Source organism: Gastrolobium bilobum, unplaced genomic scaffold, assembly GCF_033153095.1.
Source record: "Gastrolobium bilobum isolate Gb01-03AN ecotype WA unplaced genomic scaffold, APGP_CSIRO_Gbil_v1 utg1988, whole genome shotgun sequence".
NCBI lineage: Eukaryota > Viridiplantae > Streptophyta > Magnoliopsida > Fabales > Fabaceae > Gastrolobium > Gastrolobium bilobum.
In genome coordinates, this window is record NW_026897869.1 from 86201 (window position 1) to 158289 (window position 72089).

Consider the following 72089-nt stretch of genomic DNA (forward strand, 5'->3'; position numbering starts at 1 on the left):
TAGTTAGAGATGTCGTTTTCTGAACCTAAAGCCCTGTATCACGATCATTATATTTTTATTTGATTTTTATTTGATAATAATATGTGATTTATTATATTTTGTATTAAAATATTTGAAATTTGTATATTTTTTTTTAGATATTTGAGTATGTTTATAATTTTTTAATATAAATTATAAAATTACATATAATTACCGGGTCATGCGGTTGAACCAGTGACCCAGTGACCCGGGTCAAAGACCGGGCCGATTTTAATAATATTGTCCTCAGTCCTTCGATTCCAATTGATTTCACACTGGCTGTCTTTCATCATGTAAGGAACGTTTGGTAGAGAAGAAATTTTTTTTAACCAGAAAAATAAATTTGCTCAGAATATGGTGGAAAGAATTTTTTGCCAGGTAAGTTAAAAAAAGATGTTTGACAGGGCAAAAATTTTTCCAAAAATTTGGGTGAATTTTACTGATGTTATATTTGGATTATTGTAAAATAGTGATGGGAAAGTTGACTATAGTTACAAAATTACCCCTAGTTTGAAACTGAATAAAAAGTTATTTCGCTTGTTCCGTCTCCTTTTTTTTTCGTTTGTTGTCTGCTACCATTGTTGTGGGTTCTCTCACACAAAGAAGGAAGCAACACCACGAGATTAAAAATATGAATCCACACCAAACCACAACAATGGAGCACTGATAGAGATTAAATAGAAACTGGAAGAAAGATTCCGTACCTGCAAAGAAGTATCCTTTGAAGATGGAATGTGGCTCTGTTGTGCGTCCTCGTCAACATTGTAAGGTGAGAAAACACGTCAACAATAACGAATCGAAGACAAAATGAATTGGTTTTCATAAAAAATTAGAGCTTTTGAACATCTACAAGGCAAATCGTGAAGAGGAAGATGAGGAACAACCAAACAAGTGTTTCAAACATTGTGGCTGGAGGGTATTTTGGTAAAGTGAAAGCTGAGTTTGGGTTCTTTTGCTACCAGCAACTTTTTTTACCATATCTTAAGGGGGTGTTTAGTAGGATGGAAAAAAATTTGTCCAGGCGAGTTGGGTGAGAAAAATAAGTTAGCCATGTTTGGTAGGAGTAAAGTAAAAAAATGGACGGCAGCAATTTTTTGCGGGGCAGGATGTTTTGTACATGATAGCTCCATGAATTTTTTCCATTTAGGTATGGTAAAAAAAGTTGTTGGCAGCGAGGGAACCCAAACTCAGCTTTCACTTTACCAAAATACCCTCCAGCCACAATGTCTGAAACACTTGCTTAGTTGTTCCTCGTCTTCCTCTTCACGATTTCAAAAGCTCTAATTTTTTTATGAAAACCAATTCATTTTGTGTTCGATTCGTTATTGCTGACCAGTTTTCTCACCTTACAGTGTTGATGAGGTCGCACAACAAAGGCACATTCCATCTTCAAAGAATACTTCTTTGCAGGTACGAAATCTTTCTTCCAGTTTCTATTTAATCTCTATCTGTGCTCCATTGTTGTGGTTTCGTATTTTTAATCTCATTGTGTTGCTTCCTTCTTTGTGTGAGAGAACCCACAACAATGGTAGCAGACAAACAAATGAAAAAAAAAGGAGACGGACAAAGTGAAATAATGTTTTATTCGGTTTCAAACTGGTGGTAATTTTGTAACTATACTCAAACATAACATCAGTAAAATTCACCCAAATTTTTCAGAAAATTTTTGGCCTACCAAACATCTTTTTTTAACTTACCCGGCAAAAAATTCTTACCACCATATTCTGAGCAAATTTGTTTTATTGGTTAAAAAAATTTTCTCCTCTATCAAATGGCTCATAAATAAAAAATTTCATGGAAATGAAAAAAAAAGAGACGGACAAAGCGAAATAACGTTTTATTCATTTTCAATCTGGGGTTAATTTTGTAACTATAGTCAATTTTTCTATCATTATTTTACAATCTTACAAACATAACCTCAGTAAAATTTACCCAAATTTTTTGGAAAAATTTTGGCGTATCAAATATCTTTTTTTAACTTACCCGGCAAAAAATTATTCCCACCATATCCTGAGCAAATTTGTTTTACTGGTTAAAAAAAAAATTCTTCTAGCAAACAGCCCCTATATGAAAAAATTTACGGAGCTATCATGTACCAAACATCCTGTCTGGCAAAAAAATGTTGTCATCCATATCCTGAGCTATTAGGCGTTTGGTACGCGTCATTCTCCAAGATTCTCAGAAAACTGAATTTTTCTAAATTTTAAATTTTCGGATATTATCGTAAACTGAATGTTAAAATCATATTTTTGAGAATTGAGATTCCCGGACAAAAAAAATTTCTCCTCTATCAAACATCCACAGAGTCGCAGACCTAAGCACATGGTGGTTAGTTGCCATTGATATTGTTGTTATCTTTTCACTGGTTTAGTTTTTGCTATAAATTCAGAATTGCAACGTCGAAGCGTGGTAAGTATTTATACCATATATGGGTTTTATGATTTCTTATCTCCTTATCACCTTTACAACAAAAGTTTGAGTAATATTTTTTTTAATTTTAATTTTCATTCAGAATATATTTTATTTATTTAGTTTTTTTGGCGCTATTTTATATTTTTAATAATTATAGAATCAATTTTTTTACTCATTTTTTCATAATTTTAAATATCTTTGTTTAATATTTGTTGACCCAACGTCTTAGTCTTAATAATTCCTTTAGAATGGGTTTGGATCAAGATTGATAAGGAAAATAATCGATGGGTTATGAGTTATGACTAGCCTTTCCCTTATTTAGAGGTTGTTTGGATGAGTTTTTTCTCTCTTCAAAAACTGCTTTTTTTCAAGAAGAAAAAAAGCACTTCTCGTTTTTAGTTCGTTTAGATGTCTGCTTTTAAAAAAACAGAAGTCGCAAAAAAGCTAAAAATCTACTTTTTCCATAAGCTAAAAATTTTAACTTCTAAGAAAAGCAAAAGTCAAAAGCCAAATATTTTTTTCAAAAATTAAATATTTTATAAAGATATAAATAGCTTTAACTTTTATAAAAATCACTTCTAAAATAAAGAAAAGATAAAAGTTATTTTTTTGAAAAGTTCAAACAAACAGGTTCTTAATGTCCTCTAAAAAGAGAGAGAAAAAAAACAGTATATATAATAAATATAACCTTCCTCGTAATCCATTAATTAAATCAATGAGCAATTGACATAGTACCAACCAGTTGAGGTTGAATAACATTGCAGTATTGCACCAAACCCGCGTTTCTATTTTAGCTACTAGCTAGCAGGCAGCGCTTCCGTGGAGCATGCCGAGAAGAAAAATATATATTAAATAAATCAAAGAACACACTTTCACTAATAAATAATGGAAAAAGTCTTTATTATTTTAAAGAATATAAAGTTGTGTTATTTTAAGTGAGAGAAAGAGATAAATCATGAAAGAAAGAGTGGAGATTTTTTTTTTAAAATTGTGAATCACACTTCTTTGTGAGAGTGAAAGAAATATAAGATATGTCTTTTAAAATGACATATCTTTTTTCCATAAATAAAATAATTAACCAGAGAAAATGCACGGACAACGCGTGTAGCAGTTATCAGGTATGAGTATCAATCACAGCTCCTAGCCGCACAATGACTATAGTCAGTGGCGGATTCAGGAAATTAATGAAAGGTGGACACTCAATAAGTTTAAGTACATATAGATTTGGGTCTGGTCTGAAACGCGTCTTGCGAGCAAATGCCAGCTGACTGGGTCTGGTTGAGATCTAGATCAGGATTGCGACTCAACTAGACCCATGATGGAAGAAGAAGCAAATGTTTCAACTTCCAATAACGAAGATTGAGGTTTGAGAGGAGATGAATCAGTATGTAGATGTAAACGATGGGTTTGGAATAGAGCTATCTGCTGTTAGGTTTGGATAATGACGATTGAGGAGAAAAAAAAACTCACGGAAAAATAAAATAGAAGGAGGAAAATTAAAGGGGTAAGATATCGTAACAACCAACTAGGGTTACTACAAATCAATTTCACGTTAGATCAATTATGTTGATCCAACGGTTATATTTATTTCTATCTTTGTATGGTTATGATCCCCATATTTATGTAAAAGCATTAAATATGGAAAATCATAACCATACAAAGGTGAAAATAAATATAAAGTATTAAATATGGGGAATCATAACCATATAAAGATGAAAATAAAATATAACTGTTAGATCAACATAATCGATTGAAATTGATTGGTAGTAATATTGGTAGTAATCCTAATTGGTTGTTACAATATCCTACCCCAAAATTAAATTGGAAAAAATTGAATCTTAAGAGAAGGGTATTTTTGTATTTTTGCATCATATTTTAAGGGTGGGCACTTGCTCCCCTTCTCCTTAACCTAGATCCGCCTCTGACTATAGTAATTACGAGAGAGAATCAATACTCTCATGTGAAAAAATGATTATGTGATCATGTTATTTAATCATAACTATTCATTTAAAAATTATACATTTTTTTCTTTTTTATCTCATCATCAATCAGTAATTATGATCAAATAACATGATCACTTTTTTCACGTGAAAGGATCCCTTCGGAATAATTAGTCTTCAATGTCAGGGTGTTTTTAATGAGTTAGTTGGAACCTTTAAAAAAAATATATTCTGGTGTAGTATCTACTAAAATAAATATTTAAGGGTAGGGTGATTCATTTTTAAATATAAGGTATTTATTAAATATTATTGATTTAAGTAGTTAGAAAGTTATTCCATTTAACTGCAGGTTTTAATCTGAGCCGGAATAGAAAAAAAAAATATTGTGAGAATTATATTATTGGACAGAAAATAAATTAATCGGATAATCAATAAATTAATTGAAGAATAAGAAAAAAAAAATAAGGTATTTGATGATGTTTAATTTTTTTATGAAATTTATAAGATAAATATAATCTATTAAAAAAATTTGACAACGTTTTACTATTTGTTTGATAAAATTTCACACTAATTTTATTAATATTAAGTGAATATAATTATTTAATACGATAAGAATAGTACATTAATAATTTTATATTAATCTCTGTAACAGTTTTGACAACAATCACCTTCGAAATATTACTGAAGTTGTTAACTGATTCTACATACATCTCTTTTTTTAATATATTTCTATTCATATTCTTTTTAAAAAATTGTCACAAAACATTGTATTTGGAAATTTTGTGATAATTATGAGTAAAAAGCAAATTTATCTTTTCATGAAAGAAAAAAAGATGAAAAAAAAAGTTCAAAGCAAAAAGCTTTTTGGCACAAAGCCATGGACGAGAACAATTTACGGTGGTAATACTATATCGCAGTTTTGAGAAAATTGTCGTCTCTTTCGTTTGCATTTTGTTTAATAATAAGAATTACAATATCCTTGATTAATCATTTTTTTTTATATTAAAAGTGTTGATCACGTATCGCTTTCTTCATTTAGTATTCTTAAATTTAAGAGAATCCTTTCAATAACATTAGCATGCTTCCTTTTTAATTAATTAGCATTGCCTATAATTAATTATTTTTAATTGATGTTTACCAAAAAAAAATTATTTTTAATTGATTACTAAATCATAAATTTAATAAAAATGCTTTAATTAAAAAAATTACTATTTACTTTAATTCTTATTTTTTCAATATTGCTATTTTAAAAAAGATGGTGGAAGTTATGTTATTTTATGTAATTCATAACTCATGCTTGCTAGTTGCGAGTGTCATCGTGCCAACTCAATTCTAGAACTTCACATATCCATTTAATACATTATTTTTTAAGTTTCTCCGTATTAAATTTAAATTCCTATGGATAATATTGACATTATATTTGGTTGATTGTGTTTTATTTACTTGATGTTTTTCATGTTACAGTAGATAATTGTATTTTCTATACACATAAAAAATATGGGATCCCACGTAAGGTCTTGTCAAGAGAAAAGAGATAAAAAATTTATATGTTTATAGGAGATAAAATTATCTCTTTCAATATGAGAAACATTAATCCCATATATATATATATATATATATATATATATATATATAAAGGTTATCTTTACACCGAATAAAAAATAAAAAATTTCATATTTTAACTTAATCATTCGTCCATTTATATTCAATAACTTACAAAATTAATAAGTTAAATTCAATTAAGATTAAGAATGTAATTTATATTAGTATATAATGATCATGCCTTATATATATAGGGAATATATACTTACCACAAACTCTTTTTACCATCTTTATAACCAACCTAATCATCGTTGATTCCCGTTAATCTAAAGGTTATAATTTATATCTCCAAAAAAAAGGTTATAATTTATTGGGTTTATTGAAAATTAATAATTAATTAATAAGAACGATCCAATGATTTTTAATAAATTATAACTGTTAGATTGACAGAAATAAACAGTGATTAAGTTGATTGTAAGGGTGGTAAACTTTTGTGATGGTAAGTATGTCATTTATATATATATATATATATATATATATATATATATATATATATATATATATATTGCAGGATATTTTTACACCGGTGTAAGAAAAAAAATCTTACACCGAATCTTGATTATTGATTTGCTTGCATCTAACGGCTCGAATATTTAATAAATCAAAATCGTTAGATATAAATAAGATCAAGGATTAAGAGTTAGGGCTCGTTTGGTGGACAGGATAGGATAAATGTAGGAAATGATGAGGCTGATAAGCCTATATCATGTCTTGTGTTTGATGAGCACCTGATTGACAATCTGATAAGATTATGTAGAAAGAAAAAAGAGAAAGAAAAAACAAAATATAATGCAATAAAAACAAAAATATTGGGTAGTGTGGGGATACATTGGGTAGCGTGGGGATATATTGAGTATCCAATATTGGTATCCTATCCTATTGAATCATAACCCAACTCTCCCATAGAATAAGAAATCATGTATTGGATAGGATAAAATGAGACAATATGATAAGCTAATCATATCCTATTGACCCACCAAACAAGAGATAAAAGTAGGATATGATAAGTTATCCTATCCTATATTCTTTATCGGGTGCTCCAAACAGACCCTTAGTGTGTAACTTACATTAGCGTAAAATAATCCTGACTATATATATATATATATATGAAAAATCAGTTTGTCATGTTGTAGGAATGAATGACACTGTTCCGTCCTACAACAGGATCCGGTTTCATATCTTGACTTTTTTTATTAAAGCGTGGGACTCACACTTGATTTGTGTACGCAGGTAATATTTATACATGATTATTTTTATTTAAATTTTTTTAAGTTTTGTATAATAATTTGTAAAAATTTTAATTATTAAATTTATCAATATTATGTTTTATATAAGTATTAGGGAGAGATGAGAGCGAATGAGATCCCTTTCTAATAATATTGTTATAAAATTTTTTATTATTATTTTTAGGAGAAAGAGGGGCATATACTGAAGTTGATTGATCTAAACAAGAGAAACAAAAACATCCAATCATATATTAAAGAAAATATAATTTCTTATGTTATCACATATAACACATAAAAAATGAATAAAATTCATGAAAAACAAAAGAGAGAAATTTTTTTTATCTATTTTTTAATATGTATATAATAAAATTATCTTATTCATAAAAAAAATAATATTCCTATAAACTCAAATGGGGTGGAGTTGACGAGATGGGAGCCATTTTGGGAAGATCCAAACCCAGTCTCAAGGTTTACTATGATGTGATGTGATGTCTATGTTGTAGGCCCAATTTGATATTTTTTTATTTTTCTTTTCTTTTTTTAGTCTCCTGAGATTTGATTTGTTTTGGAAAGCGTGAGAGCTTATAAAAATAGTGTATATTTGGTGGTCTGGGTAAGGAGAAAACACCTAAAATGAGAAAAAAGAATACGTCAGGCCGATTCATATATTTAGGCCTATTAAATTTAGGTCTATTAAATTTATAAGGTTGACAATATAGTAAGCAGCGGAACTATTGGGATTCACAACGATTATTAATATAAACGTTACGCCATTATAAACATATTGTATAGTTCAAGATGCATTCCCCGACCCCCCCCCCCCCCCCCCCAAAAAAAAAAAAAAAAAAAACAATTTTTGTTTAATTTACGCCATTAATCATAAATCACTGGTCCAAGATAATTTAATTTAACCCAGTATTGATTGAGATTAATATAAATTTTAAAACTCCCTTAACATAAAATAAAAAGACAGATTGTATCAAAACACACCGGCGTTTAGAAGTATCAAAACACAGAAGACATAATATCAGCTAGGGACACTAGTTAGGAAAAGAGAATATAATTTTCAAAAAAAGAAAAGAAAAAGAAAAGAGAATATAGTCAAACAAAAAAATAAAGCGTAAATGAATCTCGTCGAAGAATCACTTGAAGCTCAAGGAAAGAATTTACATGTTATACTTTAGTTTTGTAAACCCCTTTTCTTTTTCGTATAATAAATATCCTTACTAGGATGCTATTATTTATTTTTAGTTATTAAGCATACAAAACTTGTACTCTACGATAGCTAGAAAAATAAAAAATTGTACACTTTAGGAACTGACATATGTCATGTGGCAAAAGTACAAAGTAATGTGCCAACAAACGGTTCCACGTCAAAAACAAAATTCCAACAAACAGTTTCAATTTTATATATTCTCCTCCAACCACGTGGTTTTTCCGTACCTTTAAAGCGCATTTGTTTTTTCATGTGACGGTTGGTAATTTCCCTAATAAACTGTACAACAAAAATCTATAGTCATTAGTCAATACCATTAATTAATTCGGAGATATTTTTCCATTTAAAACTGAATTAATTAAAAGGCATTCATTAGTTAAAAAATTTAAGAAAACAAAAGGAACACGTCGAATGCATCCATAACATGAGAAATTTTTTGGTATAAGTGTTGTAGGTATATTCATATTAAAAAGGAAAAATTTTTGGAACATAAAACAAATTATACAAAAAAATAAAAGTTAAAATGAATTTTTTTTTTTTTTTTTAGTAATTTCCACATAACACACTCCTGGGGCTTTTTTTTTTACGGATTAATTTTAACTCATTTTTTAATTTAAGTAAAAAAATAAAAATAGGACAGTAAAATTTAAATTTATGATCACTTAAATAAGTATATTAATAATTTTATATTAATATCTGTAACAGTTTCGACAACAATCACCTTCGAAATATTACTGAAGTTGTTAACTGATTCTACATACGTCTCTTTTTTTAATATATTTCTTTTTCATATATACTCTTTTAAAACAAATTGTCACAAAACATTGTATTTGGAATAAATTTTGTGATAATTATGAGTATAAAGCAACTTTATGTTTTCATGAAAGAAAAAAAGATGAAAAAAAAGTTCAAAGCAGAAAGCTTTTTGGCACAAAGCCATGGACGAGAACAATTTAAAGTGGTAATACTATATCGCAGTTTTGAGAAAATTGTCGTCTCTTTCGTTTGCATTTTGTTTAATAATAAGAATTACAACTCACTTTTAACGGGAATAATTAAAGCTAAGTCGATTAGGATATTATTATTATTTTTGTATATCCCAGTGGAATATTCACTTATTTCAACTAGTCTTCTCATCAGCTCATTACACCATAAACAACTTCAGGAAAACAAAACTCTCTGTTAGCCTTTGTTTTATATTGTTTATGGACCATCTCTGACTGAAGATATTGTAATAATAAGTATTAAGCATATGATCATTGAAATGTAATAGATATCAATTACCATTATAAAATGAAATGATATTAACCGAACCATAAAATTTAATATTTTAATTTCATTATTACTGCAAAATATAACACTATATACTTAATTCGTAGAGTAAAAATAACAACGTCCAAACTAAAGAGAGGATTATTGGCTTATTGCAATGACTTGAGTTTAGAAGCAATGCAATGCAATGCAATAATACCTAAAGTTATAGTCAACTGTACCTAACTGCCAATTAAATTATCTACCTTTCAATACTAATCCAACACTCACATCAATGGAAACATTTCTTAATTGCACCCACATTTTAATTATGACCTTAACTCCCTAAAACACACGTCATTCAAATTCAAAATATATAACCACAGCGCCAAACATTTAACGACAAAATATAATAAAGAAGTGACAACTCTTTCTGAAGTTTCAACCGAACTACCGAAACCAACGACTACGCACATTCTTACTTATACGGGTAATAATCTCTTGTACAGTACCATCAACGTTTGTCACCGTTACTTAATGAAACATTATTATTTTTAACTATTAGTGTTTTAAGATATTGAAGTCAAATACAATACCTGACCTAACATGCCTAACTGCGTTTATTTTTTTCTTTCAAATAAAAAGTAAAAAGAAGTTATTCAATTTCATCCACTAACTCTTTCACAGCTTTTCAATTGAAACAATTGTGTTAAGAATCTGTCTCAAGTCTTAACCATCAACTGCACTTTCTCTCTTTTTCTTTCTTTCTTTCTCTCTAAACTTTGTCTTATAACTGTTGCTTAAAGCCTCTCCCAAACCAACTTCATTCTTAAATCTCTTTTTTTTTTTTTCTTATTTCTCTTTCTTTCCCTACCCCACCAATGGAAAGTTCTCCTCCTCCTCCGTCGTCGGAGGGGCATGGCACTGATGCAGAGGCAGCGCCGCCGGTGGCCGTAGGGAGAGCCCTGGAGCTGCTCCAGATGAACGACCCTGATTTGAGGGTCCAAGCCGCTCGGGACATCCGCCGCCTCACCAAAACCTCCCGCCGTTGCCGCCGCCACCTCCGTCAAGCTATCGCTCCACTCGTCTCCATGCTCCGAGTCGACTCGCCCGAGTCACATGAACCCGCCCTTCTCGCCTTGCTTAACCTTGCCGTCCAAGACGAAAAGTAAGCAACTCTGTTTTTTCTTCAAATAATTAATTTTTTTAAAATATGATTTTATTGGTTAAACTAATTTTTGGATTAGCTATGTTATAGATTAATTTGACTGATAAAATATATAGTTAAATGACTTATATGATAATTTTTATCATTAAAAAACTAATAACATGGACGTTGTTTAGTATTTACCCCTCTTCCCAATTTGAATTTTTGAAATAAAATATTTTATTATTTTGAGTGCATATTAAACAAACATCTGTTTGTTAATATATGGTACAATAGTAAGGGGTTGTTTATTTTAGTTTAGTCTCTTTTCACTTATTTAAGCCATGTAAATCATTGAAACTCCACTTATCGATTTTTTTTTTCCGCATTTTTGTAAATCATTACCAGCAAGTGTGAAGCGATTTTCAATTTAAAATTTTCACCTCTTCACTTTCTATGTTCTACAATACTCAACATTATCAAGGAATAAATTAATATATACTCTCTAATAATCATCATAATTGAATTTAATGTTAATCTGGCTTATATAAGTGGTCTTGGTACTGTTTCCCCTTTGTATTTTGTTGTGTATGTTGTCACGGTACAGTACCAGTCACTTAATTTTCCTTTCTTTCTCTTGTGGGTGAATGCTTCAGATTCAATCAATAATGTTTAACTTTCTGCTAGGTAATTTCTATGCGTTACACATAATTCAGTCATATTCATTACTTGACCTTGTCTTATCAAACAGGAATAAAATTAACATTGTTGAAGCCGGTGCATTAGAACCGATAGTTAGTTTCCTCAATTCTCAAAATCCGAATCTACAAGAGTATGCAACTGCATCTTTGCTCACTTTATCTGCTGCTACAACCAACAGACCAATAATTAGTGCTTGTGGAGCCATTCCTCTTCTTGTGAAGATTCTTAGAGATGGAAGCCAACAAGCTAAAGCTGATGCGGTAATGGCTCTGTCCAATTTATCAACACACCTTGATAATCTCAGCATCATTCTCGAAACAAATCCAATCCCTTTTATAGTTAATGTTCTTAAAACCTGTAAAAAATCCTCAAAAGTAGCTGAAAAATGCTCTGCTTTGATGGAATCCTTGGTGGGTTATGACGAGGGAAGAACTGCATTGACATGTGAAGAAGGTGGGGTTCTTGCAGTTGTGGAAGTTCTTGAAAATGGGAATCTCCAAAGTAGGGAACATGCTGTTGGAGCACTGTTGACAATGTGCCAAAGTGATAGATGTAAATATAGGGAACCAATTCTTAGAGAAGGTGTTATTCCAGGACTTCTTGAGCTTACTGTTCAAGGAACGCCCAAGTCTCAGCCAAAGGCACATACCCTTTTGCAGTTACTAAGAGAGTCTCCTCATTCAAGACCTGAAATTGAACCTGACACTCTCGAGAACATAGTATGCAACATCATATCCCAGATTGATGGGGATGATCAACCTGATAAAGCAAAGAAGATGCTAGCTGAGATGGTCCAAGTCAGCATGGAACAGAGTTTGAAACATTTACAACAAAGAGCTCTTGTATGCACCCCAAGTGATCTGGCTATTACTAGTTGTGCTTCTCAACTTTCTTCAAAATGATAAATTTTCTATGGTGAGAAAGGAAGAAAACAAAAAATTGAAAATAGTACATAATAAAAGATGCTAGTCCAGGCCATATTGGAGGGTATCAAGTGACTGGTAATTGTCAACAAACTGAAGTTGTAAGAGGATAAGAGCATGATTTGTAGTTGGTTTGTAAAGAAACTGTTGTATATAATGATATACAAGTAGTTGCCTAGTTGGTTTGTACAATTCTTCCCCCTCCCCCACACATACCCAAAATTTTTACTTGATAAGATTATGAATTTTGGTTATTTTGTGTAACTGAGAGAAGGACCGTCTTCTGCTGTTTTGAGTACGAGAATTTTCTTGTTGGGGGACACAGAAAGCAATATTTTACTGATGGCAAATTTGAGTTGATGTTGATGGAGACTGGAGAGGGGTTCTGGTTGTTGACTAGTCAAAGTGTATTATAAAGGATAAGGGAGATTTTAGGTAAAGCCTCCTTCAATGATGACGGATAACAATTCAGTGGTTTCCGCCGAATTATACTTTATACCATTTATATATATATATATATATATATATATATATATATATATGGGTTTTACACTTCTTATGTGACATAAGATAAGAATTTTTGCAACACACACAAACTCAGATGGGTCTCATTAAAAAATGATAAATAAAAAAATTAAAAATATTGACACGCAAAATGATGTGAGTGTAGCATAAGAAGGCTCTTCTTATGTTGCATAAGAAGTATAAATCCCTTTATATATACATTAATTAAAGTATATCTTTTTAAATGATTTAATTCATAGTATTTTTTAATGAAGGATATATATTATTTTTATTTAATTTAAATTCTTAAAATTAAAATACCTATTTTTTATTTATATATTTTCTATATATTTTAGATTTCATGCATAAGATACTTAATAATTGTTTTGACTTCTTCAGTAAAATGAATTTAGTATTCTCAAATATGAATCCAAGTACGTTCAAAAGATTAAATAACTTTTATTTATATATGTAATATAATAATTTATATAATATATAAAGATCGATATAGTCTATTAAGAGAAATTCTTATTTACTAATTTGTGTAAACTTAATAATTGTATAATAATCTTGCTTATTCTAAAATAGTAATATCATTTAAATATGAGACTAATTTAATTGGAGGTACGGAATTAAAACTCCTATCTTGTGATATATTATACGTTTACTTTGTTTTAATAATTATTAATATATAATTTAACTAATTATTGTAAAATTCATTATTATAATAAATTTCAGCTAATTATTATTATAAAACAAGATAAAGGATATACTAAAGTTTGATAAGATGAGAGCGACGAAGGATTAAACAAGTTTGAAAAGATGTTTGGGAAGAAAAATAAAAGTTTGAAAAGATGTGAGTGTTTATTTCTTTCAAAATGGATACCAAGCGGAAGGCATCGAAGAAGAAGAAATGTCAAGCATAAAACTAACACGTGTATCGTTTACGAGTCTCACGTGATAAAAATATATCACAATACATCACTTATAAATAGTTTTCAAACTATATAAAATTGATATATTTTTTAAAATTGTATTATTTGATAAATGTGCCTGATAAACTCAATTGGTGTCAATACTCCCTTCGGAGTTCTTATTGAACTACCATTTAATTTATGGGTTTTATAAGAGTTATGTTGTAGGAAAAATGATTGTGTAATGTTATAGAGATTCGTTTTGCGTGCCTTAATTTTTTATTTATTTTTTTGTTTTAAAAAATGTGGACCCCACAAAATGTTGTGAGAGTAAGAAAGTTTATTGTGTTATGTTACCTTAATTTATCAAACTTCACCTATCTTATCTTATCAAATAAAAAGGGAAAACTCAACTCATACCCGGAACCGGTATTGCTTGTTTGCCATTTATGATAAATTTATCTGCTTCATCAACAATAGAATTAAGTGATATATATAAACCGAAAAGTTATTATCAGGTTTTCAATTTTTTTTTGGGTTCCTATTTGATAATTTGGAAGCTTTAACTGTCAGAATTTTATCGGATTGGAAGAGGATTTGTTTTTTTAGGTTCAGATGATGCTTTCTAGGTTCAGCTCAAGGAATAGATTTATAGTGTTGCGGCACGGCTCAAAAAGGAGCTTTCCTAGTTTATCTCAACTACTATACTTTTGGCTTTATCAAGATATTTGTCTGTATAAGTTTCGATGTCCAAAACAAATTCCCCAACGTTTGGTTATCTTTAAAATTAAATCTATAAAAAAATCCATCAGACCGCTATTTAAACCTTCGCAATGAGATAGTGTTTTAACTCTCTCCATTAACATCAATGGCTTCCAAAGCTCAAGGCATCGAACTAGGAGAATTGTCAAGTATGGAAGAGGGCGTTAAACATAGCCCTTCCAGAAACTGTTGCATGCATGGTTGTTGTTCATCAAACTATGTTGTAACCCTGGCACAGAAGGTCCTTCTTTTTTTATCTCATGTCTCAGAAGAATCAACAATCACACACACGCACAAATAGACATGACATTTATTGCTTTTTCTATATGCACTGTCACTAGGTGATCGCAGAAGTCATAGGCACATATTTCATGGTGTTTGCTGGTTGTGGTGCTCTAGCAGTGAATAAGATATATGGCTCAGTCACGTTTCCAGGCGTTGCTGTCACATGGGGGCTGATTGTAATGGTCATGTTTTACTCTGTTGGTCATGTCTCTGGTGGTCACTTCAATCCTGCAGTCACCATCACTTGGGCCATCTTTCGCCGCTTCTCATTCAAAGAGGTAATTTCTTTTGTGAATCATTTTTAATTTGTACACCTTTTAGTTCTTATCGAACGAATAAATTTTTAGTGCATTACATACACTGAATTCAGTGCATTTCCTTATTTATGTTGTGACACATAGAGAAAAAAAATATTACATCATCTTAAAAAAATAGATAATAATGTAATGTTTTTTATCTACATGTCAGAAAATGATTAAATAGATGCAGTAAAAATTTATTCTGAATTGGACTACCACTTATCAAACTTGTTCCATATTTTGCCACCTTTTTTATAAAAATTTATCGAATAGTCACTTTAAGAAAACTTTTTTTTGCTAAAATGATTCGCCACCAAACTCGCTGCACTGTGTAGCGAGATTACGTGACAATATATTAACAAGTTTAAGGTAATGTAATCTCACTGCACTGTGTAACGAGATTACGTGACAAAGCCTAATTCGCTGCATAGCGTTTTATGTGGCGCTAGTAACAATTTGATACGTGGATTAAGAGAACGAATAAATGCTGATTTATTTTTTGTTTTCTTCTTGGAAAATATAATATACAATAAAGATGATGGAGTGTCAAATGGATTATCCATGGAAAAATGATAAAGACGATTTAATGTCTAATAAATGCTAATTTTTTTATTGGTCCTCTCAATCCATGTGTCAAATTATTACTGGCGCCACATAAAACATTGCACACTACAGCGAATTAGGCCTTGTCACGTAATCTCGCTACACAGTGCAGCGAGATTATGTGACCTTAAACTTGTTAACATGGTACCACGTAATCTCACAGCACAGTGCATCAAGTTTGGTGATATGATATTTTGACAAATTTAATTCCTAGCGTGTCAATCCAATAAATTTTTGTCAAAAAGCTGGTAAAAGGTTGTTATCTCCATATCTTATCTTATTACATACGGAAAGAACAAGTCAAAAGTCAACTCATACCCTTTGGATCATATAAAGGAATGGAAAGGATTATATATGAATAGTAATTTAGAAGGATTATTTGATTATCTCTTGGGATGGGTATTTAATTCGTTAAATTTGTGTTACCTACTTTGATGAATTTGTACATGTAGGTGCCACTGTACATTTTGGCTCAGATGCTGGGGTCCATACTCGCTAGTGCCACATTAGCCTTAATGTTTGATATCACACCAAAAGCTTACCTTGGAACGCTACCAGTTGGATCATATGGCCAGTCTTTAGTTGCTGAAATCATCATCACCTTTCTCTTGATGTTTGTCATATCTGCGGTTTCTACAGATGACAGAGCGGTCTGCAATCATATATCTATCTATATGTGTGCATGTGTGTGTTGTTGATTTTTATGAATCTTAAGATTCTAATATGCATTTGCTTGGCTTAATTAAATGGCAGGTGGGTGACTTGACAGGAGTTGCAGTTGGAATGACTATTATGTTGAATGTCTTAGTTGCTGGGTAATTAATTATTGGTTGATGGGTTTTAAATATTGATTTTAGGCAAGACTAAGAATCATCCATGAGGCTGATTTGGGTTTCTGATTAAAATCGAAACTGCAATTGCTTGCAGGCCTGTATCAGGAGCTTCCATGAACCCAGCAAGAAGTATTGGTCCCGCGCTTGTCATGCACTTTTACAAAGGGTTATGGGTATACGTAGTTGGTCCAATTATTGGAGCCATAGGAGGAGCTTTGGTCTATAACTTTCTTAGATCCACACAGAGTTAACCAGAGGACCATCCTTGAGGAACACTGACCAGAGCAACATCTTTCATTTTCATTTTTTTTTAATCTTTATTTGTTCTTTTTTTTTTTTTAGTTGAGCATGGTGAATCCGAAATAGACTGCTATGGTATTAAATAAGATGTGTTTGATTTGAATGTAATATAATTATGAATACAATGGTTGCTTTAGCTTGTTTAGTTGAAGAATTTCACTATTTTTTTTTTTAATTAAATTCGGTAATGCAAGTAAAAATTAGTTTTTATAGGATTTAATTTTTAAATTATAATTTGCCGATTTTCTTAAACTAGGATGATTGGTGGTATGTTTCTGCAGATGCAACCTCTGTGGAAACAGAGCGCTTAATGATATCCTGAAAGTGCAACGGTGCTGTTGGACAACATAAATGCATGTATGGAATAATCATAACTTTTAGTTTTGTCAATGAACTGAAAAAATTATGATTTCAGAAAGTTCACTGCAGATTATGAAAAAAGGGCTAATGCTATTTAAAAGTTCAATTGTAGAGGAAAAGTATAATTTTTATGTGAAGGCAACTTTGGAATTCAATTTTCAGAGTTTTTGTCCTGTCACATTGGTAAATGCTGCGATTTAAAAGAAAGACATCTATTTAAGTTTCTAATTTACATTCAAGCTTTCACCAATAAGTTTATACCAGGAGAGACAAAAAAGAAGAAGAGAAATAAAATGAAGATGATGTACCAAAAAAGTAAAATAAATTGAAGATGAATAAATAGACAAAGTCTGAACAAGAACAAGGAAGAGAAATCAAACATTTAAACTAATGTCTCTTGGAGGTTTGGCTTAGCTTCATGAAGTTAACCAAATATCATTGTGATTGACACTGCTCCCAAACCGGCCAAAACCAGCAACCCAACAGCTTTGTTTAGAGCAGCAGAGTAAGAGTGTTCATCCCATGGCACACTCGTTACATATATGAACCTTGGCGGTGGAGGTGTTCGTGGCGGCGGTGAATGTGGTGGTGGTGGCGGTGGTGGATTACAATTCTGTGGGGAAGAATATTCTGGTAGCGGTAATAGCGGTGGCGGCGGTGGTGGCAGAGGAGGCGGTGGTAGTTGGTCACCACATTCACACTTGATCTCAGTGTCTGTTGGCTGGGAAACCACTGGTTGGTCTAACTTGCTGGAAGATGTGATGGCTTCAACCACAGATGAAAATGAAATGCATAAAAGAAACAGCACTATTGTAGGTTTTTGAGTATACCAACTCTGTATTGGAGACTCCATTGTCTGAATAGGGACTTGGTTTTGATTCCTTTTGAGGCAAGGTATAGATATAAGAGCTTGTATTTGAAGTAGGTTCTAGGACTTGGTTGCTCTTGGGTTACGTTTATTGCACGAATAGTGTGCCAAAGCAAAGGTTACCCATTAGGCTACTGAAGTCATTTTGAAAAATGCATGCAGAAACTTGATCTAGTTATTTGGGAGCTGAAGTGTAGGGGACCTTCCTTGTACACGCTTTTATTTTGGGAGCTGACAAACAATGAGAATGTCCTGATATTCTGAGAAGGGTAAATTTTGTGTACAATTAAGATTTTGATTCCCATTTGCAAGTAGCAATATGTGGGGTCTTTATTCCCTTCACTTCTGATGGCGTGTAAGAATATTCTTGCCTTTTGCATGAGGTTTGGTGATGAAACACCAATTACATGATAATGATCTATCTCCCAGTAAAATTTTCAATACCACCGTAGTAGGTACATTTGGCCAATAGAAGTGTGCCATGTTAGCTTGTGTCGTACTGGAGAGCTTGTGTTGCACTGGAGAGAGAAAAGAAAAAATTGTTTTTATATTTTATATTATGTTTTATTGGTAAAATATAATATAAAATATACTGTTGCATTCAATTTTCAATATTACCATTGTATCCAAAAAAAAACATTCATATCTCTCTCCCCCACCCTCTTCTGCTATTTAACTTCCCTGGCTATTGCATGAGATAAGATGATCATACATCAAAGCGTATAGTTGCCTGTGCATTGAACAATCTAATGTTGAAGGAAATTAATGAATTACAGCAGTAAATTATAACTTAATAGTTAATCATAAAATTAATAACAAAGAGAGAAGCAAATCCTTGGTGTGGCAGGAGTGTATACACAATTGGCTAACAAATTTAATTAATGGTTAATAGTTTCAAATATAATTTTAACATAAATTTCAAGTTTTACTCTTCTTTTAATCTGTAACAAGCCCAAATCGTTCTTTATTAATTCTTGTCCTAGCTTTGCATCTCTAAAGAATAGAACAGATTGCTCACTTCACTTTGCATAAAGTGTAGAGCTGGAATTATTCTTCCTCATACGTGACCATTTATTGGCATCTTCATTTAATGTAGCTTGCGATGATCATATAAGTATCTCGTAGTTGTAGTCTTTTCCTTTCATCCTTTTCAGCATGAACCTCACACAACTATTCAGCAGAAGGAGAACACACTAACCTTTTAGCAAACTTGAATAATTTATTTAGGGACTTTTTAAGTTCCTTAGCTTGTAAGAGAACATTGTGTGCTTTATTTCTCTCTCAAATTTTTTTCCAATTGGGTTGGTATACTCCTTCCCAGAACATATGCATCCGAAATGAACAGTTTTGGGGTCAATACAGTTTCTTTCATCATATAATCAAGAAAATTTAATTTATCGAAAAATTAACATTTAAAGTAAATTTTCCTCTAAGATATACTATTTTTTGGACGTTGATAATCATATTGCTCGGGCGCACCGCGCATACAACTTCTTCGTAAAATTGTTCATTTTAATCAATGGGTTCGTCGCTTTTCATGTGACTGCTGATGAGAAAAGTTGCAGCAAATTTTTAACACTAGGATACACGTGCGGATTCTATCAAAAAAAAAAAAATCAGGATTCGGACGCGTATCCTGTGTTGCTGCAAGTTTTCCCTTCTGCAGTCACATAAGAAGTACTTTTCCCTTAATCAATTTGGTATTATAGTTTTTCTGATGAAGTTGTCGTCGTTTTCTTATTTACTGTAGATTAGATGTAAAGTCGTCGTTTTCTTATAGTTTTTCTTAATTTTTTTTTTAAAGAATATAGAATTATGTTATTTTAAGAGAGAAAACACGCACAATAAAAATTATAAAAGAAAAAGTTAGTTATTTTTTTAAATTTAAATTTTAAATAAAAAATATGTGTTTTTCTTTCACTTATAATGATACAACTATATATCTTTTAAGATGACAAATATTTTTTTAAAAAATATCTGCTTCAAATCTGTAAATGTGTTAGAAGAGAAAGCTGAAAGAAAAGTGATTTTTGATATTATTGTCAATGATATATTTCTATTGATCTTTCTATTTTCTATTTATTATATATCAACTCAACGTGCTGCAACAACTTTGATTTTGGTTACAATTGAAAGATTTTGTTACTAGTTATTTAATTTCAGTTAGATAAATGACTCTTTTTTCGTGATTGTATTAAAATGGGTTTACCTAGTTAGTATTTCTTTGAATAAGAGAATGTCACTTTTCACCATTGTGACAAAAGGTTGTTCCCGACTAATTAGATTTTGAATTCGAATCCTAAATACAACAAGAATTGAATTAATCGAATAATTAATAAATTAGAAAAAAAATTCCCTTTTCATTTTAAATATTTATTAATAAGAAATACATATACGGTATCATCTAATTATGTATTATTATATGCTCTTTTTTTTTAAGCTAAGGGGTGATTGTGCACTGTTATATTAATAAAGTATATAATTAAATATACAAAAAGGTCTTAACTGAACCTCCCAATTCATTTTTGGGAAAAACATCTATCCTTTTAAAGGATATAAACTTATATCATTTTAGATTTTAACCGTTGATTTCCGTCTATCAACGGCTATCATCTATTGGGTCAAACTTAATGAGTCAAATTTATTATTAATTAATAATAAATTTATCCAATAAATTATAACTGTTGATGGACGGAAATTAACGGTTAAGATCTAAAATGATATAAGCTTATATCCTTTAAAATTACAGATGTTATTCCCTTCATTTTTATTAACATGACTAAAACAAAATATAATAATTGAATAGTCGTTGGCATGTCTAATTTTGCGGACTAACCACAATAAAGCTAGAAAAAATAAACAAAAAATAAGTGTAAAATTGTTGTATTAAAGAAAGACACGAGTAATCTGCCAAAAAAAAAGAGACACGAGTAGCAATAAATGTCTTCATCTTCTTCTAACCAAATACATTTTAGAGAGAGACGAAAAATTATAATTGTGACTAAGTTTATAATTGTGACTAAGTTTCAACTCAAAATTAATTTCACAATCAATTGAAAGAGTTAAAATTTGTGTGAATACCGCATATCCACTCACCAAGTAATTATTAGGCTTGGTTTAAAGCAGTTATCAAAATCGGATCGACCCGAGAACCGGTCATATAATCGGGTTGAAGCAACGGACCGGTCATACATTAGAACCGGTGTGACCCGGTGTGACCCGACCGATTTTCATGAAAATCGATGACCCGGTGACCCGGCAAGGTCCAAAAAAAAAAAAATTCAAATTATTTATTTTTAAAAAAAAAAATCATAATGAACATATTTGAATATTTTTTTGCTTATTGACTTACATAAGTTATGTACCTAAAACACTAATATTATCTAAATTTTGCACTATCCAGAAAATTTTGATTTGATTCATAGTTAGAGACGTCGTTTTCTGAACTTAAAGCCCATTATATTTTTGTTTGATCCTTTATTGGATAATAATATGTGATTTATTATTTTTTATATTAAAATATTTGAAATTTTTATCATTTCTTTTTTAGATATTTGAGTATGTTTATAATTTTTTAATATAAATTATAAAATTACATATAATTATCGGGTCATCCGGTTGAACCAGTAACCCAATGACCTAGTAACTCGACCGGGTCAATGATCGGGCCGATTTTAATAACATCGGTTCAAAGTATGCGAAATTATAAAAGTATCAAAGTAGTATTAATTATCTCTAATATATTTTCCTATAAATTTATTTTTTATGTATTGTAACTCATAACGTAGTAGTTCAAACATGGCAGAAATAGCAAGTAATTAGTGATCCAAATATTTTGAACAAGTAATTTGCAAGAGTGTATGATAAAATGTGGTCTATAATGACCCTAAATGGTAAATCTTAATTAGAGATTTAATTTAAAGATTTAAATGCCATAATTAGATTCAGTGAGTGATTCCGAGTATTTTGACTGTAATCATGACTATGTTATGAACAGTGCGTTCTGCCGGAGAATTTATAGTTTTGTGAATTAACCGGTAGAGCTTAAAATAGCAAAATAATTTTAGAGACATGATTTGATAATTCTGACGACAAATATGAGTTCAGAACGAAAAATTGTATAGTCTGGCACTTTCCGTGAAAATCTCGTGAATAGTGTTTCTACCGGGTATTTTGTACTGCTGTTTAAGCAACCGGTAGAGTCCAGAAATAAATAATTGATGAAATAAGAATAAGAAAGTCCAATATATGCCAAGCAAATCAATATAGGCCCAAGAAAATGATAAGTTTATAAGTTTTAAGTTTCATAAGTAAATGAAGTACAATTAGTGATTCAGAGTGCATTTCGTCAAAAACGATACAAAAACCATATTGTGAATTATGAATATTGTTTTGTAAGAAATAAAAATTAATGTAAATGATTTTAGAAAAAAAAAATATGTCTGTAACTTTAAGTTAGTTCCGGGTCAATTTAAGTTAAAATACGCGATAGAAAAACAACCGGTTAAAAAGCCACATGTGCTTAGAAACCCCTAAGTCACTTAAATTCACTATTCCCTCACACTTTCTCTCTCCCTTTTCCCTTCCCCACCCGTGGCAGCCATGGCAAAAGGAAGCTTAGGGTTTGTTTTTTGTTTTTCTTTGATTTCTCCATGATTAAGCAACCAAATCTTCCACCCATTATACCAATCTCATAGGAAATCATCCAAGGAAGCTATTCCAACCCTCCATTTGAGCTGATTTCGTTTGTGGAGGGAGATATTTGTCATTCTTTTTCGGAGCACTATTCATCCACGGTGAAAAAAAGGGATTTTTGGTGGAGACTTGCTTGGAGGTTACCTTCTTGACCTTGTATAAGCTTTTGGAGATAATGAACCTCTATTTCCATAGTAGTATCTTGATGATTTATGTTATAAAAGTTATGGTTATGTTTTAGTGGGAAAGAATTGGGTGTGAAACTTTGATTAGATGATGAATCTTGGTTGTTTTGGATTTAGGAAATGAAAATGAGCATTTGTATGTATATAAAAAAATTAGAGAAAAATCATATACCTTTCTCTCTATGTTGCGGCCTTAATAGGGTCCATTGTGCAAATTTTAGTTGATGAATTAAGAGGGTTTATTGTGTTGGAGTAAGTATGAAATTAGGAAGAAGGCCTAAAAGGAAAAATCCTATAAATACTTGCCCTTATGCTTCGGCCTTGGGGGCTTTAGAGGAGCTTGTCATGACAAAATTAATTGAGACTTGATGAACATATATATATTTATGTATGTGTAGTTGCTAATTAAGGGAAGAAAGAATAATTAAAAAAGAAAAGAACCATTTTGCCTATTGTCCTTGTTGAGTTCGACCTATAGGGTGGCTTAGGAATATATTTTGTTACATTTTATTTTAATAAAATGCGTTGTAATGTATTGTATAAAATTGATGAGTTAAGAAGTGAAATGGCTTGAATAAGGGTTGAAAAATACATTGAGTTCCTAAAAGTAGGTTCACGGCCTTTTAGAGAAAATGGCATGAATTATGTTGAAAATTCTCAAGTGAACACTTGATTAAATTAAGGAAATCCTAACGAGTATAAGGTGGTCTAGACTTGTGTATTGGCATAGCATTGGCAAAAACATAAAGAAACGAAAAGAAGCGATAAAATGTATGCCTTATGTGAAAGCTAGGCATGATGGCATTTTATTAATTTGTATTTGTGGATTCTTGCTCTAGGTGTACCTAGGGACTGAAAAGGATCAAAATCTCTTGAAGATATAAAAGTAACTTGTGTCACAAGTAAGCAGATTGATAAAGCTTCAAGAGGTAAGCTCTATGTTTAAGGAGTCTTTTCCTGCTTTTGTGCTCCACCATGGTTAGTGAACTATGGTTGGACTGTATGACTGTTATTTAGATGCTTTGTATAGATGCATTCGTATAGAGTTATTTGATAACATGATATGTTTTGCTCTGATATGACTTTTGTAATATGATTTCTGTAACAATCTCTGGCCATTGATTGTATAGTACCCGGATGTCCGCTTTGGGGTCCTCCCTCGGGACTGATGGTGTACGCCTCTGATATGTCTGGTTCCGCTTTGGGGTCCTCCCTCGGGAACACGTGCGTTGATTTCCGCTTGGGGTCCTCCCTTGGGAATGACGGCGCACATCTCTGATATGATATGGATATATGCTCTGTTCTGTTATGATATCTGTTATATGTTGTATTTGTATACTCTGTATCTGACTTTCATGCAGGAGTGAGCCAGGGGTATGGAGAATTCTCTATAAACCTGGAGCTTATTGAGATTTGTAATCTCACCCCTCGTTGGGGCCATATTTTCAGGTGCCCAGATCCCTGGTGAGACCTCTATAGTCAGGGACGCGACACGTGGCTGAGGATTTGGACGTATTGGATTTTGAGTAGCTGTAGGCTACTTCTATTTTGGAGTATAGTGCTTTCACTTAGTATTTCAGTATTTATTGGATCATGATTTTAGAGTATAGTACCTTCATTTAGTATTTCCGTAATCTGTGGATCATGATGTTAGATCCTATATTTTGTATGTGGCCTGTATATATTTTGTACATGTCTGTCAGTTTGATGCATGTACATTTGAGTATTCAGACATGTTATATGAGAATGTAGTATTCAGTTATGTTTATGTATTGGATGGCATGCTGTTAGATTAGCGGCACTGAGCCAAGTTATGCATGCCCCCATGGATGGGTATCTGATTATATTTGCATGACTGGTACTTCTGGATTGATGTGCTGTATAAACTGTTTATCAGGAAATGCTTCTGAGTGGGATTGGAAAATCCCCAGTTGTCCGATTTATAGAGGAAACTCTGTCCGATTTTCGTTTACGTCGAATGAGAATGTAAAAAGAAAAAGAAAAAGTTAGCTCGTATTTTCATAAGTTAAGTCTTCTGCTGTTTCTGTTTGTATAAACTGTTTATCAGGAAATGCTTCTGAGTGGGATTGGAAAATCCCCAGTTGTCCGATTTATAGAGGAAACTTTGTCCGATTTTTGTTTACGACGATTGAGAATTTAAAAAGAAAAATAAAAAGTTAGCTCGTATTTTCATAAGTCTTCCGATGTTTCTGTTTATATCATGTGTATGTTAATTGAACCGGCTCGAGACAGGGATGTTACATGGTCCAAACAATTTAAAATTCAAAACAACTTTCACAACATACAAAATTAATCCTTAATTAATGCATTAACATAAAGGGGTTAAATTATTTAATACAAAAGTCAAACCCCATGTGTAACAAGGCAAAAATATGTAGGACCACAATTAGATGATTATGTATAGATTTTTTGCACAAATAATATGCAAGACCAAATTACTCACTAATGTTCAAATGAAGAAGCTGAATCTCAATTTCTGAAAACATAAAAATGAGTTACAGGTCACATACAAAAAAAAAAAAAAACAGATTAGACTTAAATAACCCAAATTGTTATAAAAAGTTAAAAATACAAAACAATGAGAATGAGTCCGAAAATATCATTTAAATCGAGTTCACTTTTTGGGACCACATCGTATTGCCCATAAATTAAGGTTTTGTTTTTATTTACACGTTTTACAATGGACAAAACCATCAATTTATTCGTAAACACCTTTTTAACTAAACGATTCGTATGGATGGTAAAAATTAATTACGAAATCATAAAAGGATTTCACTTCCGTCAGATTCCTAAACAAAGTAATTACCAAGTTTTACATTGATGTATATTAGAAGGTAAAAGAGAGAAAAGGAAAAATATTAATTTCATTGATTGTGGTAATTAATTTGTACAATAAGTGAGCTCTTATATAGAAGAACATAACATAAAAGAGAGAGATCTAAAATACTAAACTACCCTTATACTTAATATCTAATATGTATCATATTTGCGCCTATATTAATCTATATTGTTTTTCTTTTTCGTGACTAGAACTTGCACACTTCCGTTTCAAACATGATGATTGGGTTTTTTGGTGGAGGCCATAGGCTATTTGAAACGACATAATGTAATAAGTGAGCTACTTCATTTTCTTAGATTTTTCAAGATTGTTATGATTTATTTATTATGCATGGAATGATAATGCTTTGTAGCAGGTGCAGCAATAGTTCATTCCATGAAGAAACCTAACACAGTCGAATATCTTGTTTTTATTTCAAATAAATTATATATATATCAAGCTAGCTAGGTAGGTGTTGGTGAATTATCAAAGTACGTGATTGGGTGGTTTTTCATACTATATATATTAATTGCTGACAAAATAATTTCATTCAAGAAAAGGGTTATTTTTATAGTAAGCAGGAGATTTAGAGTAGTTTCATTTCCGGCAGTGTAGGAGTTGCACAGGTGGTCGCCTTCCACCACCCGAAAATGGAAGCAACCTGCACCCATGGTGGATAGAGGCGGTGATCATCCTCGCCGTGCTGGTCATGTTTCTCATGCTGTTTTGGATCATCCGGAAGCTGAAGTGTCCACCACCACCACCCGCCTCCTCGTCCTGAGGAAGGATCCACTGAGGGCTTCTGATCATGATGGGGCTTTTACTTTTACTTTTAATTTTAATTTTTCGCTCTTTTCCTTTTCTTGTTTTATGTGAGATGTGTAAAGTAGTTAGTTGTTCGCTCTATCTAAGGTTTGTAATGTAATTCTTCTATGAATGCTGTCTTTTCTTATTTTTAATGTAATTCTTGTTTGTAATTGTAATGTACAAGTGTATGTGCTTGCCTCTGTTGTTTTCATGCCTTACTACATTGCAGTTGAATTTGGTTCATAGTTTTTTTTTTTTCTGATAAGAATTGGTGCTAGACTTATAAATATTGCTCTGCATGCGTTTGACTTGGACACAGTCTTCGTTGTGGGAAAATTGATAGCAAACTGCTTCTCTACTCTTCTTCTCCGTTAATCTCGCCCTCATCTCTTACACTCTTTTCAGTTTCAGATTCATCTCAATTCAAGGTTTGCAGAATACCCTTTTTCTCAATCCAAATTTCTACTTTTTTTTGTTTGTACTATTGTTATTGCTTGATCAGTTTTGACTTTGATTCAGATTTTTTTTTTTTTTTTTTTTGGGTGTCTCATTTCTATTATTGGGTTTCTGTTTGGATGGTCAGAACACGTAGGGAAAGAATAAATAAAAAAACTTTTTTTTTTTTAAATTTTTGGTGATTGGGCATTGTAGTTGTCCAAAAGTTTGTAATTTGACCATATTCTTGGTGCCCCATATGAGTGATTTTGACATGCACTATGGATTATTGAATTATAGTGTGCTGAATTGGTGTTCATGATTTTAATTCCGTTGTTCTTCCTTATGAGTTGTGACTGTGCTTATATGGTAACGTTGCACATATAATTCCATACAACTAATTGTGAGAGTCTCATGCACTGAAACGCCCTTTATATTATTTCTTTTACTTATGCCAAAGTAACCCTAAATTGTGTGGGTATGTTTCGTGCAATCAAGAAGTCCTCCTAATAATTGTAAGGTCACAGACAATCTTAGTAGACACATTAAGCAGTGATGAGAAGCTCTTATATTTTTCATTTTATCCCTTTTCTAGGTGCCAGTATATGATTACTCGTTATAAAGGGCCACGCAATGTCCCCATCCTTTTGAATGATTACTGAGAGAGGTGTTGTGAAATATATATTTTTCTTGGTGAAGAATACCGTTTCTTATTATTAATTTATTATGAGAAAACAAAGAGAATGTGGAGATTCCTGTTTATTAGTGATATGGGATAACATGATCTGCTTAATTCATTTTTTGTCCCCCAGTCTCTCTATCTTAGGTAATTTTGGTTAATTGCTTTTCGAGGAACTCTGTGCTGGAGACTCAATTGTCTGAGTAGGGACTTGGAATTTGATTACTTTTGAGGCAAGGTATAGATATAAGAACTTGTATGTGAAGTAGGGTGTAGGACTTGGTGCGCATGGCTTGCATTTATTGCACGAATAGTGTGTCAAAGCAAATGCCATTGATTAGGTGACTAATAAATTCATTTTAAAAAATGCATGCGGTAATTTGATCTAATTAATTAGTCCACTTGATGGATGTTTATGTACTTGTTAAGAGGTGCAGCAACTCAAGAAACAGAGAAAGATAACTGAGAGAGAGGAACCAAAACGATTCTTTATTCTTCTGATATTTTCTTCAGATTACAAAACTATCTATTTATGGCAAAAAAAAAAATTAATTTAATGTTTTTTAATAAATTAATTATGCATTTATTACAGTTTTTAAAAAAAAATACAGATCTGATACACAATGTCACGTCCAATTTGGGTGTTACCAATCACGTCTAATTAAGGCGTCATTAAAGAAGCATTCATGCCTAATTCAGGCATCACTCAGCAGGTGTTGACATGTGTCACATTTTTTTTTCAAAAAAAAAATTAACAATTTAATCGTAAAATTTCTGAAAGTCATAACTTTTGACTCGGGTATCCAAGTCAGGTAATTCTTTTTTTGATTCCACATAACTTTTCGAGATCTATGCAATGACATCTCATTTGATTTATTTTATTTCTCACAAACATAATTTAAATTTGCAAGAATGGTATTATAAGAGCGATTAAATTCAGAAGCCTCTGAGTTCTGGGCTTGTGATTTAATATAAAAAAATAAATAAAGATTTGATTAGTGATTTAAATTAAAAATAAAAAAGATTTGATTTGTGATTTGATTCGTGGTCTGAAATTAATGATGGCTTATGAATGTTTTTCAAAAATAAAATCCTTCTTTCTTAGAGATTTAGAATATTTATTTAATTATTTTCTTTATTAATACAGATTTTTCAAATTAATTTTTGAGTTTAAATCATAAATCAAATCTTTATTTTGTTTTCATTATTAATAATAATTCTTATTTTTAATTTAAATCACAAACCAAATTTTTTTTATAATAAAAATAAAAAATTTATTTTTTTGATTTAAATCACATATCAAATCTTGATTTATTTTTTATATTAAATTACAAACCCAGAACTCAGAGACTTCTGAGTTTAACCGCTCTTATAATACCATTCTTGCAAATTTAAATTGTGTTTGTGAGAAATAAAATATTTCAAATGAGATGTCATTGCATAGATCTCGAAAAGTTATGTGGAATCAAAAAAAGAATTAACTGATTTGGATATCCGAGTCAAAAGTTATGCCCTTCGGAAGTTTTACGATTAAATTGTTAATTTTTTTTTTTAGAAAAAAAAAATATGACACGTGTCAACAACTGATAAGTGACGCCTAAATTGGACGTGATTGCCAACGCCCAATTTACACGTGATTGGTGTGACTTCTAAATTACGCGTGATCGTGATTGCCAACGCCCAATTTACGCGTGATTGGTGTGACTTCTAAATTACGCGTGATTGCCTCTTGATTGACGCTCAATTTAGGCGTGATTGGTGACGCCCAAATTAGATGTGATATTGTGCAATAAATATGTAATTATTTTTAAAACTGTCATAAATTCGTATTTTTTTATTTAAAAATAATAAATTAATTTTTTTACCATCTATTTATAGCTACCATCTATACATCACCTAAACTATAGCAGTAGTGGTAACTTCCTAACTAACAACATTGAACCTAGCTCCAGATGCAACTTTTACAACTAGCAAAGCTTACCCATTAGGTTACTGAAGTCATTTTGAAAAATGCATGCAGAAACTTGATCTAGTTATTTGGGAAATTAAGTTTTGGGGACCTTTCTTGTACGGCTTTTAATTTGGGAGCTGAGGAGCAATGAGAGAATGTCCTCAGATTCTGAGAAGGGTAAATTTTGAGTCCAATTAAGATTTTGATTTCCACTAGCAAGTAGCAATATATGGGGTCTTTATTCCCTTCACTTCTGATGGCGTGTAAGAATATTGTTGCCTTTTGCATGAGGTATGGCGATGAAACACCAATTACATGATAATGATCTATCTCTCTGCCCCCACCCTCTTCTGCCATTTAACTTCCCTGGCTATTGCATGAGATAAGGTGATCATACATCAAAGCTTATAGTTGCCTGTCCATTGAACAATCTAATGTTGAGGAAAATTAATAAATTACAGCAGTAAATTAGAACTTAATCATAAAATTAATAGCAAAGAGAGAAGCAAATCCTTGGTGTGGCAGGAATGTTAACACAATTAGCTTACAAATTTAAATATAATTAATAGTTTCAAACATAATTTTAACATATATAAATTTCAAGTTTTACTCTTTTTTAATTTGTAAAATCCCAAATCGTTCTTTATTAACTCTTCTCCTTGCTTTGCATCTCTAAAGAATAGAACAGATTTCTCACTTCACTTTGCATAAAGTGTAGAGCTGGCATTATTCTTCCCCATACGTGAACCAATTATTGGCATCTTCATTTAATGTAGAACATTACAACTATACATTCAGCAGGAGTAGAACACACCGACCTTTTATTTAAAGACTTTTTTGAGTTACTTGGCTTGTCAGAGAACATTGTGTGCTTTATTTCTCTCATAAAGTTTTCCAATTGGGTTGGTTGGTATACTCATTTCCCAAAACACTGTTGTGAGTGTTATTTCCTAAACATGGTATCTTATATATGTTTAATATATGGTGTATATTGTCTTTCGGCTTTTGCTTACTGGTATTGGGCCAAGATAAAATCTGTCTCATATGTCTATTATTTGAGGCCCATGCGAAGTTGTTATCAGGTTTGTTGGTGAATAAGCACAATTATGCGAACTCACCACAATAAAGCCAGAAAAATCAAACAAAAAAGCGTAAAATTGTTGCATTGAACAAAGACACGAGCAGCAAAAAAAAATGTCTTCTTTACCTTCTGACAAGTAGCACATGTTAGCAGCCCAGCCTTTCCTAAACAGTATCCGAAATTTATTACTCTCGATTTATTATCTTTGATATATTTTTCTATAAACATCCTTTTTAGGTATTATAAGTAGACTTTTTGACCCTTATAACCCTTTACTAATAATTAATTACCAAATTGACCTTTATTATAAACTATTTCAAAAATTTAACCCCCTCAAAAAACATAACACCAATCTGCCCTTGTTTGACCGTTGACCACGAAGCCTACCCGGGTACATCCCTACCTACCCGGGTATCTTTTGAAATTTTTTGTCTACCCGAGTAGAGAAGTGTGTACCCGGGTATTGTTCTTGATTGCTTGAATTATTTACTCGGGTACGGATGAGTGTACCCTTATAACCCATAACAGAGTGGTCCAAACAGGATGAAATCACCAGTTCTATCCTACGTATCACCAGCAGCAGCAGATGAATCACCACCACCACCAGCAGTACCCATGGTGGACGTATGCGGTGATCATCCTCGCCGCGGTGGTCATCATCCTCGCCGTGCAGGTCATCATAGTCATGCTGATTTGGACCATCCGGAAGCTGAAGCGTCCGCCGCCGCCACCACTACCACCAGCAGTCGCATCCTGAGGAAGGATCATCCACTAAGGGCTTTTGATGGGGGCTTTTACTTTTTTATTTCAATTTTTAGCTCTTTTCCTTTTCTTGTTTTACTTTTAAGTGATCTGTAATGTAATTCTCGTATGGTTTCCTAAGCCTGCAAATGTTGGTTCATATTTTAGTATAATGTTAATTACTTTATCTTAATTTCTCACCTCAGAATCAAATTCGATAAGTTCCCAAAAATGTCTAATGAAAAAAAATAAAAATATTGTTTATAATGTGAAGAACCAAGTTATATAGTTACTTGCTTCGGTGGCATTGAATATGCTTGCCAAAAATCAGACCCAAGTTTATACAAATGGTGGGAAGCTACGAAGCACCGATACGTTGTTTGCGATAAGTTCTCGATGATACAGGATGTTGATTACCATATAATATGTGTCTGATACGCGTATCCGATAAGTTGAAAAAAAAATTTAAGGAGTATCGATCGGTGCTTCATAGGTGGCAAGCATTAGATCCACACTTGATTTCAATGTCTGTTGGCTGGGAAACCATTGGCTTCAACTGGGACATGAAAACGAAATGTAGAAAAGCAACAGCACTTTTGAGTTTTTGAGGACACCAACTCGGTGCTGGAGACTCCATTGTCTGAGTAGGGACTTGGAATTTGATTCCTTTTGAGGTAAGGTATAATAGATGTAAGAGCTAGTATGTGAAGTAGCGTGTAGGACTTGGTACTCTTAACTTGCGTTTATTGCCCGAATAATGTGCCAAAGCAAATGCATGCGGAAACTTGATCAAATTAGTCCACTTGGTTGGTGTTTAGGTACTTTTGATAGTGACATGCATGTGTTCATTGTAAATGAAGGGGACCTTGTACACACTTTCAATTTGGGACCTGATGAGCAATGAGAATGGTTAATTTTGGGTATAACTATGGTTTTGATTCCCACAAGCATGTAGCAATATATGTGGGTCTTAGCAGAACCCAACCTCAAAAGTGTCATGAAATTCATGATGCCCCTCCTGCTAAGAAATTTGAGATTTGTTCTATATGATGACCGAGTTTTTTTATGTTGATGTGTGATATTTGCGCCTGTAGTCTATATAATGACCAAATAGGCACTGTTGTATTTTTAGGGGAAGCCATATATATGCTATTTGAGATAACGTAATGTAAGTGTGCTATTTCATTTTCTTAGATTTCTCAATATTGTAATAATTCATTATTCATTGAATGAAAATGCTTAGTACCGGTGAAATAGATTCCGCTAGGTCTAGATGCAGATTAACTTGTATAATCAAGTTTTGAGTAATTTGTCCAGACACTTTTCGTTATCCTTTTTATTATAACAGGCAACTGGATAACCATTCAAATTTTAGAAATTCTATGACAATTATTATTATTATTATTATCATTTGGAAGAAATGAAGAGAAAGGTGGAAATCTCTTGAGAAGAGCATCCGTACCATTCACACTTTTATTTATTTATTTTTCCACTGTTCATTCCAAAAATACAAGTTTGTATTTAAAGCTAACTGCGAGCTAAGATATTGTTATATGGGTTTAGTAATCTCATGTTACATGAAATAGTACTATCACGTGGGTGATATAAATATGTGGGGTCCACAATTTAAAAAGAAAAAAAAAAAAAAAGAAAAAATTGGCACAAAATCCTATATGTGTATGACATGAGATAGGTATCTTATGTAGTATGAGACTATCATTTTCCATTGTTATATTTTAAGACTATTTTTGGACCATATGTAAGAGTCTTATGCTGGAGATTATATTATTTTTCCACTGCACTGATTTATTTATGCTTGACGTCACTTTATTCCAACTCAAATAGACGTCATTTTAAGTTCAATGTAGATAAGTTATTTACCTTGACCGTAGAAAAAACAAACCCTTAAAAAATTACAATGTAATTTAAAAGTTTATTTACCTGCTATAATATAATTTTCTCAAAATATTATTTATCTTTTAAAATAATTTTATCTTTTATAAGAGCAAGGTTATAGTTACAACCTTTTTTATTTACAACCTCTTACAACCATATCTTATCACCGTTGATTTCCGTCAATTAACGCATTTTAGCAAATTAAACTCATTAATTAATTATTAATTCACAATAAATGATAACCGTTGATTGACGGAAATCAACGGTGATAAGATATGGTTGTAAAATAAAAATTGTAAGTATAACCTTCTTCCTTTTATAATATGAAAAATCTTTTATAAATGATTTATGGGAGATCCAATTCCTATTATTTCGATTAATTAAAATTATTTTTTTATTTAGCTTTATTAAACTCCACCAAAAGTGCGAGTGTGACAAGTGAAGGGCAGTTTAACAGATCCCAAGCATAAATTATAGAGTAAATATCCTTTTTGGTCCTCAGCAAATTTCACGATGCCCGTTTTATTCCATAGCAAATAAAAAGGCCTATCGTGGTCTCTAAGAAATTCAAAATGGACTCATTTAGTTGAAATTGTGGTCCCTCGCAAATTCAAAAAAAACCCATATTAGTCCCTAAAAAGACTAAAATGGGTCCATTTTGAATTTCTTAGGGACCACGATAGGCCTTTCTATTTGCTGGGGACTAAAACGGGCATCGTGAAATTTGCTGAGGACCAAAAATGGTATTTACTCTAAATTAAAATCTTGCCTAGAATACCCACTATTCTTTTCTTTTATTTTTTTACTAAAGTAATTATTTGCACGAAAAGGAGATAGGTTAGTTCGTAGCTACGAAGCACGGGCACTGACACGGGACACGATACGACACGACATGCTGACACGTTAATTCTAAAAAATGATATATTTCGACATGTTGGGATACGTTTTGATATTAAATAATATTTTTAATATATATAATATAAATTATATTTAATACATATAACAGTTCATAATAAGTCATATAACCAATCAAATATTTAAATTTCTTAACATGTCGAATTTCATAACAGAAAAAAATTGATTTATAAATGATTTTTTTTTTAATTTTAGTTAATAAAATAAAATTAAGATTAAAAAAAACGTATCGGAGCGTTAACCACGAGTCAGAAAAAGTTGAATGTGTGTTGAAAAATCGTGTCGAAGCATGTCGTCGGAGAGTTGACCACGTGTCCTAAAATGTTGACCACGTGTCGGAACGTGTCCGTGTCGGACACGTCATTTTTTGAAAAGTGTGTGTCCGGGTATCTGAGGGGTGTAGTCCTCAGAGTTAGTAGTGAAAAGGAAAAAGTTTAATTTTCACATGTTATTTTTGAAAAAAATTAAATATCTTTATTTTTAATCCAATCTGCACTTCAAATTAATTATATAGTCGACTCGAAGAGCTTATAGAAATACCAAAAGAAGCCGACTAGCCTCTGATTTTATTTGCAACCCTTTAGGAGACATTTAGTAGAGGAGAAACTTTTTTTTACCAGGTCAATATAATTACTGGAAAAATGGTAAAAAAGTAAGTTTGATGGTAAAATTGAAAAAAAATATATTTGGTAGGACAAAATATTACCAAGAAAATTGATTAAAGTTTTCTAAGTCTATATTTGATTGAAGGAAAAATATTGATGGAAAAATGGGTTAAAATTACAAAAATAACCACTCTACTTCTTGAATCTCCACACAAGAAAGAGATTGAGAAAACGTACTTCGCTAGGGTCAATTTTGTCTTCATTTCAATTTTTCTTTTCTTTTCTTTACCCAGTATAATTCAAAATACCACCTCTCATTTCGGTTTTTGGAACCGTATTTTTCATGAAATTTTACAAACAAATCAAGATGGATGAACAATGAATTTTTCTAGCTAAATTTTTTTTGAATCTTGTACCAATTATGGTCAAATTAAAATATCAATAGAAGTTGCCTAGCTATCTATCACAAAACCCCCCCCTATCACACACCCCCTTAATTAAAATTGTTAGTTGTTCGATTTATTTACACGGTTATAGCCAGTCATCATCATCTTCTTCGTCTTCTTCTTTTAAAGAGTAGAATTTACCCGACGGACTTGGCAGAAGTATCCGTGACGCCGTGACGGCGCTTAGAGTGGAGGGTAGAGATTAAAAGAAGAAGAAGGAAAATTACAGTTTAGAGATTGGATATCACCTTTATCTCAAAACTTTATAAATATGGTCAACTTATATAACGTTCGCTTTTATTTTAAAAGATTATACTTTATTTTTCTACTAAATTAATATGCATTATATTTTAATTTGTTTTAATGTGAAGGTATAATTTTTCTTCTCTGTGCAACGTTATTAATGATTAATTTTGAAAGGTGGATAAATCTAAAAAAAAAACGGATAATGTAATTTAAATATTTCATAATTTACTGAAAAAAGACAAGTAATATTTTCCAATAAAGTTCAAATCTTGAAATTCTAGCTGTATATCCCAAACTTCCTGCCCTAGTGCATGAAATACCAAATCACCTTTTAAGCATCTAAGCCTGTGGCCAAATGAATCAAACCAACATGATATAGTAAACAAGAGCTGCAAGTTGCAAAATAGAGTTGCCACCAACACCATCTACCCCTTCAAGGCCCATAAAATGATGATGACCTCTTTCTCCTTAAATTGGCCAACTCAGAACCTCTGCAATTAATTAAGAGTGATGGTTTAAGCACCATATATATACTAGCCAAAAAAGTAGTTCCAAAGGTGCAGGTAACTACTAACAATATGATAAATATATAATTAATAGGCCAGAGAAGAAACACACACGTAATGAAAAGCTTTCAACCATCAACTTTTACTATTTTAAAATTCCGTGGATTGTATTGGGAGTTCTGTGGTCTTTGCTTGGAAGCCTCTCCAATTTTCTACCTTCCCATTCAGAGCAAGCAATATCAGACAATTAGAACACAGATTAAAAAAAAAAAAGTATAAATGTCCAAACTAAGCAGTTAATATGACTGGTGTGGTGAGTAAAAGTCTTTTAAAAGTAGGGTTATGTTTATCTTATTTTACATGAAATAAACAACTCTCCTACACACACAAAAAGAGATTAGGTCCCACCACTCTTTTTTCTCTTTCCTCTTACCTGTGGGTCCCACTTATACTTTTGTTTCTATAACATGAGGTAATTTTTTTTCTACAACATAAGAAAAATATATCCTTTAAAACTATCAAAAAATAAATAAATTTTTTTTTTTACAAAGGCTCCAAAATCCAAATGCTGACAAAATGGAAGACTCAAGTCTACCGGTCTAAGTCAAGTAAACCCTTTAGACAAGCAACACCCACTTTCCCCTGCATCCACTCCACTCAGATGATGCCAAAGTTGCACCCACTTGTGTTTAAAACTCATAGGTTAACGAATTTTGTTATTTCCACATTAATAATAAATACATAAATTTTAAACGTATTAGAAAAACAAAAATAAAAAGAATATTTGAATTTGGATTTTTTACTTTGTTATAAAAAAAGCGTTGTAAAGTTAATATAATAAAAATGGTGTACGAATATATTTCTTGCAAAAATTAGCATTGGGGATTAGATGATGAATTAATATGTTTACTCAAAAGGGAGATACTTGTATAAACCATGGGTGATATGTGCATAATTTGACTTAAATTTTCTTAAAAAATATTATAGAGACATCTAGAAAGAAAAATTCTTACTATGTAGATATAGAGGAGAGAAAAAAGAGAAGAGAAGAGAAAGAAGAGACCATGGAATATTTTTCCGCACACAGCACACTCCCTCACGGTAGGGCCGAAGAAAAAAAAAATTTATCGGATTACTTTATTTTCATTCTAATCTGCATTTTCTTTCAGAAAATTTATGGAGGAAGTAACGAAAACAACCTTCACAAAACGTTGAAAAATAAAATAAAATAAAAATAATATAACATTTTTATTATTATAAATAAAATAAAATAAAAATAGAGGTCTAAACAAATACCCGTATCATTGTTCGCAATTTGGAGTTTGGGATTTTTTAGATTTTTCAACAGGTTATATTTTATTATTTCAAATAAATATAAAATACTTTAAATTCAAATTTGTTATGTTTAATTCACTGCAATTTGTTATGTTTTCAAATAAATATGTTAAATTCAAATAAATATAAATAATACTTTTGCTTCTTCTATATCCTTTTAGTTTTTATTGGAATTTTGAACATGGCGAGACCTCTTCTTATCTCTCCTTTTCACAATCTTCTATTCTCATCCATGCCTATCACAATTTTCTTTGTTGTGCTTGCGATCTTCTCTATGTTTTCTGTCATCACTTTTCTCTGTGGTAATAGGAGAATGAACAAGTTTCAAATAGAAGCAGAGGAAGCAACAAGGTCCAAGGAAGACAAACTCATTTCTAAGCTAAACAGAAATATTAGCAACAGAGCACTTTCCATGGTGAACATGCTATCTTGGAGGAAGTTGCGTACAGAAGAAGAAGAAGAAGAAGAAGGAGAAGGGGATGAGGCAGATTGTGGTGACCAAGACGAAGAAGCCCTCTGGAGGAAGAACATCTTGATGGGTGAACGGTGTCGTCCTCTTGATTTTTCCGGGAAAATTGAGTATGATTCTGAGGGGAAAACGCTTCCTGATTTGTCTCCTCATGATGAACACCACTAGAAATTATCTGAATCAGCATTAGTGTGTTTTGAATTGAAAGTTGTTTACAACTATACTCAGGTTTTGCATAGTTTGTAGAATTTGATGTGTAAGATACATAATAAATTTAGCAATTTTCTTATGAAAACTGATGTGAACTTTGTGTTCCTATTGCTTTCCTTGATTTCTTTAATTTAATTTTCTGATTTGTGGTTGGAACTTTTTGGATAACACTTTTCATATGAGTTGATCATAAGCGGGGAGATTGTAATATGTAAAGTGTTCCTTTGTAACTTTGATCTGTTGGTTGTAGAATTTACTGGTCATTTTCGACATTTGGTGCACGCTTTTAAAATATTTTAAATGAAATAAATACTTTGTGAATAAAATAAATATAAGCATATATTCGATATTTTTTTCCTGTAGAAAAAAATTAATATTTTTTTTCTATTTTTTGTGAGTGTTTTTTCTTTCTAATAACGGAAAATTCAGAAGGTTCAACAAAATGGATGATGTCCCCCCACCCCCTCCCCCAAATTAACTCTTATTGATATTTTTTAATTAGGTATGTAACTAATATAATTTAAGGTAATGACATATCAGCACTAATGCATCAGATACTGTTAGAATTTCGCAGTTAAACGTATTTGGATAAGAGTAGTATTAAGATGGGTCACCTTGTGAAAAATCATAGTGTTGCAACTTTTTTAAAATTTACCAAAAAAAAAGAAAAAGATAATAACGTTGTGGAAACTTATGCTATGTGACAGACGGGATGTTAGGTGGTGAGTAACTGAATATTACTGTCCAGACCAACTTTACGTTGAATATTAGATATTTTGTTTTTGTTATAAATAAGGATTTCCTAGCCCAATAATGATCCGTACATTGTGTACCATATCCATATGCTCGGCCTGACCCAATTCCTCTTCCAAATTTAGCCTACCGGGGCAGAATAGCCTAAAACTTCCTCGTCAGAGTAGGGTAGGTTATTGACATTCCCAATAATTGCTTATCCATACTCTTCGTTAATACTTTATACTTTTAATTTTCTAAATTACCTCCACTTACTTAACAATGGGCTATTAACAATAAGCGAATAAAAAACAAAAAAGAAATTTTTTTTCTTCTTATTTTTCTTTGTCTATTCTTTTAAATTTATTTATGCTAAATATATTTCTAATTATTATTTGTAGATAGTATGCATTAATCATCGTGATGATCGTATGAGAATTATTTTAATAAAATAGAATTTAATTAAAACAAAAATAAAAGAAGGACTTTAATGCGTTTATATATATTCTTAATTTCTAACAGCGTTACGAAAATCTCATCCAATGCTTCTATACACAAAACTTTCTTTTAAATTTAATGTTCTATATTAATTAATATAAAAAGTACTCTTCAATAATTTAAGTAAAAAATTAATAATGTGATTTGTAAAGTGTAAAATATAAAAAGAGACTATAAATAACATTAAATTTATTAAAAATACAAAGCTAAAACGTAAATAGAAAGAAGATTAAATTAAAAAAGTTTAAGTTTAACTTGAAAAAAAATATTAACATGATTTAAGAAAAATGTAATTCGAAAGTGTTGAATTAAAATATAACTTAAAAACTATTACTAAAATTAAAAAATAAAAATTCAAAATTCAAATGTGTAATAGTTAAGTACAAGTATTAAAATGTTTTACTTAGCAAAGAGAGAAGTTAATGAAGTAAAAAAAGTTAATAAAAGGACATTTTAGATAATTAAAGTTATAAAGAGTTGTAAAAGAGCATAGATAAATAAATAGAAGTTTCAATAGCTTTATCCCCAAGTAATATCAATTTAAGGATTAGGACCTTCTGCATTTTTAGGATATAGGATTTAGCTCCGTAGTTCCTAATCTAGGGTAATTATGAGTAATAATAAGATTTAAATACCTAAACTTTGAACAATGTTTATCCGCATACATTTTAGGTTATAAGGTAAACCACAACTCATTGATTTTTTTCACCGTTTTATTGGTTTTTTTTAGGTTGGAATAGTACGTCATGAAACTTATTTGTAAACCTTATAGATGGCAAGTTAATTTGACATGGGATTAGGTAATAGAACTAGTTGTGGTATTTTGCAAACTAGAAATGGTCAAGTATTTGATGCATCAATACTGTAAGAAAAGCTACTTCTGGATAGAAAATGTGAGAGGATACCCCATCCGTTCTTGCAACTTTCACCTAGGCATACTGTTGAGAAAAAGATGAATTGATCGTAATTTATTGCACTTCATGGTCCACATCAAGCCTTTTTGTATCTTTCTTTTTTAAATATTTTGTTAATATCATCTTTATAGTATCTAGGTGTGAAAAGAATAAACAATGCATAATATCCTATCATAAAAACAAACAACTTATTTTAAATACACTCTCTGTATATAGCCATTTAATAATTAGCAAACTCAATAATACATCGAAATTAAATAAATTTCCTTTTCTAAATTTCCCTCCAACTTTACTCTTAGAACCAGATATTTAGAGCATGTTTAGATGAACTTTTTCTCTTCCAAAAGCTGCCTTTTTTTTTTTTTTTAAAAAAAAAAGTGCTTCTAGAATTTTTTTGATATTTGGATATTAACTTTTAAAAAAAGTAGAAGTCAAGAAAAAAATCCAAAATTCTATTTTTTTAAAAACTAAAATTTATGACTTTTGAAAAAAGAAGAAGCCAAAAGCAACTTATAATAATCCAAATAATTAAATGGTGAATTTGAGAATTAATTATGACTTAAGAGAGAGTTTAGATGAAAAATCTAATTGTTAAAACTAAGTCACTTTTCGGAATAAAAATACAAAATACAAGTTTTGGGGTAAAAAAATACTAATATGCAAAAGTTACATTTTCAATGTATTGAAAGAGTATTTTCAAAAGGTTTATAAGTTTGGAACTTAACTTAGAATTTACTAAGTCATGGACAAGAATGGAATAAACAAAAAGGTTATAATGGTAATTTACAATGTTCAAAAGTTTGAGTTTGGTCAAAATTTAATTAAGTGAATAAATCGTTTAGGGGGTATTTTATTTGAAATCATGGAAAAGCTCATTTGGGATTCTACTATATCTATGTTTGGTAGAGGTAAATGCAAAAATTTGTCCATGATTCCAATTTGGCAAGCTTTTTGATTGTAGTGTAAAATAAAAGTCAAAATACCATCAACAAATACCACAAAGTAGGTGGTATTTTCGGAATCCGACTTCTTGAAAAATGTTAACATTTTCCAAGAAGAAGCTTTTTGATTGTAGTGAAATGGTTGAAGTTTTATGTGTAGTAATATTTTGTTAATACAATCTTTATAGTATCTTCTTGTGTGAAAAAAAAAAAACAAAAAGAAGATGCGTAGTATCGTATCATAAAATAAACAACTTATTTTTAATACACTCTTCGTATATATTGTCATTTAATAATTAGCAAACTCAATAATACACCGAAATTAAATAAATTTCCCTATCTAAACTTGCGCTCCAACTCTACTCTTAGAACCGGATATTTAATCATTCAATTGTTTCTTTTGCAGTAAACATTGCTTTAAACCTCTTGGATCCTTATTCCTTAACCTATACAGGCACTTTGGGGTCTGCTATAGATCAAGCAATAAGGCACAAATTCGAAGCAATGCTCGAAACTTCTAATTGTCAGTACTATAAATGTATGCTCTCAAATCTCTTTACATGCTCTCAATAATGAAATAGGCTACAGATTTGAGAGCAAAATTAACATGCTTCAGAGGCACCAGGACAGAACGGTGGTGGTGCTAATGCTTTGGCTAGCCTTCTGCCTCGGTTTTTGGTCAGGGGCTGAGGGCTTATTTGTCATTTGAGTCGTAACTATTGATGAGGAGCTGCTTCTAGAATTTCTCCACTTTCCACTGGGCTAAAACTCACTCGTTTCTGCAAAATCATAAAATTCAAGGAAGAACATTAACTTAATTATTCCCTGAAAGAATCGCATATTAGCTAATTAATATGAACGCAAAATCATTATTTAGACCAACTTTGAAATGTTCTTTTTTATTTATTTAAAAATGTTACTTTTCCCCCTCTCGTTAACTAAGGTATTTGGATCTTGAATACACCAAGTCTAAGTCTCCCATAACACGTTACTTAAGATCAAATCTGAACTAGTAAGCGAGGGGTAATTGTTCTCTAGATCAAATTGCAAGCATACTGAAATATTATGACGCTTTAGATTTGAGAAAATTGGTAATTGTTGACCTCGTTGCAGTCAAAGTGTTTTGCAAATTTTAAAAAAAGACTATAAAATTTTGAATATTGTGAATCAAAACTTCAAAAGTTTTAAAAATATAACACACTTGAAATCCGCAACAAGAAAAGGATGTTGTCTACGCAAGCACATGGCATTTCACGCGTGTCAACATCATTAGGAATCGAAACGGCCAAACAAACATAGCATACGGACATTCAAACAAATTTCAACGATTCAAGAATGTGATTAATAATATTATAAAACAATAAAATAAACGAAGATAATAAGAAAATAAAATACATACCCCGCGTGGCTTGTGGTTCACCCTCACGCCACCGTCCACCGCCGCAGAACCGCCAGACTCGCCGGTATTAGTTCCAACATACAAACTTATAATCTTCTCCGCCACCTCAGATTCGTCGTTGCTCTCCTCCATCAATTTTTCCAACTGGGCCTTTGGGATCCTCATCTTGACCCTCATGCGCCCATCCATGCCCATGCCCATGCCCATGCCCATACCCATACCCATACCCATATTCGAAGGCGGGTTCACGAGGGATAGGTCCGAAACGGAGCGTTTCGAGAGCATTAACAACTCGAGCCTAGCCTTTGCGTTCATGCCACTGATACCACTGGATCGCACCCTCCTGGGCAGTGCCGTTTTTTCTTCTTCGGGCTGAATAATCGGTAACTGAACGAGGAAGTAGATTTTTTTGGGCTTGAGCTCATGATGAGGTTCGAGTGGCTTGGCCCGAAGCCCGAAATGTTTAACCGCTTGGGAATCGAGGAGAACGTGACCGGGATAGTCCTTGACGACGTCGTTTGCTTTGGCCGGAGTCTTAAGCTTGAAAGTCTCCCCGTCTATCTTCATAACCTTGGCTTTTTTACTCCTTCCTATGGTGTTCCCCATCTTTGGATAAGAAGGTACGTGTTTCTTTCTTTCACAAGCACCGAGTTTTGTGGTGTGTGTGTGTGTGTGTGTTTATTTATATATATTCGGATTATGGGAAGGGAGGGATTCGATTTGTTAGTAACAACTTAGAAAGAGGTTGACAAAATCAAAATTGAATTATGTTATGTGATGTGTTGTGTGCGTGTGTGAATTAGTGGAATTTCGCTTTGTAGAGAGTTTCCCTTTAAAAAATTGATTGGTGATTTATACGATAAATAGTAGTGTGAAAACGTGGATTACATGGAAACGAACAAAATTAACTTTACTTTGGTTCGGCCTAAACAATAGTCGTCATCATCAATCTTTTTTGTAATCCACATTCAGAAAAGAAGAAAAAGAAGTGGGCCACCCTCATTTTCTTTTCACGTGTGTCCAATATTGTAAAAAAAATAAAAAAAATTAATGCTTTATTCAATTTCTGTAAGACTGTAACCGTAAGATAACTGTTCCATACAAATAATAATTTGGATTGAACTGATTTTAGATGGAGACGCATGTATAATTATACATTTGAATATTTTGTAATTAAATAAAATTAACACAAACGCACACAGCATGATGAATTATATTAATTTCCACAAAGAAGAGAAATCTTAATCAGACTTATATATGCTGCGTGAGTTTCGGCATGGATGTTGTCAGGTAGCCCTTATAAAGTTATAATAGATAAGATCATAAAAGATGCCATGTTACTTTATAAACTCCTTTTTCATTCTAAACTTTAATCAACAGATGTCAGTGTCGGATAGGTGCGCTGCGCTCATCCCTTTCGTCAGATGGTTATCCAATGTTGACTTGATTTTCCAAATATGTATGCACATGTACGCTGTTTTTTATTTTTAATTTTAAAAATAATCTTATACATATATTACATTACATTATATTCGTATAATTTTTATCATTTATTCATAAAGAGATTTATCTTTTTTTTTATATACTTACATACTGTGCTTATTTTACAAATATAAACATGAAAGGTGTGAGGATAAAATAATGATTAATTACTATTTTTTTCCCTCCATTTCTCTGCCTCTTTTCTTAGTACCTCATAGCTTCATATTGTAGAGCTGCATTGTAACCCTGAAAAATAAATAAATAAATAAATCCTTAGACTATATTAGAGCCGGCTAACAGTAGTAAAAAGTGAAAACACTGACCTTTGCCCAAGTGGAAGCCAAGTCTTCTCAAGTGTCAACACCTCCAAGGCTAGGGAAAATTCAAGTTGTGTTCTACTTAGCAGCTAGCTAGTTCAGATGAATCAATATCATGAAACAAAATGTCGTTTTAGTTATGTTAAGTAGTACAATCTAGTTGACATGCATGCTAACAACACCCTTGAAAAAATTAAAGGGACTGTAGCACCAAAAACATTTTGGATTTTCCTTCTAATAATTTTAAGAAGTAGTTTTATAGCAAGAAAATACATGACTACTTTCAAGATTCGAAGATCCATATTTCACCAAACTCTATTTCAACAAAAATGGCTTCGGACGCTTATAGCTTGGACCAACCCCCACCAAAGCACTGATAGTCCTTTTACTCCATGTGATTAGGAAGATAGAAAATAAAGTTGGAAAGTGAAAAATAAAGGAGACATGACATAAGTTGATAAGAGCATATTTAGGAATATATAAAATAAAGATATGAGAAGTAAATATAAAATAGACATGACATAAGTTGGGATGAACGTATAATGAAAGAGAGACCAGTGACGAGATGTGGGAAATGGGGTTGGTTGGATGGAGGGAGGGAGGGGGGGGCAAGTGCCTCTGCTCTGCTACTATCGAGAGTAAGAGTGACATGGTATAAAAATGTTCAAAATTTCAGTAATTGATATTAATAGGGAAGATATTTAACTATTGTTTGAACTACAGACAAATCTGAGGAACTACTTGAAGTATTGCTTGAATTTCATTATAAATCGCAAGGTTAGGGTACATCTCAACTTCACCAGATGTGGATAATGACCTGCTTGGACAAACATGCATGACCCATGGTTGTTCATTTGGTTTGCTAGAACTTTGTATATTTCAATAAGTCAGCCCATTTTCATCAGCTTAGAGAGACTACTATTAATAACATATGTGTCAATCGACAGTAGCGATCAATATTCATTTGACTTGGATTTTCATGTAAAATACATAAAATCAATTATACGGTTACTTTTCATGTAGGGTCGTCTGTTAAATTTGTTTTTATGTTACTTTTTATATATCTTTAATTTATACGTCATGAATAATATTATTACATGGGTAAGATGAGAGGATACAAACCTACATTTAAAAGATGATTTGTTTATAAACATATCAGGCAGTCGCATGCTGAGTGATATATCAGAATTCAAAAGTTTGTCTTGGTCCAACAAGACTTGTTATTAAGGACGTTCTTTTCTTATCTTATTGTGATTGAATGCTTCTCAAGTTGCATAGTAATTCAACTCATCAAGTTCCGTGGTAGCCAAAAGTCTTCTACGTACCTCTCAATGTCAGGCTAAATTGGTCCCAATTTTTTTCCTATTTTCACTACGTTTACAGCATACTTGCATTTACTGCTCATTTAATTGACGTAGAGCAGGAACAGAGCTGAAATTTGAGTTCTTCTGCAACTTCACTATCTATATATGTCAAAAATAAAATCGTCCCTAAAACCAAGGAAGCAAATAAAAAAAAGTACAAGATAAAATATAATATGTATTTTTTTTTCATGGGAATTATTTTTTAATTATTCAATAACATCGGCAATCTTAATGCTTATTCTTTTTTGAAAAATAAAAACTTTAAAATAATTACGTGTTGGACATATATTTAATATTCGTATGAACTTTATGTAAGAAATTTCAAAATAGAATTATATGAAATTAGAACACCAAAAGATTCAGGCTTACTCGTTGAATACATGATTCTTGATTTCTTGAAGGCTTCTTGTTTACTCTGATGCTCCTGCAATGGAAAGATCAGGATCTTCCTCTGCAATTCACACCACTCCCTTATTACAATCGTCGATGGGGCGAGTTGTGGAGTGACGATTTTCCAACACGTTACGAATGCAGAAGGGACCTAGCCAAACTTATTAACCCTAGTCCCCTTCCCATCATGGGCCTATGGGTTAGGCCTACACTGTTACCCACACTAATTAGTTTACAGATATCCAAGTTCAACTCAAAGGATCACTAATTAATTGGGCTTACTGCACCCCTATATGGATCATAACTTAGCCCGTTTTTATTAAAACAATAAAAACTACAATTGATTGAAACCCACAATTATTATAAAAATTTCTAACATTCTCCCACTCGGACAAAATCAATTGTAAAATTTTAATTTAAAAGAGAAAAGGAAAACAAGTTATTTGAAAACGACTCTCGGGCTAAGGACTAATTCTTATAATGTGGCCACATTTTAAGAAAAGACATGATCCAAGGTGCGATATCTGAATATGACTCCATCCAACTAAAATCAAATAACATTGAATCAGGCGGTGATTATACCCTTACCGATATAAAACCCTCCATGGTCACAAATGTTACTTGACTCCGTCGACTAGTCATTAGTGTGGAGTGTAGCAAGAAAATAGCATGTCAATATAATCCAATAACAGCCAAACTACTATTTTCTCTGTCAGTCCTCAAATTTCTCTCAAATGCCTTAAAGCCAGAGAAATTTCATGGTTTTATCAAAAAACCATCATTCAATAAACTATGGTGTCGACTACGGGCTCTCTAGTCCAAAACACCATTATGTCTCAAACTCCCATATAGTGTCAACCACAGACATGGTGGTCCTAACGACACTGAGTTCCAAAATCTTATTATCATGTCTCAAACTCCAATATAGTGTCAACCACAGGCATGGTGGTCCCAACGACACATAGTTCCAAAATATTATTATCATGCCTCAAACTCCAATATAGTGTAAACCACAGGCATGATGGTCCCAACGACACTGAGTTCCAAAATATCTCACAATTGATAAACATAAATACGTATGTTCAATATATGCAATAATAAAACTCAAATCCTTATCAATTGTTCAAAATAAAATTTATCTGCTAAATAAACATCAATTACATCTAAAATAAATTGTTCAACATGACAAGAAAATAATAAATGATTCAAACTCCCACTAATCAACTAAATCAAAGGAATTCACAATGCCCATATTCTTCACATGTATTTATCATGGGCCTAAATCCTTTGGTTAGAGAGTCAGTCAATATTCTCAATAACTAAGTCATCCACATACAATACAAGAAAAGAGACTTTTCTCCCACTGACCATATGGTAAATATACTAACAGAAATTATTTTCATCATAACTCAAGAAAGTCACTACCTCATCAAATCACCATTACTGTAAAATAAAATCCATGTTGATTTAAAAAGGATATAGAATTCAAAATCCTTCTCAAAGAGGTCTTATAGAAAATTCATTTCAAAATAAATCCATATCCTGACATTAAAAACTAAGCAATTATCTCTCATTGACTCGACAATAACTTCAAGATCACACAAAATTAATCATATCTCTCCCACTAAAAAACACGTCAAGTATGTTCTCTACATTAATTGTGAGCTAACACACAATGCCCTATCAAGATCAAAATTCATAAAAAAAAAATTAAAAAAATTCTAGATCTCATCTCCATTAATCACAATTCAATCCAACCAACAATTCTATTATGACATTGTTATCGTTCATATCAAAAGTATATTTATTACATAAATGCAATTATATTAATTATGAGCAATAAAATAATTTTAACGAAATAATTAGCATATTATAAACTCTCCTTTGGGCAGATAATTGCAAACAATAATTTTTATTAACAAAGAATCTTGACGATTCACAAATAACATTCTCAACAATTATACCTAAAAATATGAAAAACCTTATAGCATATGTTTCCAAATTCATATTGCATTTACTAAATTATAATTTGTATCATAAATTTCAATCCCCAATATCAGCAATTATATATCTTAGCTCACTAATCAAACTTAATTGACAAAGCATATAAAACGCTAAAATTAGAAGATTAAATACTAACATTATAATCATGATAGTATGTATCAATTTTCATTAATTAAAATTTTGAAAAAGGAACATAAATATTTATTACAAAATTAAACATGAATAAGAGCTCACAAAATTAAATATGAATGAGAGAAAATAATTCCAAATAAATATTCATGTATATAATAAATTAAAAAAAAATCAAAATGAACCAAACATAGAAGGTCATTATTAAGGCAAAACATGAATGCATCAGAGTAAATTACAGGGCAATATACACCTTTAATTAAATCAAGATATTATAATGAGGCCAACATAATAGTACATTCCTCTTTGGGCAGAACGCACTAACCAAGGTTGAACAAAAGCCAGAACCTCAGATGAGTTAATCAATGAGCACAACACTGAGTTTGAAGATTTGTCCTCTTTGGACAGATAGATTCCTAGACCAATGAGCCTCCAATAACTTCATCTACAATCTCAAGAATAAGTTGTTAGGATGAGTTAATCATTTAGCACAACAGGTTGTCATAACAAGGTCAACATAACAGTACATTCTCCTTTGGGCAGAATGCACAAACCAAGGTATAAACCAAGGTCAAAATCTCATATGAGTTAATCAATGAGCACAACATTAGGTTCAAAAATCGATCCCCTTTGGGCAGATAGATCACTAGCCCAATGAACCTCCAATAACTTCATCTACAACCTCATAGAAAATTTGCACAATGAGCATACACTGGCTTCAGAGATGTGTCCCTTTTGGACAGACAGATTACCTAGACCAATGCACCTCCATTAACATCATTCCAAACAAATTTACAGTTTTAACACACAATTACCCCCTTTGGGCAGGAATTTGCATAAAATAACCAAAATCATTCCCAATTTTTTTTATTTGTATTTAATCAATTCAAGCGGAAACATGCATCTTAATAAACAAAAAAAATTAGAGCAAGCAGTTTATCACCTTAAAAAAAGGATATTTATTACAACAATTTATTTATTTATTTTAAATATATCATAAAATTATATTTAATTGTAACATCTCACAAGTAAAATTTGGTGAAAATTAAGTTACTATTGGACTCATAAGTGCCTTATGCGCCATAACCTATGGATGAGTTTCACTCAAAAAACCCAAATGGATCTTCTTTACTACCAAGCAAATCAACCACAGGGAAAATAAGTTGCATTCATAAATAACCCTCAACTCTAAACAAAACATTATTCATCAAAGCTATCATAGATTTATGCTTTTTTGTTTGTGTTAAATGTGATGTAATTCACGTGACTATCAAATAACTTTTATTTTAAACTATTCATTCCAAATAGTTTTAAACTAAATACAAAAACAATAATGGTAATGTATTTACTTCTATCCAAATATTTTCATTGGCCCACAATCACAAACATAAAAATATATCTTGAAAATTTTCAATCAAATCCAAAGAGGATGTCAAACCAAATAATAATAATAATAAAATATGTTTAAATGTAAACACATAAATATCATATGCATTATTCAACAAATTTTTAACTTTATATATATATATATATATATATATATATATATATATATATATATATATATATATAATTAACTTGCTCAGCTCTTAATACAAATAAAAAGGTATCTAATAAATAATTTTTTTTATTCAACTCAAATTTCTATAAACAAATATTGAATATACAAGGGAGCCACATTCAATTCATCAATGCCCGCAAATATGACATTATGACATTTTTTTTTGTTACTGACAATGATCCAAACCAATTCCAAATTCTTTTTCGAATTTGAAAGCACTAGAGATATAACTTTCATCATCGCTTCATTGATTTCAATGATCATTTAACTTTCCACATTGAAATGGAACATAAATAAATAGGGATTTTATAATCACAATCCACAATAAAACCGCAATGAAAATTCACTCATATTCATTTTTTTTTTTTTACGTTAAAGGATCACAAATTTGGCTGTACATATACAAGCAACTGAAAACTAAAATATAACATAATAATATCAAGAGAAAAAAGTATCTAATGTTACTTTAGATAATTTCATCTAATGTTCACTAAAACGACGTCGTTTTGAAGTTGAAAAATTAAAAAATTAGAATGATAAAGACTATTATAACTCTGAAATAAATTAAAATTACAAATATACCATGATTTCTGCTCCAAAACGACGTCGTTTCGGCGAACATTAGATAAAGTTAAAGTAATTTTAGAAAAAACGAACCCTAATATCAAAATCTCTAAATTTGGTTCTCAGCAATACAAAGATTTTATAATCACAATCATGTTCAAACCCTTGACTGCAGGGATTTATCATGGAATTGAATCTATGAAAACCTTGTGCAAGATTATCGACTTAGTTTATAAAAAAAATATTGATTAATAAATTAATAAATAAAATATGCAAGAGCAAAGGATCAACAAATTCAACCCCCTCCAATATTAAAGAATTGGGTTCTAAATCATATAATTTAGGCTCTAATACCAAATGTAAGAAATTTCAAAATAGGATTATACGAAATTAGAACACCAAAAGATTCAGGCTTACTTGTTGAATACATGATTCTTGATTTCTTGAAGTCTTCTTGTTTACTCTGATGCTCCTGCAATGGAAAGACCAGGATCTTCCTCTACAATTCACACCACTCCCTTTATCACAACCGTCGATGGGGCGAGTGGTGGAGTAACGATTTTCCAACACGTTGCGAATGCAGAGGGGACCTAGCCAAACTTATTAACCTCAGTCTCCTTCCCACCATGGGTCTATGAGTTAGGCCTACACTGTTACTCACATTAATCAGTTTACAGATATCCAAACCTAACTCAAAATGATCACTAATTAACTGGGCTTTCTACTGCACCCCTATATGTTCATGACTTAGTCCGTTTTTATTAAAACAGTAAAAACTATAATTGATTGAAGCCCACAATTATTATAAAAATTTCTAACACTTTATTATTTTTACTGTTTTTTTTGTTTAAAGTGTCATGGGAGTACCAACGAGAGCATATTAATGTGATATTTCGCACTTGAAGAGAAGATTGTTGGATATTCAAGTGTGATAAGTCTCACATTGATTGGTAATGGCTAAGTGAAGTCCATATGAGTGGAAGGACCTATGTAACCAATGTCTTAAGATTTTGAATTGTAACATGATGTCAGACTCACTTGCTACGGTTAGACTAACTTAGTCTACTGGTGATTCTCTGCCACATGGCTCCTCCCAGACGTGGAGTGGTATTTGGTACTCTCCTTTTCTTAAAAATGAAATTTGTATTGTCATTTAAACCAACATCTTTATATATGTATAAGGGAATTTTACCTTCAACAACATGCAATACTTAATCCCTTAATTAATATAGCTCTCTAACTCTATAACTATCACAAAAATGAAACTGCAAACATCTTTAGATGAGGACAAACAAGGGATAGGCCTCAAATAAGGCAAGAATGACAACATTATTCGGCTTCCCACGGGCCCAATTCAAAAAATGGGCGAACATATGCAAGAATTCAACTGCGTAACGATTTCATGGACTCCTAAGTCGTAACTGCCTTAGCCATTCAATTGCAGATAAATTTTGAACATATAAAATTGTGTCATTTTAAGTGAGAGAAAAAGATAAATCATGAGAAAAAGAATGAGTAAATTTTTTTTTAAAGTGTGAATTCCACCTCTTTGTAAAAATGAAAGGATATAAGGTGTGTCATTTAAAACGACACACATTTTTCCTTTTTTTAATACATAACTTAAAGGATTAAGTGTGTGTCTTTTTAGTGATTAACACTATGTATTACTGAGAGTGAGGACGGTGAGGATCGAACTCGTGACCTCGTGTTCACTGAAACTCTGAGACCATGATAAACGTTATTTCAATTCAAAATTTTAAGGTATTGAGTGATGTTAAATTAATTTTTATATTTCTCTAACAATTACAGGTAATACATAATTATAATATGAAATTTTTTTTTCCGTCCTTAGTGAAGTGACTAAGGAAAAAGAGGAAAAAAATAATTTTTCATATTATAACTATTTATTACTTATATCACTAAAAGAACACAACGTGTCTTTTTAAAGAATAAATATTTTTCCCTTACTAAAAATATTGATTAATTTAGAAGAAAAAAAAAGTTATCAAACAAAAAAAAATTTATTTAGACAACTCTTGACTCATAGTTGTAAAATATTGTAAATGCAGTTGTATGACAATGCTCTGTGTGAACTTCGAATCATCTTGTCAGTGACCATGATGTAACATTATTCTTTTGCTTCTGATTTTTCGTTTCTCTGAATTTTTTAATTAGTTAAATAAAGGAGCACGATTCCAAATGAATAGCTTTATTTGCAACATCGCAAGCCTACTAATTTAAGGGTCCGTTTGGATTAGATTTTAAAAAAATAATTTTTTATGCATAACTTTTTTTAAAAGAATTTTTTTAAAAGATAAAAATTATTCTACATTTAGATGTATGATTTAGATGTATGATCTGAAAAACACTTTTATATAAAAGATTTATTTGGATGTTAAAATAAATAAAAAACATATTTTATATATAAAATTAAAATAAAGAAGAGATAAAATAACATGATCGTGGGATAAGAAGAGATAAAATAAGTATGATAGGATGGAATTAAAATTGTATTTTAAAAATTTATATTATCTTATTTCCAAAAAAAAATATATTATCTTTTAATTTCTGTTTTTTTCAAAAGCAATCAATTGCTGGCTAAAAAAAAATAGCATTTTAATTTTAATTTTAAATTTTATTTTTTAAAAAACTTGTTATCCAAACATCTAAAAATTCTTAAAAAGATTTTTATTTTAAAAAAATTTACTTTTTTTGAAAATAAAAATTTATCCAAACAGACACTAAATAAGTGTTGGTCTTTCATGTCTGGACAACGATTTAGCGAGATTTTGAGGTTTTCATGAATCCTAATTTAAAGTGTATACCTCAAGTTTCTTTTACAAATAACATGTTCAATAAATTTTAATTAAATTCATCAAACATAATTTTACTCCAATTGTTCTTTTGGTAGAAATAAAAAAATATATTAAATAAAATCATAATTTACAAACCACTATCCAAATACGACTAATTAAGACGTGACATACTAGTTTAAGGATGTTTTTTGAATAGTATTTTTAAACGGACAGATCGGACGTCCCTACGTAAAATTAAAGAGCATCTAGAAGTAACCTCATCAACTTCGAGAAAAAATGTTGGTCAAATGTTGAAATATCACGAAATTAATTTGCACGTGTAAATATAAGTGTAAATAGATTAGACCAGTTTATTATAGGACTTACGACTTAGCTTATATTGGATCGAGTTCAACTTATTACATATAATTAAATAGAATATGCCTATTTTTTTTTAAAATCTATTCAGAAAATAGGCTGTAAGTTTATTTTACATGTCGAGCCTATAAGTTGATATACTAACCTATATCATATTATTTATTTTATATAAAATAAACAATATTATTATTCAAATGATTTTGAATAATAAATTAATAATATTTTAATTGTTTTTTTTATTATTGAATATTTAGTAGGCTTAAACAGGTTAACAAGCTAGCCAAGACTTTTATTTTTTAAATATAGGTCAAATCTGACTTATAATTTGAGTTTACACAAGACTAACATACCAGACTAGGCCTAAAGTTTTTTATATAGGCATAACCTGTTTAAGCCAAAATCTAACTTAACCTTACATATTTACACCATGCTTGTAATACACTCTTTCTAGATTGACTTGTGATTGTATACGCATTGACACAAATTAAACATGGCATGCATTTTCAAATCTCAACGCACGTGTTCCTAGATTAAATCAAAGAGTCCGGTTATTTAAATGTGATTAAATTTTATATTGTTGATACACTACAGGAAATTCGGGGTTCGATGGCGGTTTCTCAAAGGCGGTTAGAAGAAAAGTCGCGAACTTCAAAATAATTTGCATTTGCATCAGACCTTCGTATGTATCTCACTCTCATACATATATTTTTGAGATAAAAATTGCACCATTGTGATTTGTGCTTCTTTTCACTTCACTTCTATTCCTCTTTCTTCCTCTTCTTACTTTCTCTGCTATGGCTAATCAATTTTCCATTTCATTCTTTCTGGCGGTTGCACAGAGAGTCAAGGAAGCTGAAATCACCGACCAGGATTCACATCTTCTGGTGCTTAACTACTTTTTAGCTTCATTTACATTTCATATATTGCACGTCTTAATCTTATTTTTCCTAAAAATCATAGGGATCGGAGATTTTTAATTTTTTCGTTTGATTTTTCTTTGTTCTTTTCACTGTTGCATTTCCAGTTGATAATTTATTTCTTTCAAAGGATTTTAGATTTCTTCAGTAAGTTTATTTTTCAAAATCCTATTCGTGTTATTATTATCAAAGTTGAAGAAATGCTTACTTTTTCCACGATTGTTATTTGTCTATTAGTTTCATGGGCTTGAATGTGGGTTTTATTTGGGAGGGAAAACTGAAGAATCAAGACACAAATGTTTCATCAGAATTTTAATTCATAAAGGTTTTATTTGGTTGATTTTGTATGGGTAATTCATGCCTTTGCTTCTTCAGTGAAAATTCTCTTGGATTTTTGAATTTAAGGGTCCTTAAACCTGATCTACCATCTTGGACTTTAAGGGTCCTTAACATGTCTTGAGATTGCTTTGAGGATTTTTTATTTTGTTCATCATCTGTTGGATTAAATATTTGAAATACTAGATTACTTAATTGGTGCATGTCTAGAGGGATGAGTTAAGGGTCCTTTTTAATTGGGTATGGAAATTTGCTTGCTATGCTCGCAAACTATTTGATGAAATGGCAAGATCATTTTTTATTAATTCTTTCTTAGAGTTTATAAGTTGTGAATGTGTTTAATCCTCTGCTTGGAATTTTTTAAATTCACACCCTCTGCAATTTCATCAAACTATTTGTTTCATTTGCTGCTTGTGCTAGTGGATAAGGGATTATGGACAACAACCCAATTTCATACATGAATTTTTTTTTAATTTACATTATAAATGTATCATGTGTGGCATATAATTGGGATAAGAAATCTTAAGTATAGATGAAATATTTCCTTTGACATGCATAAATAAAGTCTATTTTCTTATGTTTTGCCTGTGCAGATGCCTTAAAGTCAAAGTAATATAATCTTTTACTCTAGAATCTTGAGTTTGAGGACTACATCTATTAGTAATTACATAGTCAAAGTAATGTACATTTTCTTTTCGGGCCTTTTAGTGTGTAGAAAATGTCATGTCAGCCATTTTCTATGATACACGTGACAATCTATTTCCAAATCACCCAATGCATGTCATGCACATATCAAACAAACTCCTTCTCACATTCCTTACATGGACGCCACCTACACCCTCATGATGACACCTTGCATCCCCTTGTTGATTCTTGGCCTGCACCTTGACAACACTTGCCCATTTTCAAACATAATACTCATATCTCATTCCCCAACATGCTCTCAACAAAAGCTCACTCTCCTATTTTCACATTATGTCATTTTTCTTTCTCATTAGCCAAGGCATATACCCTATCACCATCTCCATCAATTCTCTGTTTTTTTTGTACACATAAGACTTCCCAACAATCTAATCCTGCAATGCTCTAGGATAGTCTCCCATCCTCATGTCCGAAGCAAGCTGACATTTTAAGGTATTTACAACCACCAACTCCTAGCCGTGGGTCTTCACAAGAAAGGAGGAGATCCTTAACTCTTATTAGAAGTGTCTAGAAGGAGAAGCAAATATCATTACCGGGAAGCCATTTGGTAAACCATAAATTGAAAGGTAAGCTACATTTTATGAATATCCTTTCTATCTTCGAGTATGGCTGTTAGGGAGGAGAGATTGTTATGAAAAACCAAATTAATTCACATGACCTATTGATATAAAAGAAACTTAGGAAGTAAACTTGGTGAATTTGAGTATCCTCTATAAGTTTATCCCTTTCTGTTTCGTTAAAACATGATTTGGTTAGATGCCAACATGCAGTTCTCAGCTAATTAGAGTTTTTAAACTGGTGGTTTAGGAATCAAGTTTCCGGTTAGCAATGGGAGCTGCATTTGGACTTTTACCTCTAAAAGAGCAGGTGATGAATGTCTATGCTTTTCAGTTTCAGTTGTAAAACATTAACTTTTCATTCTTTCTGGTAACATGTAGACAACATCGATTGTAACATATGATCTAGAAATAATTGAATAAGGTAATAGAAGAGTGGTGTAATTTGGGTGTTCCTTTTGCAGAATCCCAGAATATGCATATCAAGGATGACTATAATGACCAAGGGTCTAACCTCAAGCATGGTCATCCACGCCATCCTCCCCCTGTGAAGAGTGAAGACCGTGTCTTAGAAATGTCCAGATTACATTGAGTTCAATCTCATATTATCGTTGTATTTATAGGCAAAACTGTGAGCAATGGTTGATGATGACATTAAGTAATCATTAGCACAATAAAGGCTCGTTTGGTGGACATGATAGATAAGGATATGATATGATATGAGGCTGATAAGGGTAGGATATGATATGGGGCTGATAAGCTTATATCATGTCCTGTGTTTGATGAACACTGATTAACAATCTGATAAGATTATGTAAAAAGAAAAAGAAAAAACAAAATATAATGCAATAAATACAAATATATTGGATAACGTGGGGATATATTGGGTAGCGTGAGGATATATTGGGTATCCAATATTAGTATCCTATCCTATTAAATCCTAGGGGTGTTCATCAACCGATCCAAACCCATTCAAACCGCGAAAACCGAACCGAAAAACCGATAACCGAATAAACCGAAAACCGAAAAATCGAAAACCGAAAGAAAATCGCAAATTTTAATTGGATTGGATCGGTTTTCGGATGGGTTGATATAAACCGATCCAATCCAAACCGATCCAATATATTAATTATCCTCTACTTACTTGTCCTTTCTCCAATAATAGCCCAAAGATTTCTAAACTCAAGACCCATTAACTCATCAACTAAACCAAAAACAAAAAACTTAGTCACGTCTCATCAACTATAGTATTATTTACTGATATTTTTGTATTTCAAATTTTTTTTTTTACAAAGCCAATATATACAAAAGATGTTATTTGCACAATAATCATGAAATTAATTTTAGGATATTCAAGAAACCGAAAACCGATCCAATCCAAACCGAAAAAAATTGGATTGGATCGGATCGGATTTGAAAAAAAAATCTAAACCGAATGGATGATTACATGATCAAACCGAAGGGATTGGATCGGATGAGTTTTGCTTCCAAAACCGATCCAATCCAGACCGCGAACACCCCTATTAAATCCTAACCTAGCTCCCCCCATAAGATAAGAAATCATGTATTGAATAGGATAAAATGAGACAATAAAATAACCTAATCATATCCTATTGACCCACCAAATAAGAGATAAAAGTAGGATATGATAAGTTATCATATCCTATCTTCTTTATCAGGTGTTCCAAACATGCCCTAAATGTCATATGTTTAGGGAAAAGCTTCTAAGTTTCAATGGCAAAAATATCTTATCTTATTTCATCTTCCTATACTCTTCCTATTTCATCTTTCAATGATTTAGTAAATGTTTAAAATATAAGCCTATTTAAAAATTAGGTTATAATTTTATTTTTCAAAAGCTTGACCTATAAATTCACGGCCATTTAAAATCGATGCTGTAAATATTATAAATTTATTAAATATTTGAATAACTACAATATAAATTAATAGTAGAAAATATAGCAGTTGTACAGATACAACGTTGATTGTGTTTCGATTGTGTTTCAACGTTGGTTATACAACATCGATTGTGTTTTAACGTAGGTTATTCCGTCGGTTTCACAAAACCGACTCTGAATTATTCAACGGCGCCAACTCCAATATTGGTTTTCAAAGAGCCATAGAAATTTTTGAAGGCGGTGTAAACCGACTTCAAAACTAAAATAAACCACCTTTAAATTCCGTTTTTGTTGTAGTGATAATTAACTAAATGAATACTATATGTTGAGACATATAGAAGAACGAGACTTCATTAATTTTCTGTGCATCTCATCGATAAAAATTATTATCTAAATGCAAAATATGAATCATATTTAACAAAAAAATTTCTTATCCGTCCTAATACAATCAAAATATTATCAATAACCATTCATTTGAGTGATAAGGAATTCTTTTTCTTCTAAACTAAAAGTCTTGAGTTTGGAGAATGAAGAAAAGAGTCACTCTTTACAATGAATTTAGAGCTCGATCCACAATGGTCAGCTAATCTATTAATCTTTGAATATATCCAAAGTCAAAATATTATCATGCTTACATAAATTGGCCATGGGCCATGGCAGGCATATATAGAAATGAATTTGTAGATTGTCTTACGAATGAAAAATACCAATGACGTAAGTTGATACTATAAGTTGTATAATAATCGATCGGACGTAATTTAGTAATATTTATTTTAAGTTTAATGGCATGTATAATTTTATTGGGTATTACGTATTATGTTTTAACAAAGTAATACTCAAAATTATAAAATTCTCTTTTAGGTATAGCGCACATTCCAATAACAGAATTGCGTATACGGTGTACGAGCATTTTCTATGTATTATGTCATTGTGAGGCATGTCCTTTATGTCGTTGTTTATTTTTTCTAATAAAATTTCGTGTAGAATAAGTGGTACCAATTTAGTTTTTAAAATAAAAAATGTATTTATTTTAAAAATAATATTAATTTAATTTTCAAGTTAGTGATTCCGTTAATGATGTTTTATTATTGGGATATAAAATAATTTTAATAGTATAGTTTATAATTGAAGGTGTAGTCACTTCTTGTTTTCCAAAGAAAGTTATACCTAGTAATATCTAATATATTGTACTATATATACAAAAAAGTTTATAGCTTCAAGTTTTATGTCATGTGTCATCATTTCAAATATTGTTCTTCTTTTAAAAATGATTTATGTGATAATTTATTTATTTTATAATTTTCTAGCATTTGACGTTTAAAATTTAATTAAAGTTATCAATTAACGTTTGACTGGTAAAAATCAAGTAAAATTAATTTAAATTATCATAATTAACTGCTATTGCAACATAATAAAGATAGCTTATCAATGTTAAATCAGCATGTTACAATAACGAAAATACAATAAAAAAGCAGCGTTAATGCGGCTAATTCCAATGTTCATTTGTGAGTAAATTTATTTTTTATATATATATATATATATATATATATATATATATATATATATATATATATAAAGAATGTACTGGTGAGAAAGGCGTACGTACATCGAATCTAATTTTAAATAGTCAAGATAATTCGCATCTATTTAACTATAATAAATGAATTCTAATTAAGTAGATTTTAAAATAATTAAGTTTCCTTATTAATTCAAGCCTGATTATATGAGAAAGGCGTGATTCAAATCTCTTAATTCTTTTATTTTCAACTCTACTATACAACAATATTTTTTTCTTTTTTTTGAAAGATACAAGAATATTTCTTTAAATAGCCAAATTCAAACCAGTTTTTTAAAAATAAATTTGTAATTAATTTATACAACCAATTAAAAAAAATTAATTAAGATTGTTATCAACGAAGAGATATACCACAGCTTCATTTCCGTCGAAAATTCTGTCGAAAACTTTATTTTCGACGGAATTTTAACTATTTTCAACGGAATTTTTTCATCGAAAAAAATGCATTTTTTAGTAGTGACTTAAAATTCATAAAACGAATGGAAATTATTAAAGATTTTAAAAAGATATTTTTAAAAAAATTAAATTATAAAAGGTATAATTAATGATGACAAATCAACCCTTAAGAATGATTTAAATTTTTAACCTTTATAATTTTTGGTTTTATAGTCGCTGTAAATGAAGAAATTCATTCTTAAAAATAAAATAAAAAATTCGATACTAATGTTATCTTTTTAATAATATGAATTTCTTAAATTAATTTAGTGTTAAAATAAAAAAATCAGATACTAATGTTATCTTTTTGATAATATGAATTTCTTAAATTAATTTAGTGTTTCTTTTAGATAAAATTATCTCGTGCAATCTTAAAATAACATTTTGAGATTTTGGGGAAAATACAAGACATTTTGAAAAAAATTATATTGCAAGAGAAAAATTAAATTAAATTTTTTTGCCCTAAACAAAAAAAATGTTATTTTAGAGTTGTAAGAAATTTCTAGTGTATTATAAAAAACTCTTCTCCCCGCTTAAATATAAAATATAAGAAGATTTTAAGGCATAAAATTTAGGATTGCTACGCACATTTTGAGATACACCGTTGCTATGCATATGTTTTTAACTTTTGAGTTTTTGTAAATGTTCTTTTATTTCAGTGATATTAAGGGGGGAGAAAATCATAAAAATATATTTTGTTATTATTTTTTTGTATTTATTACTGTTAAAGATGGTTTCAACTCAAATTATGTGTGTGGTCTATAACATATAAATATATATTATCTATTTATTTGCACGAAGTTAAAATTTTATATCAAAACACATTTAGATCACAATCATAATTTAACAGACATGTACAATAAGTATATCCGTAAATTAAGCACAGAATATCCTGAAATGAAATTAAGAGCATTCCCGTTTGACGTACCACATTGTGACATATGTTTATCTGAATGGTAGATGCCCCAACATGTGCTCATGGAAGGCTAACTACGAAAGATATTGTACATGAAATCCCGCACTTACAAAGGTTTCCGACAGCCAGTACGTTTGTTGAAAACTCACTACTACCGAATAGTAGGACACATCAATTTGACACCCGAAACAACATTAGCCATTCATTTTAAAAGTGATAACTTTATTATGTGATCAAAAGTACTATGAAAAGCTCCTATGAACTGCTTTGCATTTAATTTCACAAACCTAGACCACTTTTTTTATTCTAGGCCGGCGAAACAGGTTCGCGAAACTTGACTACCTCGCTAAGATTTTATTGGTTCAATCTGATAAATATAGAACCTTCTGTTATATTACTATTTTTTTTTTTAATACAAGGTATTATTACTCTTTGTAATATATATATATAGGGATAAAATTCGTTTACAAACTTTTTTTTACAAATTACACTAAGTACGATCGATCATACACTGCATGATTAAAGTATGACCAGTCGTACTTAATATAGTTTGTAAAAAAAAAAAAAATTGTAAATATATATATATATATATATATATTTTGGCTGGTGCCACAATGCAGCTTACTGATAGCAGCACTTCTATCGGATTTGGATACAGTACCCGACACGAGTGCAATTTTTTAAAATACATACATTTCTTTTGCAATTTTTTTTAACACACAATCACGATTCTTAGAAATCTAATCAAAAATTGACTTTTCTAAAAATATTACAAAAAATTTATTTAATAGCTTAAAATATTTTCAAAGATATTAGATTAATTTTTTTGATGTTATGTTTGGTTGATTGAAAATATTATTAAAAATATGTTAAATTTTTCATTTTTCTGAAAATCCAAGAATACCACTATCTAGATGGTATGTTTAGTTAGTATTCTTGGTTAAATTTTGCTAAAAAAAAAATCCTGAAAAAATCACATTTTCGAAAAGAAAAAAAATCAGAAATCTTTTATCAAAAGTGGATATATAATTTAGATTACCACCTTCGATTTTTCAGATATCTAAACAAAAACCTTCTCCTAAACACCCAGGTCTTCCAAAAGTGACTCTTCAAGAATCGGAATTTTAACCTTAAAATTCAAAGAATCGCTTTTGACCACGGTAACTATCTAAGGGATATCCATTGTGTTTTGAATCTCTTTATAAATTGCACACCGGCCTCCAAGAAATCTAAATCCTATATGCTTATTCGTAAAGGCTAATTAAATTCACAAACACGTTGTTTGATATTTTAAAGGACCTAATTGTTGTTAATATAAATCTATTGGATTCTTTACATATTTATATATCATATGAATAGATAAACAAGTTATAGAAATCTTAATTAGTACATGTCCACACCTAGAAGGTCCATTAGTAGAATCTAAATCAGACAGCTTCAATTCTGCGATGGTCTGCGGGTAGCTGCAACCACCACACTTAAAATAGGGTTAAAAGAACATTTCTTAATTGATTGCTTAATTAAAACCTTTTTCTTTTTGGTTTGCCGTAGCAATTATAAGTTTCCGAATTCCAATTCCGAAAACACATGCTAGCTCTTTCGCCGCGTTAGCTTACACAATATTATAATTAAGGGCCAGGTTGCAGCAATATGCATGAACTGCAATATCTGGGGTATCTGCATACACATACAAAGGACACTTCTTAAAAGATACATGAACTATAACTAATTTGAAGTGCGTCTTTCAATCATACTCAACTTTCTTGTCGTAAACTATGTATACATGAAATTAATGAGACAAATATATATCTCTGATCGAGATCTTGGAAGAAAAATAATATCTCCAGTGCTGCATGCCTCAAATTTGGTTACAATTACAAAGGCAATACAATACAATTCATTGGTAATTAGCATTCTACAGCCAAAACCCTCTCTTGTAATTAATTCCTTATTTGGCTTACTAATTAAATTATTTTATATATATGCATTCACACGAGACCAAGAAGTATTAATTAACAATTAAGATCTATATCCATGTCACATCTCTTAGCAAATTCAGAATTTGGCGTAGGTTTATCTTCCACAACAGCAAGCCTAGGCGAAGGTAAAGCAATGGATAGGTCAAGATTCACGGGGGATGATGAAATAATTGCTGTTTCTTCTTCTACACATGATTTGGATAAAGGGACTACTTTATGTTCTTTGTTCATGGACTCAGATGATGATGCACCCGTAGCAGAAAGAGGGTGATGAGAATGAGGGCGAGGAAATCCATGGTGTAGCTTATGGTTATTTGGATCAATTCCCATCTTTATTAGCTTTCTTCGTATGTGAGAATTCCAATAGTTCTTCACCTCGTTGTCCGTACGTCCTGGCAACCTTCCAGCTATGAGTGACCACCTAATATATATACATCCAACTAAGTTAAATTAATTACCAAAATTTGATATAATAATATATATACATACACTACTAGAAAAATCCTGTATAGCGAGGGAATTGCTATGAAAATTCCGTCGCTAATTTCATCCTCGCTACTACTTTCCCTCACAAATTCCCTCACAATACAGGATTTTTCTAGTAGTGTAATTATAAATAGCTAAGTGAGAGGTTTAGAGATAAAGTAATTAAGGTACCGGTTGCCAAGGAGGGCATGGAGTTTGATGATGAGGTCTTCTTCATCTTGGGCAAAGATTCCACGTTTGATGTCTGGTCTTAAGTAGTTTAACCATCTTAGCCTACAGCTTTTGCCACAACGATGCAGCCCTGATAAATTGAATGATATGATGGTAATGATACCCACATGTTCATGTTGTGTAGTTAAATTTTGGGTGCATCTATAAGGAAATTAGGGAAGGGTTTGCATTATTGTATGAGATATATATATATATATATATATATATATATATATATATATATATATATATATGATTAACTAACTAACTAACTAACTAACTAACTAACCGGCAGCCTTGGGAATGGAACGCCAACAGCCTTCTCCATGAGCTCGAATGTAATCGATGAGCTTTTGGTCTTCTTGCTTGGACCAAGCACCTTTGTTGGTGTTTTCTTTGTCACAACAAGGTTTTCTCATTGTAATTTCCGTTTTCTGTACGTACGTGGGGTGTGGGTGTTTGTGGCAAATAAAGCGCTAAAAAATGTATTGGTGGATATAGAAGAGACAGATAAAGAGAGTAGAAGCCGTGGCATAAAAGGCACAAGATGGGGTTAGATATATATATTTGTAAAGGTGTGTACGTATGGAGAGATGGATATTGGACTTGGACTGGTGGTTTTGGCTGTGATGTTGGTCACTATTATGTTTGTAATTTTCCTGATAGAATAAGGGCATTTTTCCCTTTGGTGTTCCGAGTGTTTCCATGCTTACTGTTAAGTAAATGTCGTTTTCGAGTTTTATAGATACTTTACTTACGCATTCTTGAGAAGCATGGTTGTTATTGGGTCGAATATAGTTTCGGTGGAATTTTTCTTTAGTACTAAAGGAGCACTCAATTCGGTACTTTTTTTTTTTAAATATAATTTTTATCTTTATTTAAACAAATACTTTTATCTTTATTTTCATCTAAATTCCAATTTTTACTCTTTTTAGATATATATATATATATATATATATAATATTACAGGATTACCAAAGATTATATATTACAGGATTACCAAAGATTTGTTCCTTTCCGTGGATGCAATGAAAATGGTCAGAGTTATTTAATATTTGGTTTGCTTTGGACCAAAAAATGCATTATACTCCAAATTTTAGAGGAAGAAACCAAAGTCATATGAATATATATAATACAATATAAATTTCGCCTGCGAATATGACCGGCTAGCTTCTGCATGTACTTCTTAGCATGCACGTGAATCGCGATGAATGAGAGAGAAACAAAGTATTCTCACTAGGTTATATAGCTACCAAAATACTAATTGTAATTCTTTAACTAGAGTCAAATTCATGCTTGGTTGGGTCTATCATAAACATTTTTATTTAATTTGTGAAGTATATATATAGGACTAAAAAAAAATTAAAATTTTACCACGCTGCACTAATAAAATGAAATATTGACTTCTCTAAGCACTGTCTTATAATGTATAAGAAAAATAGTTTTAACTTCAGATGAAACATGCTATAAATCATTGAAAGCAGCAGCGTATGAACAACTATTGGAAAGCAATCCATGCTGCACATGAAACAAAGGACTGGTGGTTGGGATTGATTAGTGATCCCATATACGCTGTACAGCATTCAATGCGTTGACTCATTTTGGGATATAAGACATGATATCCAAAAAAATATTTTATATATATATATATATATATATATATATATATATATATATATATATTCAAAAAGTAACATGTTCAATTAAGCCATGACCTAGTTACCCAACCATAGAGGGATGATATTTTGACAGTGGAATATATATATATTCAAAAAGTAACATGTTCAATTAAGCCCAAACCTAGTTACCCAACCATAGAGGGATGATATTTTGACAGTGGACTGTTTGCTATGTCTTTTGCCAAAAATTTCAAGTAAAGCTATAACAGGTAATACGAGATTTTATAGCTTATATATTTCCAACTTTCAAATTTTTATACAAGATTATGTTAGCACTTTTTCTGCATAAATAATTATAAGTTTAAACTATATATCTGTACTTTATAGTTATACTTTTTTTTTTCAATTTAGTCCATATACATTTTTTATCTTTGAAAATCAATCACTATTTAATTATAATATTTTATCTTTAATTAATCCTAAGTATGACCATGTAATTTGTGACTTGCCGTGATAAACAAATGCTGATGTAACACAAGTTTACCCACAGTCATCATTGAAAATAATATAGAGACTAAATTTAAAGGGAAAATAATAAAGAGAGAAAAATAATAAAAATTCGTTGAGATTCTGATCTAACCGTGTTGGAGAGTGATAGGTAAGGTAGGCATGAAAAAATGTAAGTAGAACAACCTATCCCAAATTTTAAATAAAAACCTATAAAAAAAAAGGGGGGGAAATATCTAATGTTACTTTAGACAACTTTGTCTAATGTTCATCGAAACGACGTCGTTTTGAGGTTGAAAAATTAAAAATTAGAATGAAAAAGACTATTATAACCCTGAAATAAATTAAAATTACAAAAATATCATGATTTTCGCCCCAAAACGACGTCGTTTCGATGAACATTAGAGAAAAATAATAAAAATTCATTGAGATTCTGATCTAACCGTGTTGGAGAGTGATAGGTAAGGTAGGCATGAAAAAATGTAAGTAGAACAACCTATCCCAAATTTTAAATAAAAACCTATAAAAAAAGGGGGGGAGGCCATGCGGGTTCTCCATAATAATTAATTATGACCCATTCCCTTAGCCAATTTAGATATCTAATGTTACTTTAGACAACTTTGTCTAATGTTCATCGAAACGACGTCGTTTTGAGGTTGAAAAATTAAAAATTAGAATGAAAAAGACTATTATAACCCTGAAATAAATTAAAATTACAAAAATATCATGATTTCCGTCCCAAAACGACGTCGTTTCGATGAACATTAAATAAAATTATCTAAAGTAACTTTAAAAAAAACAAACCCATAAAAAATTTATACAAACTAAATTTAAAGTAGGAGAGGGACAATTTTTTTTAAAAAAATGTAGTCTTACTTGTCTACTGACTTAAGTAATATTGTAATCCTTGCAAATATAATGCACTACTTCCTGCTAATCGGAACACGGAAGAAGCCTTCTTCAACAATCTTCATTCAACGACCATAAGAGGACTCAGAAGAAAAAACATTACAATCCCTGTATTAACAAAAACCCATCAGCATCCGAACATATATAACATATCTCGAATATATTAAGGAATCCAAGTGTGAATGATTGAGTGAAAAAGTTCCCACATTGGTTAAGAATGGACTAAGTGAACACCATATAAGTGGAATGACTCATACACTTAATGTCTTAAGGTTTTGGATTTGATTTTGATGTTTTGAGCCCACGTAATGTTGCTGCTCACTTGATCCATGGTTGATGGTCTCTTCCCGCCATGAGCTCTCCGTGCATGGCCCAACAATTAATATTAGAGCTAATGGTGTTGGACTCACACTTGAGGGGAAGATGTTGAGAAATCTAAAATTGAATAAGACTAAATGAAATGGATATATTAACTATAATCGGGAAAATGTTGGAATAACTACATGATAGAAGTTTTTAATTCGGATTTTTGCTATTCATAAAGCTAAATTTAATTTCAAAGAAAAAAGAGTTTCATTTTAATAATTAATTTTACGCCTCCATACTTATAAAAATCTCCATGTGACTTTTTTTAATTGTCCCATCTCCATTTCACCGGATGAATGACCCTGTTAATTATTATTTTTAAAAAAAATTAAAATCATATTGATTTGGAATAATAATGTGTAAGGCCCATATTTAAAGCTTTCATCATAAAGAGATGTATTTTTAAGATAATCTCTAAGTCAACGGAAGCTGTTTTGCATCTCAGCAATATTACCCTGCATCTTAGCAATGTTATTTTTGCAACTCCTTTGCAAACTTTATCTCAAGCCACCCATAACAATGATTAATTGAAATGGCTTCCTGTCTCACCACCTGCAGCAACTTGCAAGGGCATCTCTTCTTCAACTATAAATACAAATATGTTAAACCCACGAATTTTGCTAAAAATTAAATATTTGTTTCTCTATTCAAACATAATATATGAGAGGTCAAAATACGAAAAATTAAATATTTATTCATTTCTTCAACCACAATATATGTGAGGCCGAAACACCAATCCAGAGAACATAACTCATAAATACCTCTTTTAACTCGTTATAGAGAGAAAGAAGGAGACAGAGAGAGGTGGAAGATGTCACAGTACAATTTACTATCAATTTGAAAAAAACTACAGCTTTTCAACCCCTAAAATGAACATTTTTTATGCAAAGAAAACAAAGAAAAAGAGAAGAGAGCAAAGGTTTAGATTTCACAAAAAATATGAACTAATTACTATATCTAAATAGATAATTCAAAGGAGACCCCTCTCATTTCTTAACCTTTTTTTCTATTTACTCACTGTTAGCCCAACAAGAAAAAAAAGTCAAAGATAAATCAGAAGAGACAGATTGCCAAGAAGCACAATCACCAAAACCCTTCTGCCCCTCACTTCCCTCTCTGTCACGAATCATCAGAAAAGGAGAGGGATCGAAAGAATAAGGTTCATTCTTTCATAAGACTCTCGAACTTCTTATTTTTATTCATGGATGAGAAGATTTGTGTTAACATCTAAGCATAATAGAAGTTAAAACTGTAAGTTTCAAGTCGAGGTTTAAACTATAATTTAAGGGGAATGTTATATTTACAAACTTTTCGTTTAGAAACTCTTACAAACTATATTGTGTCTGACCGTCATACGTACTTTGATCAAGAGTGTATGACTGGTCATACTTAGTGTAATTTGTAAACAGATCTTATAAACTCTATAAACTCTCTGCGGTGGGAGAAAATTACTTCACATTAATAGAGAAAAAATAGAAATTTCTTCCATTATACTTATGTTAAAAAAATTCTTCAAATTTTGAGGGGGGCGGCCGCCTACCCTAGCAAGTTAAACATAAAGTACACATCTTCTTCTACATGAATAAATATGTTTGCATAAAATGTGACTTTAGAATTGAAGTATTTTGTAGGTACACCTCTATCTTATTAGAGTGAAAACCAATTGGTTAAAACTATATCAAATCACTTGTATAAAGAAATATTATCATGCTCTGTCCAGATTAAAATAGTTCTAAGCACATGTTATTTTTAAATATAATGCCCCATGGAATAATAGACTAATATTGCATGCCTTCCGTACCAAATAAGGTTAAAAATAATTAGCCACGGTTTTTCTAATTTGTTTCCAAATATATATAGTGGCCCAGATAATAGTCCAGCATAAAAAATATACTAGACTAGTCTCACATAAAAAACATGTTGACAAATTAATAGACCGCATTAAATTAATATTATAATTAAAATGACATTGTTTTAAAAATTTATATCAATATGGTAGAAAAGCTTCATTTCACCGTCTTTAAAAGAATATAGTAAACATATTAATCCTATATTTTTTTCTTATTTTAAAAATATTTCCTCCATATTTTCAATTACGTTATATAGTTTTTTTCTTTTCTAATTTTATTTTTGTCCCTATACTAATGTCAAGAACAATAATAATGACAAAAATAGTATCACATCAACATTTTTTTGTCGCGTCGAACTACAAAAAACTAACGAAATTATGATAGATACATGACATGTACTATTTTGCAAACGATTTATAACTACAGCGACTGATTTACAATCTTCTTTTGTCCGGATCGCAAAGGAATAGTGAAAGGAGAGGAGAGAAAAAGTCACCTAAACCCTTTGGCACAGTTGGTTCGGAGGTTGTGTTCTCTTATCTCGAGTTTGAGTTCTGAGTATAGAAAAAAAAGGATTGGGTAGAGTCGCCCCTGCAAGAGTCCTACGGTACTTGATTGAGATTAGTCTCTCCCCCAAAAGGGGTGGGGATACCCTTCAGTCACTAAAAAAAAAAAGGTGTGGAGGAAGTGATGAGAGAGAAAGAAAAAAAAAAGTTATTTTATTTCACAATTATGAACCGTTGGATTAGATTGTAATCCAACGGTGATGAAAGAAGTAGACAAAAGGTAAACAAAAAGGGAGTAGGTAGAATAACCTATTCCTAAAAAGTGATATAAACTATGGAAATCGTTTGGCCAAATTAAAAATAATTTAAAGGCTCTGAACTCTGCTTGTTACTTTTCGATTGTAATCCTATACATTAGGAATGCATAAAAGTGTTTAAACTATCACAATCACAATTTTAGTTAAACAATCGTTTCATAAAAGTAATTTGCATCTTATTCATTAATTAATTCACTTTTATTTAACAAATAAATTAAAATCATTTACTATAAATAGAATCAATTACTAAAATTTAGAATATAATTTATATTGGTATAAAATTTTATATATATATATATATATATATATATATATATATATATATGGGATAGAATTCTTTGACACCGGTGTCAAACCTTGAAATTTGACACAAAATCCTAACAGTTTATTTCCGTCAATCAACAGTTATCTGATTTTCAATAAATGATTTTCAATAAATGATAATCGTTGATTGACGGAAATAAACTGTTAGAATTTTGTGACAAATAGAATTCTTTGACACCGGTGTCAAACTTTGAAATTTGACACAAAATTCTAACAGTTTATTTTCGTCAATCAATAGTTATCTGATTTTCAATAAATGATAATCGTTGATTGATGAAAATCAAATGTTAGGATTTTGTGACAAATTTCACACAAAGAATCACACACACACACAAAACATTTTTCACACACACACAAAAAAAAAAAAAAACATTTTTGTATATAGCAATGTTATTTTTTTTTAACAGAGTAATTTTTTCTACTTTTCACGCTTTATTTTCTCTTCGATGAAACAAAAGAAATTTCTTAACTCAACATAAGGGTATTGTGAGCTAATGAACCACTTTAATTGGACTGGTTGGTTGGATGCACTATAACATCTAACAGTCTTGCTATACTCTTAAGTAACATTCATGTTAAATATTAAATAGCCAGTGTTGACAGATTCACATGAATCACAGCCTACTCAACCGGTCAGTCCTAGAAGACCATATATAGCATAAAGGGCCTAAACCTAACAAAAACTATAGGATAAATTCTCCATTTAACATTTATTTTGTACCAGCATATTTCCAGGTTAATTATAATTAACTAGCTCTTAGTTGAATGAAGAATTGGATGCCAACATATATATCTGAAACCAAAAATATTCTTGAATAAAAAATGCCTTTTTTTTTTTTTTTTGGTAAACAAAAAATGCCTTTTACTAGTGTTAATGGTTGAAAAACTGTCTGTGATAAACAATGACCGCTTGAAAATTTCTCCTCTGATTGCAGCTGCATAATTAATTCATAGTACACAGAAGTTTTCAACTAACGGTGTTTCAATCTGTCAGATAAATTAGGGAAATGAGATCTAACTTCTCACCATGATTACCACTTACTTTTAAACCATGGTTTAACTCAAAGGAAAACTTCTGAGAAAAACCCTCATTGTACTGTTTGACAAGAAAGGAAATATCAGAGAACCTTCCAATAAGGCATTTCCAAATGTGCCATCCAATGGTTATATATAACAAAGAATTCCTTGTTGAATCATCCTCTTCCCAGCTCAATAACAAATTAACACAACAGATGCTATCAACTAGCTTTGACGTTATCTAAAGAAAAACTATCTTCACTATCTTGGCAATTCAAGTGTGAGTGATAAAAGTTTCATATTAAAAATGAATGAACTAAGCATAGCACATATACAAGTGAAAGAATCCATAAACTCAATAGATTGAGATGTGATGCCGAAACCTCTTGTTGTGGATTGAGCCAATAGTTGATTAGGGACAGGCTACCACTTTTACTTTGATCAGGTAATAGAATATTTCCAAGGCAGCAGTTGAGAGACATCAACCAGTGTCCACGTGGTTCAGAACCAAGTCTTACGTTAACACTTTAGACTATTAAATCAAGAAAAAGTCAAATATCAATTGGCTATGTCAAAGTTCATCCTCAGAAGTTAGTACATAGAATACCGATCGACTTGCTGTAATGAGAAATTTGAAGCCATCTGGGATGCTTCGTAAATGGTACAATTATAGGATGCCAAAAGATGAACCCCAAAGTAGAAAACCCCATATAAAAATAACTAAATGGCTTTAACAAATCTAGAATCATATTGTTTATTGCTTCTACAGGACGATATTTTTTTATAGTTTATTTTCTTAATCAATTGAATTCACGTTATGAAGATAATCAAATTGCCTGCTAATTGCACCTAGCATCCTGAGAAGTTTCTATGTGGCCACACTTCTACACAAGAATGAGAATTAAAATATTTACCTTATTACAAAAAAATCAATGCCACCAACTCAGGGCAGTTGTTCAATCTAATCAAATATAGTTAAGATAATGGG

The 72089-nt window shown here is 31.1% G+C and overlaps 5 protein-coding genes across 5 annotated transcripts; 3 read left to right on the forward strand and 2 right to left on the reverse strand.

Annotated features, from left to right (window-relative positions):
• The first annotated feature begins 10451 nt into the window (after nt 1-10451).
• LOC133310921 (U-box domain-containing protein 3-like) lies at nt 10452-12641 on the forward strand. The gene is made up of 2 exons (XM_061511920.1): nt 10452-10833; nt 11564-12641. The coding sequence occupies exons 1-2, from the start codon at nt 10547-10549 to the stop codon at nt 12414-12416; spliced, it is 1140 nt and encodes a 379-aa protein (XP_061367904.1). The 5' UTR covers nt 10452-10546; the 3' UTR covers nt 12417-12641.
• A 2082-nt stretch (nt 12642-14723) lies between these two features.
• Nucleotides 14724-16888, forward strand: LOC133310895 (probable aquaporin NIP-type). Its single transcript, XM_061511887.1, has 5 exons — nt 14724-14858; nt 14959-15180; nt 16257-16454; nt 16558-16619; nt 16732-16888. The coding sequence occupies exons 1-5, from the start codon at nt 14724-14726 to the stop codon at nt 16886-16888; spliced, it is 774 nt and encodes a 257-aa protein (XP_061367871.1).
• Nucleotides 16889-37702: 20814 nt separating this feature from the next.
• LOC133310924 (uncharacterized) lies at nt 37703-38357 on the forward strand. The gene has a single exon (XM_061511921.1). It carries the CDS (start codon nt 37709-37711, stop codon nt 38162-38164), a length of 456 nt encoding a protein of 151 aa, XP_061367905.1. The 5' UTR covers nt 37703-37708; the 3' UTR covers nt 38165-38357.
• Nucleotides 38358-41586: 3229 nt separating this feature from the next.
• Nucleotides 41587-43329, reverse strand: LOC133310920 (uncharacterized protein At1g66480-like). Its single transcript, XM_061511919.1, has 2 exons — nt 42691-43329; nt 41587-42070 (listed from the first exon to the last, which is right to left on the reverse strand). Exons 1-2 carry the CDS (start codon nt 43294-43296, stop codon nt 42008-42010), a joined length of 669 nt encoding a protein of 222 aa, XP_061367903.1. The 5' UTR covers nt 43297-43329; the 3' UTR covers nt 41587-42007.
• A 19453-nt stretch (nt 43330-62782) lies between these two features.
• On the reverse strand, nt 62783-64201 carry LOC133310905 (myb-related protein 308-like). Its single transcript, XM_061511896.1, has 3 exons — nt 63976-64201; nt 63648-63777; nt 62783-63411 (listed from the first exon to the last, which is right to left on the reverse strand). The coding sequence occupies exons 1-3, from the start codon at nt 64103-64105 to the stop codon at nt 63024-63026; spliced, it is 648 nt and encodes a 215-aa protein (XP_061367880.1). The 5' UTR covers nt 64106-64201; the 3' UTR covers nt 62783-63023.
• Nucleotides 64202-72089: the final 7888 nt, after the last annotated feature.

Excerpts from the sequence above, each read along its gene's own strand:
- LOC133310905 (XM_061511896.1), bottom strand. The coding sequence starts at position 64,105 with ATGAGAAAACCTTGTTGTGACAAAGAAAACACCAACAAAGGTGCTTGG. Across the intron at positions 63,778-63,975 it reads TTCCATTCCCAAGGCTGCCG|GGCTGCATCGTTGTGGCAAA; the intron begins GTTAGTTAGTTA and ends TCAATTTATCAG. Across the intron at positions 63,412-63,647 it reads CATGCCCTCCTTGGCAACCG|GTGGTCACTCATAGCTGGAA; the intron begins GTACCTTAATTA and ends TATATATATTAG.
- LOC133310924 (XM_061511921.1), top strand. The coding sequence starts at position 37,709 with ATGGCGAGACCTCTTCTTATCTCTCCTTTTCACAATCTTCTATTCTCA.
- LOC133310920 (XM_061511919.1), bottom strand. The coding sequence starts at position 43,296 with ATGGGGAACACCATAGGAAGGAGTAAAAAAGCCAAGGTTATGAAGATA. Across the intron at positions 42,071-42,690 it reads TGAACCACAAGCCACGCGGG|AAACGAGTGAGTTTTAGCCC; the intron begins GTATGTATTTTA and ends ATGATTTTGCAG.
- LOC133310895 (XM_061511887.1), top strand. The coding sequence starts at position 14,724 with ATGGCTTCCAAAGCTCAAGGCATCGAACTAGGAGAATTGTCAAGTATG. Across the intron at positions 15,181-16,256 it reads GCCGCTTCTCATTCAAAGAG|GTGCCACTGTACATTTTGGC; the intron begins GTAATTTCTTTT and ends TTGTACATGTAG. Across the intron at positions 16,620-16,731 it reads TTGAATGTCTTAGTTGCTGG|GCCTGTATCAGGAGCTTCCA; the intron begins GTAATTAATTAT and ends AATTGCTTGCAG.
- LOC133310921 (XM_061511920.1), top strand. The coding sequence starts at position 10,547 with ATGGAAAGTTCTCCTCCTCCTCCGTCGTCGGAGGGGCATGGCACTGAT. Across the intron at positions 10,834-11,563 it reads CTTGCCGTCCAAGACGAAAA|GAATAAAATTAACATTGTTG; the intron begins GTAAGCAACTCT and ends CTTATCAAACAG.